General features: G+C 44.3%; 1 protein-coding gene across 4 annotated transcripts; it reads left to right on the plus strand.

Annotated features, from left to right (window-relative positions):
* Positions 1-32,491: 32,491 nt before the first annotated feature.
* On the plus strand, positions 32,492-54,968 carry VDAC1 (voltage dependent anion channel 1). Of its 4 annotated transcripts, none has more exons than XM_035105436.2 (10): positions 32,492-32,660; positions 42,301-42,370; positions 43,767-43,816; positions 43,990-44,142; positions 44,239-44,291; positions 48,180-48,407; positions 49,005-49,155; positions 51,701-51,758; positions 52,769-52,889; positions 54,950-54,968. In XM_035105436.2, the coding sequence occupies exons 1-9, from the start codon at positions 32,553-32,555 to the stop codon at positions 52,858-52,860; spliced, it is 963 nt and encodes a 320-aa protein (XP_034961327.1). In that variant the 5' UTR covers positions 32,492-32,552; the 3' UTR covers positions 52,861-52,889; positions 54,950-54,968. The 4 variants fall into 4 exon arrangements, with proteins under 4 accessions (XP_034961327.1, XP_034961326.1, XP_034961325.1 ...); XM_035105435.2 differs by lacking the exon at positions 54,950-54,968 and adding an exon at positions 53,601-53,732; XM_035105434.2 differs by lacking the exon at positions 54,950-54,968 and having other exon boundaries at positions 32,493-32,660; positions 52,769-53,732.
* Positions 54,969-72,089: the final 17,121 nt, after the last annotated feature.

Here is a 72,089-nt window from a genome sequence, read left to right on the forward strand (position 1 = left end):
CTATGCTGTTAAAAATACTTTCTCTCTCTCACACAAAGTCTAATAGTTTTGGTTGAGTTCTAGTTACAATCCAATTTGGCTTGATTCTGTGTGTACATGAACTTTTAAACAGCTCCTTCTTTCCTGCCTGTATACAGACATGCTGAAGCTTTGTTCAATCCCATCACCAGAAATGAGGATTATCTGTCTATCCTGCAGTAATTATGATTCATCACTTCAATGTAGTTCAGTGTTATATCAGGACAAGCTGTGAGTTAGTACATCTCTAATCTGCAGCTTCAGAACGTTATAAACAGCAGGTCACATCATGCATATGGATTATTCAAGAATCTGAATATTGTAGTTGCCTTTCAAACTGAGCTCATACTCATGTTTAGATAAGAAAACTAGGGTAGCAAGACAGACAGCCCAATGTAAATTACCCCTTTTATCCATTGTTACTTGATCTGCAGTGCCAAATGTCCAGAGAAGAAAAAAAGGTTTGCTGCTACAAAATCCTGAACAAATCTTGTATGAATGTCTATTTGTGCAATATGTATATGGCTACCGTCCTACTATAGAAGGAGCTCAAACGTTGCATTTACTCAAAAGTAAGTCCCACTCCTAGCACAGGACTCATTTCCAATACTATGCATACATACCAAGGAGAAAGTTCCATCGAAAACCAGTGGTTTTTGCCTAGTAGGACCAGTTTGTTAGATATGTGTATCAAAGTCTGCTTGGCTTGGGAGATCATAATATTCCCAAATGTCAACATGCAAGTGCAGCTCTAGTTTATTGCTTTTTTAAAATTTTATTTAAAAGTGTTTGTAATCCATCCTTCACCTGAAGGTCCCAGGGTGGCCCTTTGCACAGTCCAAACCCAAAGCTAAATGATAAGATTAAAATGGCGTAAAACAAAACACAGAATTCAGTTATAAATAAAACTATCAGTGGCAACAGAAATTCAAATGGCAAGTAGAAATATCAAATTGTTATTCTCCTTTCGTTTTATAAGGTGCCTGCAATTCTAGGTGCTGTGCAAAGTTGAAAATGAGAATATGGAAGCTTAAAGCAGGCATCCCCAAACTTTGGCCCTCCAGATGTTTTGGACTACAATTCCCATCTTCCCCAACCACTGGTCCTGTTAGCTAGGGATCATGGGAGTTGTAGGCCAAAACATCTGGAGGGCCGCAGTTTGGGGATGCCTGGCTTAAAGCAACTAGACTAGACCCAATGCATGGAGGTTTCACTGGGTCTTACACTATATAAAGAAGGGATCAAAGTTCGGTGGCTGAATAAATGTTTTGCATGCAGATGGTTGCAAATACAACCTGTGGAACTTGGAATCCTGGTAAAACTCTCACCCACATTTCAATATTATGTTATGTAATGTTTGGTGCTTCATGGGTTGTGCAGAACTCATGTGGAACATCTGCTAAGGAAGCGTGGGACATGACTTCCAAAGACAGCAGTGCGAATTGTTACAGGGGAAAGTGCAGGCCCCTTCCTGACGCCCTCAGTTTCACCCTCCATTTTGCAGATGCTTAAAAACTTCATAGAAAGAGTCCTGTATTGATGGAACTTCATGTGTTCCTATCTCCTTCAGTGACTGTGACCATCTCTCGCTGGTGATGAACTCCAGAAGAGTCGCTATGTTTGTCTGTGCTATCAGAATAACAAAGAGTCTTGAGAATCGTTGATGATTAACTGGTGGACTACAGCATGGGACTTCATAAGCAACGGTCAGCTCCATCAGAGACATCTGCCTATTGATTAATGTTTTAACTTTAAATACTAAAGGATGCGTAATTCCACTCCAGATAGCAATGATGATTTTCTGTGGCTTACAGTTTAATTCTTTTTTTTATAAAAAATTCAAATACATTACCTGAGTTGTCTTAATCAGCTGTCTCGTTAAAAGATCGGCAAAGAGGAGGAAGAAAGTGAACGCAAGGGTGGAGCCAGGAGAACATCTAGAAAAACAAAGGCAACCACATCTGAAGAACACAAGTGTCACCCAGATGGCGGGCGGGGGAAGCAACAAAACAGTTTCAAGCCAATTAGTTCTTGGTTGTAGCTCATATTGAGGTAGAAAACAAATTGCTTCCTTGACACAGTTTTTTTGTGTGTGTATTGCTATGCAATGTATAAGAGGCTTATTAAGAGCTTGTCATAAAGGAGAAATCGATTGTAAGATAGGATTTCTATTTCCTGGAAATGTCTAGCAGGCATGGGTTAGTTAACATCACTAACTGAGCTTCAGTAGGTTCTGTTGTTACTTGTGACATACTGAGCACAATACTGTCCAGGAGCAAGAACGAGGAATACTTCCTAGGATATTTTCCTCACAAAGATTCTGAACCACCAGATGCTGGAGAGGTATTTCTAAGGAGGCCCTTTCTTCAGCCACTAGTGAATAGAAGGGAAGGCCTGTTAGTTCCATGGCACTAAGTAGCTCAGTACATCTATTATACAGGTCAGTTATGCTGAACCTGTGTGGTGTAGAGCAGTGGTCCTCAACCTTGGGCCTCCAGATGTTTTGAGACTACAATTCCCATCATCCCTGACCACTGGTCCTGCTAGCTAGGGATCATGGAAGTTGTAGGCCAAAAACATCTGGAGGCCCAAGGTTGAGGACCACTGGTGTAGAGGATAGAGGACCAAGGAACAAGAAGTCCCAGCCTTAAATCTGCATTCCTTTCAAGGGGTGACCTTGGGCCAATTACTCTTTTGGTGCTTCCAGACTATCTACCCTTTGAGTTTTCCTCCCGAGTTGTTAAACGGAGATGTTGCATTGAAGCAAGTGTTGAGCCCACACTTTCCACTACATTTTCCTTATTACAAAAAAGTTTAATATTTTGGGGGAAGCAGGCTTGCTTAACTCTTCCATGGAAATAAAGTAGAATTTGAGTGCTTAACTTTGGCTGGATCAGGCCCTAAATACGTGGTTTGTTCATATTTTTTCACATACTATGGCCAAATATTGATAAATCCTATGAACCCTGAAGGATGTCATATTTTGATTTCAAAGTTCTGTTTCTCTTAACTTTAGGCTGGAATTGATGAGTTGCAGACCCAGAAACACATTCTGCTGTTTTGTCAAGCATGTGGCAATGATATTAGTACAACAAAGCTACATCATCAGAAAAGACAATTGTTTTCTTACCGAGCAAGATTTATTAATGAGCATAACTGACAATGGAAGCATAATGGAAAGAACTAAACACCACCATGTATAAATGTATGTATTTTACTAAGTTTGTAAGGGTACAAACAAACAAACAAACAAACAACCCCCCAAAAAGTGTTTCATGCAGTGGAGTCTGGTTCATTAGAGCAAATGGGGCACTGCCCCACCAACTTCACTTTGCCATCAGCCAGTCCCCACCTGCCTTCATACTTATAACCAGCCAAAGGGGTGACTCCAGCTGTCAACTTCCTCCTGATTTGCCTCAGTATTGCCCCTTGTAGGGAGGAAGAGGGGGGAAAATTACAATAAGTTGGCCCCATCTGTCCTATGCTCTCGTGGCCTTTCTGCCTCATAAGACCCAGTTGGTAGCTATGACTATTGGTTTCATGGTGGTTTTTGACAGTGGGTTTCAACCAGTGTGCTGTGGCAGCCTGGGGTACCTTGAATGATGGTCAGGGGTGCAGCAGGCAACACTGGCCTCTGTCCTCTTTCCTTCCCTCCCTCCTCTAATGCCCTTTCACATCTCTGCTTCCCAAAGGCTTGCACAGCTGTCTTGCACAGCCCTGCTGCCGCCATTGCTGCCTCCCAAGGTAAGATGCTGGCCTCACATTCACCTTTGGCCAGTCTCTGTTGGGAGACTAAGGCTGGGGGCACCCTCTGCCCAGGCCCCTATGGGGTGGCATGAGGAGGCACCTCTCTTTGGGGTGGCAACAGCAACTGCCCGGAGGACTCACAAGGAGAGGGGAGAGGAGAGGAGGCTGAGGGAACACTCCACTAGGGAGGGGGTTCGAAGGAGGGTGAGAGGCTGCCAGCTCTGCAGGCAAGGGGTGACATAACTGGGCTCCTGAGCCTCAAAGACGTGCCGCAGAAGGAAGGTAATTGGTTGAGGGCGCCGTGGACTCAAAAAGGTTGAAAACCTCTGGTATCTGATACAGTAATATCAAAATGAGCATAAAACAACCCAAAGGAAACAAAAAAAAGGCAAAAAGGTAAAATAGTAGTAGTAGTGGAACATAAGTTAGCAAAACAGAAACAAAAATTTCTTAACTAAGGAGGGACGAATCAGTCTGGGTGGAATTCAGCATTCTGCTCAGATGATGGTTCAAACAATGCCAGAATTTCTGCTTGGCGGATGGAATGATCTCCCCTCGCCTCTCCTCTTGTGCTGTTCTGGGTCCACCACACCATCCCAAGGTGATTTGGAAAAGGTGCAAGGGAGGGCAGGGAGAAGGAAGGGGGGAATCCTATTGCACTAATAGGACTTCTTGTGCTGGCTTCTGCTAGTGCAACAACTTGGAGCTGTCATTCTGATGGGGAAGTTCTATGGATTGCTCTCATGTTCTGCTCTCAATTTGTTTTTCATTTAGCTGTTAACTACGGGGGGGGGGGACCCCATTTGGGCTACAATTGTATTTACAGGCTTTAATGAAGAGGCAGGTGAGAATGAGTTTAGTTGCATGACCATACACATAGACACTGCAGGAAATGGAAGATCTCTGAATAATCTACCTGCCAATTCTGTTTTCTGTGTCTGTTTCAGCAAAAAAATTCCGTCTCCATCCATAAAATGGAGAGGAAGAACAAAACATGAGTTTGTCTGTGTACATATGGAGGAAACCGTGCCTGCTCACCATTCCAATCAAATCATGAAGAGACAATTGCTTCCATCTTTATTCTGTGGTGGTCACAGCAGGAAAGCTCATTAAACTTTAACTGAGGACCTGTTTTGTTCCTGTCTGGGCAAGCCACAGTAATATGTCCATAAATCACAACATGGTTCTGGAAAAGAACCTGGGTTATTAATCTCAAGATCTTAAATGTGCTTTGTAATGACATCACAAATATCAAGTCCAAAAATTTTACAGCATTCTGCAGTTGGGAGCTTTGCTCATAGTAGAAAGAGAAAAAAGGTAAACATTAGGGCTGAGTCCATGTTGTCTTCTGTGGCACTCCTTGTATGAATCAGTGGGGCTTTAACCAAGGAGCCACTTGTGGACCATGTCCCACCTCTTGCCTTGTGTGAGTGCCTGGAGGCGGTTGGAGGCTGGATGGCAGCTAACAGATTGAGACTGAATTCTGACAAGACAGAAGTACTGTTTGTGGGGGACAGGAGGCGGGCAGGTGTGGGGGACTCCCTGGTCCTAAATGGGGTAAATGTGCTCCTGAAAGACCAGGTGCGCAGCCTGGAAGCCATTTTGGACTCACAGCTGTCCATGGAGGTGCAGGTCAATTTTGTGTCCAGGGCAGCTGTTTATCAGCTCCATCTGGTACGCAGGCTGAGACTCTACCTGCCTGCGGACTGCCTCACCAGAGTGGTGCATGCTCTGGTTATCTCCCGCTTGGATTACTGCAATGTGCTCTATGTGGGGCTACCTTTGAAGGTGACCCGGAAACTACAACTAATCCAGAATGCAGCAGCTAGACTGGGAGCGACCGCCGAGACCACATAACACCAATCTTGAAAGACCTACATTGACTCCCAGTACATTTCCGTGCACAATTCAAAGTGTTGGTGCTGACCTTTAAAGCCCTAAACGGCCTCGGCCCAGTATACCTGAAGGAGCGTCTCCACCCCCATCGTTCTGCCCGGACACTGAGGTCCAGCGCCGAGGGCCTTCTGGCGGTTCTCTCACTGCGAGAAGCAAAGCTACAGGGAACCAGGCAGAGGGCCTTCTCGGTGGTGGCACCCGCCCTGTGGAACACCCTCCCATTAGAGGTCAGAGAGATAAACAACTACCTGACATTTAGAAAATACCTAAAGGCAGCCCTGTTTAGGGAAGTTTTTAATCTGTGATATTTGATGTATTTTAATGTTTGTTGGAAGCCGCCCAGAATGGCAGGGGAAGCCCAGCCAGATGGGCGGGGTATAAATAATAAATTATTTATTACATTATAATATTGCCTTCCATTCAACATCATAGTTGCATCGACCCCTGCAGCGTCCCCAAGGCTCTGTGTCCAGTGTAGCTGAACCAGCCGTGCTTCCCTCAATCCACCTCTGCAGGAGCTTCTTTAGCAGAGTGCTGCATGTCTAGTGCTAGAGGCAGGAAGAGTGGTCTTGTTTTGGGTTCTCGGTAAACAACTCTCTAGCTTGCTTGTCTTCCCTGGACTCTGTGTGGTTATGTCCCCATGCCAAGCAATCTGTTGGATTTCCCTTACCTATCCTGGCTTTAATGTTTTCCCCAAGTTTACTGCTTCTCCTGGCAACTGTTTTGGTGCCTTCAGTTTTTAGCAAAACTTATCTCCTCCTGCCAGTGTGATACCAGAAAACCAGGTAACATGACTGTCTCAGTGCCCCACACATAGCTGATCAGATTTGGCTAGGTAAGGTAATCTCTGCAGGTGAACAATTTACCACATTGATACAACTTTTAAAGTATTTTCAAATATGTCAAATATTTTCCATGAGAGAGAATTTGAACAGCTTTTTAGTTTTCGGAGGAAAAGGGTGTTATTTTCCAAAATGTACTGACGACTAAAACAAACGTGTTACAGGTGATATGTGATGATGATGGCTGTGTACACACTACTATACCTTTAAAGCACATTCTTCCCCTCAAAGAATTCTGGGCACTGTAGTTTACCCCTCACAGAGTTACAGTTCCCAGCAGCCCTTAACAAACTACAGCAGGCATGTCCAACAGGTAGATCGTGATCTACTGGTAGATCACTGGACGTCTGTGGTAGATCACTGGCTCCCCCCAAAGAAGCTCAGCAACTTTGGCTCCCCTAAAAAAGCTCTACATGTTTGCCTTGAATCCCCCAAAACGGGGCTTTCCTTCCTAAAAAAAGCTCAATCTCAACCTGAACCCCCCAAAAGGTGGTAGATCACTGCGTTTTTTTAACTCTGTGAGTAGATCGCGGTCTCTTGGAAGTTGGCAACCCCTGTCCTATAACATTAAAAGATTATATCCTATAGCATTAAAAGGAATAAAAATCCCAAATTTGTCTATTTATTCAAGGTACTACCAATAAACACTCCTCCAGGGAAATGAAAGAGATGTTTATTATTCCCTGTTGCAGGGAATCACATGTATAATGGTATGTTTTGGGACTTCAGGTGGGCTTAGATGTCCTTCAGGTGACCTTTGGGATTCATGACTTTCGTCTATATCCACTGAGGAGGATTCCTCTTGAATTACAATATTTTCTACATCGCTTTCCTCCATCACTAAGCATGTTTCCTCTCGAATGACCAGATCCAGCAGAGAACCACACTTCGAACAAGTAGTTAGACTCTCGGTTTTTACCGCACTTCCTGGGGTAATCACCATTACAGTTTCTATTTCACGTGTCTCTATTGCGGGGGACTTGACGCAAAATATCTCAATCCCAACAAATGCTGCACTCAGCAGCTGGAAACCCGCAGCGATATAGCCTAGGTAAATAGAAGGTCCTATATGCTGCTCGCTGGGAATTGGAGGCAATTCAAATTCATCTGGGAAGTTGATTTCCCCATTTTGCAAGACAGCAGACATGTTCCATATCACAGAAATCAGGACAAGTATCCCTGCAAATAAGTTCAGGAAAGCTCCAATCCTAAAAAAGGTTAACACAAAATCCTTATGTTTTCTGGGCTCAAAAACATTGTACAAGGCAAATGATATTAACACTAGGGCCGCTGAATTCATAATGGAAGCTAATGCCATTAAATCCTGAGCAATAAAAATTTCCCTTGGGAGGCTTGGATATTTCTCATGGAGCACTTCACAATGCCAAAAAGAGTTGCCATCGTTAGAAGGGTCTCTCCAAAAACAGACAGCCCAGATTCCAATCCAGACGTTTCCAGAGGCGATTCCATCGATGTTTTCTACACGCCACACTCTCCAGTTCACACCGGCTGTTGTTGCAATGCACACCATCCAGCCCAAAATCCCCATCAAGAACGCACATAACTGGAGGCGAGAAACTAAGCTCAGCCACCTCACCAACAGAGAGCCTTCTCTCAACCGCAGGCGGGGTTTGGAGAGAAGACTCAGGGAGACATTGGGAGGCATCCCGGAAACAAAAGAGAAGACAACATGCAATGAGAAAGGGAATAACAAGCATGTCTAGTCATTGAAGGACATCCTCCCTCCTGCATTCTTCCTTCCATGGTCAGAAAGAAGCAGCAAAAGAAAGAGTTCCCCTGCTCCCTCCCACCCCCTGGTTAGGTATAGACATCTGATCCAGAGAAGCCGACACACATACTTCCTTCCAACACACTGCTACTGATGTAATATACTGTTGCATCGTTCCTGTGAAAATGGTCATAACCTCAGCAACCTGTTGTGGATGGGAATCTGCTCATCATTTTGCTGTTTTGCTATCTGCTACTGCAGCTATCCCTTTCCACAGAGCATAAACACACCTGATGGCATGTTTAATCCATAAACTTACGTGAAATGCGTTCTTCAGCTAGAGTCTAGTGTACCAGTCTAGTTCTTCAGCTAGAGTCTAGTGTACCAGGAATAGATCAGCATTTGCTAGGTGCTCCTGAGCCTCAAGTAGACTGAGCTGCTGGCCACTGAGCTGACGTTCACCTGAGCAGCCGGCCACAGCAGCAACTGCTCTGCAGTTAGGTCAGTTAGGCCAGTTAGAATTCTTAGGTCAGTTAGGCCAGTTTGAATCTTGACAACAATACAAATCATAACTCCAGGTACTGGTCATTTGGACCATCTGGAAAGTGGAAAATGGGAGGGAACTCAGTTCCCTTCTTTCCTAATGCAGAGTGTCTTTTCCAGGACACTCTGCAGTTAAAACACGTTCTTCCTGAAGTCAGATTCAGAGCAGTTCCAATAGTAAAAATGGTGATAGGTGTATCTCAGTACAGATTTGTTTGATGGTCCTGAATGCATTTCATAAAGGATCGCCATTTACAAGAGAGGCTAATAGAATTAGGCCTTGAACAATAAGAATTTCCTTGGCAAAATTATTGAAGACTCCTTACAAACCTATCATTCTTCTTCTCCATCACATCTTGTTCGGACATTATAGTAAGGGAGAAGATCTTTGCTCTTTTCCTTTGCACTGCGACCACATGAAATTTTGTGCCATGGGACCCCATCACTCACACCAATACAGGCAACACCATTTTCAGAACCAAGGTGTCCATGATTTAAAATCGTTTTCTAAGATACTTCAATCAAAATATTTGTGTTGCTTTCTTTCTGTTCCTTTCTGTGTTGATGCTCCGAATGTGAGCTGCTTAGCTGCATGCAGTTTCCACTGCAGTGTGTGTGTGTGTGTGTGTGTGTGTGTGTGTGTGTGTGTGTGTGTGTGTGATTAACATTCGGCAAAGCAATGGGCCTAAATTAGGGGCCCCCAAACTAAGGCCCGGGGGGGGGGCGGATGTGGCCCAATCGCCTTCTAAATCTGGCCCGCAGACGGTCCGGGAATCAGCATGTTTTTACATGAGTAGAATGTGTCCTTTTATTTAAAATGCATCTCTGGGTTATTTGTGGGGCTTAGTAATTCGTTCATCTTTTTTTTAAGAATATAGTCTGGCCCCCCACAAGGTCTGAGGGACAGTGGACTGGCCCCCTGCTGAAAAAGTTTGCTGACCCCTGGCCTAAATCCAACTATTCCGCCTGAAATAACTTTGGGATCCAGCTTTGAAAAATGGAAAGTAGATATAAAATTCAGAGGAATTAAAAGCTGTTGTCTTTTTGACTATTTTAAACATCTTAGAACATACATAAATGCTAATGTTTGAAAGAAGGCAGAAAATGGAGCATTGGAGCCATCCATTCATCTCAGGAGTTGTGACCATTGATAAGGTGAAGCACTCTCACATCCACATGGCAATCTGCAGTGCTTTTTCCATTGCTCATATACGCAACTCCAGTTCTCTATTTGCATGACATCATCCACACCCAAATGCTCTCCCATTCTGTTTCCCCCACTTAATCAGGATACACCATCTCCATTGAAAACTCGGCTCAATGACAGCCATCCAATAGAAAAGTGCTAACCGTCTTCATGCAGATACAGTTCTGTGCAGGGGTCTTCCAGAGTGTGGGGATGTTTTTTTTTTTTTAAAGAGATTTTTATTAATTTTTCAAACAAGAAATACACAAACAAGACATATAATATAACACTGTCCCTTCATTTTCCCTCCACCCACCGGTCCACTTCTGCCACCAGTAGGGCCCGTGTGCTTTAGGAAACAAAGGGGTCCAATTGTGAGTTGAGTTCTGCTTCCCCCCTCCCTCCTCCCTCCATATCCCCCCCCTGCCACTGAGAGAACAGGGAGGAAGGAGTTATGGGGATCTGCATCCCCCAACTCTTTCATAATCATATTAATAAACCTAGAAAAAAAGAGAAAGAAAGAAAGGAAAGAAGGGGGAAAAAAAACAAAAAGAAAAAGAAAATTGGGAAGAGTTCAAACTTCCCAGTTCTTATTATTTTGACATCTTAATTGCGACTCCCTCGGTTGTCTTCCTCATGGTTTTCCTTGCAAATTCTAATTACTTGTGGCGAATTTTCCAACTCAGCTTCAAATCTTAATCTTATAATATTAACTCAATCCTCCTCCTTTTTCATGCTGCCCTCCCACAGGTCCCCTCCTGCCACAAGAGGTGCCTGCAGGGTACAGCACTTCCAAGGTTCCATTTCCTCCTCACCCCTCTGGGCACCCCCTGCCACTGAGTGCCTCAGAGTAAGGAGAGGGGGGCAGGCAGCTTTCTGCCTAAACACCTCACTTAACCTGCAATAATTTACAGTAACTTAAAACTTCTTTCCAAGCCATTCTTATACTCCCTTAAGGAAACATAACACTTTTTTCCCTTTCTTTTTTACATTCCATCTCCTCTCCCTAAGTCTTTTTTCCCCCAATTGGTTCAGCATTTCCATTGTCATGCCAAGATTTCGAAGACCGTCTTTCAGAAACCAAAACAATACCTTTTAACTAAAGTTTTTACCCCACACCCATTCTTTCCCAAGTCCATCTCCAGGCCTTTGCCCCCCCCTGCCCCTGTCCTTCCCATCCCTCAAACACCCCACTCCACATTTTAACCCCTCCAGGATCTTCAAATCCATTAAACTTTAAGTCCCTTAGTCTCTCATCTTCTTGTTCTGGTTGTTTTTCTTCCTTTTGGAAGTCATATTTTGCTTCATCCCAAACAAAATTGTCACAGTCCAAGTCCTCTTCCGATTGTTTCTCCTCACACACAATCTCAGAATCAGCAGTCTCCAAATTTAAATTTAAATTATCCTCTAAGTCCTGGACTTGGACTTCAATCTCAACTGGTGGTAAGTTGGGATGATGCCATTCCTTGTAGAAATCTTCCCATGACAGCAAGTAGTTCAGTACAGTCTCCTGGAAGGCTCGAGACAGCTTTGTTTTCATACCTCTCGTAACCGCAGATAAACAGGGGGTAGGGAACAATGGGTACTGGAAAATTCCTCTCTCAGACGATCGACTCCATTTTGGCTGTTCTTTTTCTTGATTCTTAACTCAGTCCCAAATCCATTCTTACTTCCAATTTAAATAGTTCTTTCACTTTTACCAACAATTTTTCCTGTTCACAGCAATACAATCAATCCACCCGGTCTTTTGACAGTTTGACAGCTTTTGACAGCTGTCAAAACACTCTTCCCCTTAATGCCGCTGTACCTCAAGGGGTGCCGGACTCGGGGGCTGAGATGGTTCCAAAAAGTCTTTTTTCCCTCTCGGGACCACAGTTTCAAATTCTTTCGTTATTCAGCTTTGGATTTTTTTTTCCAAACGCCTCCCAGTTTCCCATTAGGAAGAGACCGGCTTCCGTTTCTTTAAGTCTCTCCTATTTTCCAATCAGCAAATTTAGGATCCCGATCAAAGTTCCACTTACTTCTTTAGGAATCTTTAGTATCAAATCGGAAGAATCCGCCGCTTGCCGGGTCAGGACTCGGAGCTTCGCTTCCCAGAGGTAAGATGTGGCCCAAAATGGCTCCCGCGGTTCAACCCCACCGGCTCACGATCGCTCTATTGAGCTCTTGGGCGGCGGGGGATCCGCCAAATGGAGCAGCCGCTGGACGCCTAAGTCATCGGAACTCTCGATCCGATGCTTTTACGGGGAGTCCGCTCGCTCTGCGGACTTCCCCCCCCTCCGAGAAGCCAGGGACCTCGGCACGCGAAGTCCCTGCGTCCTTCTCACCGCCGCGACGAACCGGAAGAGCCCAGAGTGTGGGGATGTTTTCAGGGGCTGTTTGCTTTTCCCTGCTTCCTGTTTCATCTTCACCTGAGGAGATCTTGGCCATTCCTCCTTCTCCAGGTCTAGTTCACTGGGAAAATAAGAGAGAGGAGGTTTCATGCAAGTCAAGATGTGCAATGGATCTTCAGGGCATTTGGAAGGAAGAAAAGGTTCAGGAACAAGCGATGCAGCAGCCCCCAAAGCGTAAAAACACATTTGAACATATCGCTCATGAGATTCCCCCCCCCTTATGGATAAGATAAACCCTCCCCATAGGTTTTATCTCACAATGGTTTTATCTTACTTGTAGATTTTTTTAATTTTAAACATGAATTTTAACATTGTATTAATCTGCATTTTAATTGAATTGTTTCTTTTATGCTTGCGTTTACTGCCTTATACAGTACCAGACCATTTTTGAGAAATTGCTACAGGTGCCAGTCCACCCACTGGCTACCAATGAGGACATAGCAAAACACAATAACAATATGCTTTTAAAAGAATAGGTTTGAATGCCAGCTCACTCATTCCATGCACATTTGTGAAAGGGGGGTGGGGTGGGGTGGAAACAGTGAATTCATCACCAGGGGGCTTCCAAGTCCTGGGAGTTCACTGCTTGCATTTATTTACTATTTTAAGATGCCTTCTTGCTTCAACTCTGGGTTTTTTGTGTTTTTATCTTTTATAGAGGACAAAAACACAAAATAAAAAAATGACTAACTCGCGGGGTCACAATTTCACCAAAAATCTGACGTTATCCAATTCACTCAAAAATGGTGTCAAACAGTTGCAAATTCTCCCCTGCAAGGTTTGGTGGTGCAAAAGGCATGTTTTATCATAGGGGGGGGGAAATCATCCCTCAGTGCCTTAACCCGTGGAAAAACATATTTTTGAAAAAGGGGCTCATGCAGATCCTTTTAAAAAAAGAATAAAATTAAGCATTCAACCTGATTTGCTTGCACAAAATTTACATGGAGGTTAGATAATGCCAATATTTAGCATTCATCCTGATTTGCTTCTGGGTTCTGCCATCAGTAATTTACCTTACACTTTTTGGTGCATTGCCTTGTCACTGCCCTAACCGCAAATAAGTCCTTTAAAAAAGTGGATTTGTTGCACCAGAGTGCTTTAATTCTGCTTAAATGGACAAACTGACATTAGCAATCAGAATAAGTGTTGCAAGATCTGAACTGTTACATAAAAACAAAATACCTTGAATGAGCTCACTGCCTTTTCTTGTGAATTAAATTGCATGCAGGGAGCGGCCTTCACACCCCACAGCCGGGCGATGTTCCTCTGGCCTCATGAGGACCCTCTTTCTAGGGCTGGTGAGTCTGGGCCTCGCCCCCTAGGCCAGGTGGAAAGGGCCTTGCAGGGAGCAGCCTTCATGCCCCACAGCCGGGCGATGTTCCTCTGGCCTCATGAGGACCCTCTTTCTAGAGCTGGTGCGTCTGGGCCTCGCCCCCTAGGAAGAGCTGAGCTGTGAATGCATTTCCTCTGTTCACAAAAAAGCGCTCAACAACTTTATGCCAAACCCCAATCAAAATTTGAGCTGAACCCCTAAAAAGGGGGGCATTTTCCCTCCCTAAAAAAAGGTCAACAAGTTTGAGCTGAACTCATAAAAAAATGGGGTAGATCACTAGCAGATTTTAAACTTGAAAGTAGATCGCAGTCTCTCTGGAGTTGGCCACCCCTGAACTACAGTGTCCAAAATTCTTTGAGGGCAAGAACGTGCGTTGAATGTGCTTTAAAGGCACACTGCTTAAAAACTATGTTATTATGCAGCGTATAAATTACTAAAATAGCAAATAAATGTGGAATGGGAAAAGTGATTGGAGAAAGGGATTTAACATCCTTCCCTCCACTTCTTCCCCAATAAAATTAGCAGTCCTCCCCAGCTGCTTTGAAGTGAAGAAAAAAATTGGTTTTGCCCTCAGCGGAAACAAAACTTTATTATAATATAATACCATTCTTCAGGAAATCAACCCTGAGTGCTCACTAGAAGGACAGATCGTGAAGCTAAGGCTCCAATACTTTGGCCACCTCATGAGAAGAGAAGACTCCCTGGAAAAGACCCTGATGTTGGGAAAGACTGAGGGCACTAGGAGAAGGGGACGACAGAGGGCGAGATGGTTGGACAGTGTTCTCGAAGCTACCAACATGAGTTTGACCAAACTGTGGGAGGCAGTGCAAGACAGGAGTGCCTGGCATGCTATGGTCCATGGGGTCCATGGGGTCACGAAGAGTCGGACACAACTAAACGACTAAACAACAACAACAACTCTAGAGAGGGATGTGAAAAACAGCAATGACCATTGGTTTAAATGTAAATATCTAATTATTGCTCAGTGCTATTATACCCATGGGAAGATCAGAAAGAAGTTGAATTTAGGGATGGTCAATCACTCTACTGAAAGAGCTTCAAGTGATCTTACCAAAGACTCAAAAAGGAATGTAGAAATAGGAAATAGGACTTATTTAAAGATGTCAACATCTATTTCAGGAAGCTGTTTGGGGCACTATGAGTGCAATGAGTAAAATTTAAGAAGGTTGAAGTGAAATTATCCCCCCACCCCGGCAATGATGAATTTAATTTTATTATCTTGTGTGATTTAGCTTGTTTAATATAAATCTTAAAATGCTCCACAATAAACCTTACACACCAAGGACCCCTATTTTTTATTAAATCCTCGTAAATGTCAAAATCAAGTTACCAGATTAATATCATGCGATGACTTGAAATTAGATAAAATACATGGTTGCTCAGTGTCAGCTCATTACTTGAAACAGAATACATATTCATATGTAAAATAGTAAAACAAATAGTAAGAATTGCCCAGTCCTCCTGCCATAAACTATTTAGCTTTAATTTAAGTATTTGTTAAGTATTGTGGTGAAGGAAGATTTGTTTTCTTAAAAACTGTTGTTTCTTTCCAGTGAAAGTTGCAGTCACCCTCTAGCGTTGTTTGCGAGAATAGCTTCTAATAAAACTCAGGTACTTCTGAGAGTCCACAACTGTGGGAATCCACATTTGTATCTTAACTTCCCCTCCAGGCCTTTATATGGATTGAGACTGCATTAAAGAGAATTAACTACATAGCTCTCTGAGGAGTTTTTTTTGTTTGTTTTGGGGGTGGGGTGAGTCTGTATGCCTGAGTTCCTTTTAATTCCTGGATGTTGTTGTTTCTGTCCATAGAGCAGAATGACCACGGTTTCTATACCACAACAGATGGAGACAGGGTTCATTTCCAAGCAGGCCGGTCCACCTATGTCTGTGAATGTAGGACTATGATTCAGAGGGATTCCAGAATATGGGTGTATGGGAGATATGGCAGAATACATATGATGATCATGAGGAAAGAGTGGCATTTCAACAGGCTATCTTAGGCTTATGAACCTGAAAAGGTAAAGGTAAAGGGACCCCTGACCATTAGGTCCAGTCGTGACCGACTCTGGGGTTGCGCGCTCATCTCGCATTATTGGCCGAGGTAGCCGGTGTATAGCTTCCAGGTCATGTGGCCAGCATGACAAAGCTGCTTCTGGCAAACCAGAGCAGCACATGGAAACGCCGTTTACCTTCCCGCTGTAGCGGTTCCTATTTATCTACTTGCATTTTGACGTGCTTTCGAACTGCTAGGTTGGCAGGAGCTGGGACCAAGCGACGGGAGCTCACCCCATCACAGGGATTCGAACCACCGACCTTCTGATCAGCAAGCCCTAGGCTCAGTGGTTTAACCACAGTGCCACCTGGGTCCCATGAACCTGAAAATGCTTACCTAATAACAGAATTCTTCTAGCCTGCATCTTACATGAGGAGTCAATTGTGTAGAAATGTATGACGTCATGAGAAAGGGCTGTGGTCTTACGCTAAGACCACAGCGTGGGAAAGTACAGATGTAAGGGTGGTGGGCTTCCCTTGAAGGCCATCAAGATAAGGCCCTGGACAGCTGCCCAGGCATCACTAATGCAGGAGGTTAGCACAGGAGTAATGAGCCATCACATTTGGCCACCGGCCAGTCCTTTGAAGTCACCAGCCGACATTGCAGTCAACAACCAGGAGAGTGGAAATATTTTGGTGACTTCCTCTTGAGACATCAGAAGTAAATAAACTCAGCAGTGCCCCCTGCTTAGTTGGAGATCCCAATGCCAGCCATAGACTGGAGGAGTGAGAGGGTGTGCTGCTGCTCTGGAGGAACTTTGGAGGTTTTTTTTTAATGCTTTGCTCTTGCAGTCTTGTTTGACTGCAAGTATCAAGTTGGTGTCTCTTTTATTGCCTACCTGAATAATAATAATAAGCCCCTTAACAAGACAACAGGCCTCTCTTGTCCACTAAGAGCCTGTGGAGACACAATGCTCACCTGTATTGGTGCAGAAGCTACCAGCAGAAAACTTGTGACTTTGGACATTTCAAAGGACCAGATAGCACCTCTAATATAAGGAATGGGGTGTGTGTGGAGAAAGCAGTTGGAGAGATGGCATGCTTAGCAGCACCCCGTTTGCTGAGTGGAGAGGAAAATCTACTGAAGATGAACATGGCAAAGAACATCTTCCATAGAGGAACATTGTGAGGGTCTTATACTACTCAGGTGGATATTTGACACCCACATTTATTACACATATCTTAACATCCTCCTGCTTCTGCATATCAGCTTCTGAGTCCCATTGGAGGATCAAGAAGAGGCAAAGTTCTGCTGTGATTTGGATCTCAATGAGGGAGTTCTGGTTGCAGAGCATCAGAAAGGACTGAGTTGCATCTGGCTCTCTTTACTGATTAAAATCTGCAAAGATAAAAACCATACAAATACCAGCAATGCAGACAGAATGGTGGAGGTCACTTCATATTGTTCAATGAGAGAAACAATGGCTTGCTTTGCCCACTTTTGCCGATGGCCCTGCCCTACAATGGCATGTGGCCCCCAGAATGTTGCCCAGAAAAGAATGTGGCCCATCCCTGAACTAAACTATACTTTCTATTCCCAAAGATATTTCCCAAGAAGGGTTCCAGATAGCTAAATGCATAGAAGTTCAAAGCAGAGAACACAGAGGCTCCTATACCACCTCTTCCCCAATGGGGTCACTGTAATGTCTGTGTAGGGCTACACTGGCATCTAGGCAGGTCAGGAGAGCCTTTTGACTCTGTGGATGGTGCTTTTCTCACCTGCTATGCTGAATGTCTTTTGAGCATTGTTGATGTGCTACTGGAAAATGTATGAAGAGGAGAGTTGGTACTGACACAAGAGCAGCATAGTGGCCACCATCTTACGAGGACTATATGTGAGGGGATGACGCTGCGGTCTAAACCACTGAGCCTCTTGGGCTTGCTGATCGGAAGGTCAGCGGTTCAATCCCTGTGATGGGGTGAGCTCCTGTTGCTCTGTCCCAGCTCCTACCAACCTAGCAGTTTGAGAGTATGCCAGTGTGAGTAGATAAATAGGTACCGCTGTAGTGGGAAGGTAAACAGTGTTTCCGTGTGCTCTGGCTTCCATCATGGTGCTTCGTTGTGCCAGAAGCAGTTTAGTCATGATGGCCACATGACCCGGAAAGCTGTCGGTGGACAAACGCCGGCTCCCTCAGCCTGAAGCAAGATGAGCACCGCTCCCCATAGTCGCCTTTAACTGGACTTAACTGTCCAGGGGTCCTTTACCTTTAATAGGACTATAGGATCAGACTACATTTTCCTTGTATTTTACACTGTGTTTGTGATTAAATTTTCCCTACACAGGAATTTCCATGGTGGAATAATGTTCTTCTTAGACTCCGTTTAACTTATTCTCGCATAGACCAGGTGAAGGAATAATTCTGAAAGAATAATTAAATGTGCTGCTATACATAAATCACACAGTAGACATTTACAGGTCATAAAAGGGGGGGATCAGCCTGTATGTAAATTTTCATCCAGGCTGACAGCTCATTAGAGAATGTTGCTTTTACAGCTCAGCACAGATAAAACTGATTGCCCCTTTAATTTGAATACAGGGAAATGAAAGGGTTTGTGGAAGGAAGGAGGATATAGGTCAAGTGCATCAGGAAGATGCCAAGCTGTCTGCCCCAGCAACTGCATAATATTTGCCACTCTTTGAAAGAGCATAACAAAATTTTTAACTACTTTCGTGGAAAATTATTATAGTCCCAACAGAGGAATCTTTCAATTAAATCCCAATAACTCTCTTTGCTACAAATTAGAAACGCTGTAAAATGTTAATAAGAAATCTTATTCCACTTACATGGCTACATCCAAAATTTTGCATCAATGCCAGATTTATATGACCCGTAGTGCAATTACACTAAGTGAGTGGTGCTTTGAATGCCCTGTAGATAAGGCTTTACCCTTGGTCAATGCAGAAAGCAGCTTGAGCATACTGAGCTCTCAGCTCAAAAGAACAATGTTCTGTCATTCAAGCCATCCAGTGGATGTGGATAGGGCACATTAGCTTCCATGTCCAATGGTACCCAAAGATGTGTTGCATTCAACCATCTTTAAATTCCAACTGTTCAGCAGGCTGAAGGCAAACAGATAGGACTGGGAGAGGCACACCCACTGTTTCATCTTTTACAACTATAGAACTATGTACCACCCTTCACCTGCAGATCACAGGGTGGTTTACAGTATAAAACAGAAATTACATAACACAATAACAAAAACCCTGCCCAGTCCCATAAAAATATGTTTCTGATTGCACTCCAAAATGGAGGAGGAAACATAAACTCCCCAAGGAAGATGTAAGAGCTATCATGTAGAAACCAGAGCACTTCGTCCCTTTTCAGCCCGTCTACTTTCACTGGGGAGTGTATGTAAAACCTCTGGAGCTCTCCTCCATTCCAAACGCAAGGTGTGTAGAACAAGACATGGGGTGGAGAAACATCTGACCCACAGGCTTAATTAGGCTCATCAGACTCCCCGTTTGGTCCACAAGTCCATTTGGCCAAGCCATACCCAAAACAGGTGGGTTGTAGCTAAAGTTGTAGCTGGCACAGTAAGGGGTTGGCAGGCATTAATCAACCGATTGGTGGTACCCGCTAGGCCCTGTGCTTAGTACCCTAGTGGCTATTGCACAGATCCCTGCATGATGCTATGAAGCCGCAACAGTCAGCTGATTGTCAAGGCTTCAAAGTGCTGCTGGACAAAAATGGGTCACGTGATTGGAAGGTGGCCTATCACGCTCACTTGAAACCTTGAAAACTATTTAAAAGCAGCAACACAATATCAAGAAAAATGTATGAATGTGGCGCCAGGAAGTTATCAGGGTTTGCTGGCCACATCAACAAAAAAGGCCTTTTTGACAGTCATCACCCACCTGACAGCAGACAACACTATCAATGGCAAAAAGTATTATGAAAAGATGCCTTGTTGTGCAATCTCAACAATATCTGCTCAGAAGTAAGTCCCGTTGAATTCATCCCCAGGTAAGTGTGGTTAGGATTGCAACCATGAACTATGAAGTATTTTTTGGCCTTACTTAGTAACAGCTCCATTGCGGCTGGTTTCTCCATTGCTTTGCAAACAGTGAGAATGATATAAAGAGTGCCTGCTGTAGGAAAACACATCTGCTCCAAACACTCTAGGAATCGCTGCAGAAAGGAACTCACCCCGTACCACAAAGCTCAGATGGGATGCACCATATGTCCTAGTTATTCACTCAAATTGCAACAAGAAAGATAATGCCAGCATGAAATATTTTCATGTCCCTTTAATGCTAATTAACACATCTGTCTTTAAACTGTGCCCAGGGATTGCCTCACATTCTCTGCTTTCAGATGCAGCTTTCAGTAATTAAAATGGTAATCAGAATGAAAGCCTTTATTGTTTCCAGTGAGTGACTTTGCCCTACAAGTTCTATGCTGTTCTGAGGCTTTGATCTGCTCATATGTTCTGCCCCTGGACACTGACCTCAGACTTAATGTGATGAAGTTACTGTGAAAACCTTGATGTGTTCTTTGTGGGAACTTAAAAAGCAGTTATTTCATGGCATAACAGGGGGAAATCTAGATACTAATTCTGGGCACATATCTGCGTCTTCAAACCACGTATGCACTCATCTACAAACCTAAGAAATTACACTGAATAGTTCTATGAATTTCCTCTTGTTGCACATCCATTGTAACCTCCTGCTTAGATACATGGGAGAGCTGAGATGTTTTCAGCTTAAGTTAAGGTTACCAGATTTTTTTTTCAAAGAATCCGGGGACACTTTTTTTTTTTGAAAAGAGAAAAAAAAGTTTTTTAAAAAAAAGTAATATCTTCTCTTCTGTGGTTTCCTCTGTCGTGTGGCCTTCCTCTGGGCCCTGGCCTGCTCTCTTGGAGCACTAGCCGCCATGGAGTAGGCTCGGGTTGGGCCTGGGCTTGGCCACATGTCCTTGCCCTCCCAGTGCTCTCCTACCTCTCTTCTTCAGCAGTGGCAGTGGCACGGCGAGGTCGGGGCTCCCCCCCTTTTGCTCCTTCCTCTTTCTCTCTCCCTTCTCCTTCTCCTCTTCTCCTTCTGCCTGCATCAGCTCTGGGGTTTTTACTAACCCCGGAGCGTTGCTGGGCGGGTGGCTGGGCGCTCTCACTCCCGGCTTGATTTGGGTTGCGTGGGGGGGGGGGAGAGGGAAGCAGTTCCTCCAGTTGACACGCCAGGCATCCCCAATTCCCTCTTGGCAGTGGCAGTCTCAGCAGCCCGGAGCCAGCCTGGTAGCACAGTTGGCTCTGGCTGGCTTCAGGAGCTGCTCGCTGCCATGGCACCCACCATTTTGCCTTGCCGGAAGTCCCCATATGATGTGTCTTGTGCCATTGAACCAATCGCGCAACATTCATCCCCTACTAATAAATCTACAACACTTAAAATATAAATCCAGGGACATTAAATGAAATCCAGGGACATTCTGGGGATGGATTTTGTCCGGGGACAGATCTGTAAATACGGGGACTGTCCCCGGAAAACGGGGGTGTCTGGTAACCATAGCTTAAGTCCGAATCTAAAAAAAATCTACCCAGGTCAATAACTTTTCAGCTAACATTCAAAGATTGATTTCTTCCTTGGTTTTCTAATCTTTTTCTTGGGATCATTTATTTGTCCTTTATGCTTAAAATGTGGAATCACTGAAAAGGATGATGTTTAAATGTGTGATATGCCACTAGGGTGTCATTGACTGGCTAGATGCTGAGGAGTGCTGGGAGGCACCAGCTCAGGGCTGGCTCTACGGCCAGGCTGGGTGGCACAGGGCACCATGGAGCCGGCCCATCAGGGGGGGGGGGCGCCACGCAGCCGTGCCTGCCCGCCCGCCGGCCGCTCCGCCGTGCAGCAAGCCCGCTCGCCCGCCCGTTGCGCAGCAGCGCCCTCGGCGACTGCGCTGTGTGCTGAGCCCGCCCGCCTGCCCGCCGCGCTGGAAAACGGGGTGGCAGGGGCGGCGGAGGGATCCGTCGCATCACAGCGCCAGGGCGCCAAAGGTGCTTAAGACGGCCCTGCACCAGCTGAGCAGCCCCCAAGGGAAGAAGGCTTAGAGCCAGGGGACTGGTGGTGGTGGGATGATGATGATGAGTGGGTACCACATCTTGCCTTTTTGGCTGGAGCTTCCTCATCCCTGATATAAATGGCACCTAGTGAGCAGCAGCATCCATCATTTCTATCTTAAACTGTTTTGTTTTTTTAAACCCAAACCAGAAAATGATCCAACCTACCTGATAATTGGAGTATATTTATTTCCTTCCCCATAGTATTTAATTTTGTGTTCTCTAATTTAGAGATTTATTGAGGACGGTCACATTTGGGTGGGTATCATACCCACATCATTCCTGTCTTATTGAGACACCCCCCACCTGTTTCTAAAGAAGGCTGTTCTAGTTAATAACATTATATGTTTTTTTTATTAAAAAAACATTAACAAATGTAAGATAATGGTTTGTAAGTTGCTTTAGAGGGGGTTGTTGCCTTGAAAAAACAGCATAAAAATATCAACGTAGGTAAATAAAGTAAGACAACAGATCCACGTATCCCTCTTTGGATCTCTCGAGGGGTATGAAGTCTTAAGCTTGTATTTGTGTGCTGGAAACCTGTCTCCAAAGCTACAGGGGTTGTTCCACATTCATTTCCCAGTTGTGTCTCCGAGCTGCATACATTTACCTTTGAGGCATGGGGATGGGGTTACAGAATCCACAGGAGTCTTCTCTTTTCTAAACAGTCCTGTTTGAAGTAGACTACTGGTCCAGTGCTCCCAAGAGGGAAAATGTTGCAAACTTAACAACTTGCGCTCAGAGTAAAGAGGAAAATATAAAGTGACGGAAAAACTGCTTTGACTTTGATCACTGCCTGTCACGCAAAGTCCACACACACATCCCAAAGCAAGGGTGAGAGGGGAAACAATGATGTCAGCTGACTTTCTTTCTCATCTAGCATGATCAAAAGATGCATTTCTTATTTTAGCTTTTTTCCAGATGACGGGTAAAAAGGAGATAATATTCAGTTATTTGACTTTTCTAAATTTTGTCTGCCACTGAATGTGTTCTTTTAACTAAAATACAATTTATCCCCCTCCCCATGGCAATACTTTTCCCCCCATTATTTTTTTTTAAACATTGCATGCATTGGGGGGAAGTTACTGAATTTGAAAATTTAAGTTACATTTTCTCTATGGTTACATTCTCTATTTTTAGGTACCAGACAAAACGTTCCTTTTGACCCTGATTTTCTGCCTGTCACTTAGAGGGCATTGGGCATACTGGTGGCCTATTTTAGTGGGGTGGGTTGTGTTAGACCTGCAGTTTGTAAACATGTTGTATATATGATACGGAGACTGCAATCTCCCAATGACACCTACCCTTTGGAATTCCCCTTCCCCCAAGAATACTAAACACCTACTGAATACCTTGTTCATTCAACAGGCCATTTAAGTTGAAAACTCCCAATCTGCACATCTGCATTGGAATTGTTTTTAATATTTTTTTACTGTGTTATCACTTGCTGCCTTGGGCTCCTTTGGAGGGAAGGATGGGATATTCACATGATTGAATAATAAATTCAATGTAAGTACTTTTTTAAAAAAAGGGACGCGGGTGGCGCTGTGGGTTAAACCACAGAGCCTAGGGCTTGCCAATCAGAAGGTCGGTGGTTCGAATCCCTGTGACAGGGTGAGCTCCTGTTGCTCAGTCCCTGCTCCTGCCAACCTAGCAGTTCGAAAGCATGTCAAAGTGCAAGTAGATAAATAGGTACCGCTCTGACGGGAAGGTAAATGGCGTTTCCGTGTGCTGCTCTGGTTCGCCAGAAGCAGCTTTGTCATGCTCATAGCTGCCAAGTTCGGATCGTAAAGATCCGGGATCGGCAGCGCGCGCATGACCGGAAGTTGCGTGACGCAACTTCCGGTGGCGCTTCGCCCTTCTATGGGCACCAGAAAATGGCGGCGCCAGCGCCGGAAGTCGCTTCCGCGCATAACCGGAAACACGTAAAAGCGACTTCCGACGCCGGCGCCGGCATTTTCTGATGCCCATAGAAGGGCAAACCGCAACCGGAAGTCGCGTCATGCAACTTCCGGTCATGCGCGGAAGCGACTTCCGGCGCCGGCGCCGCCATTTTCTGGTGCCCATAGAAGGGCAAAGCGGCACCAGAAAAATGGCCGCCGGGAAGAAGCAAATTAAAGGGACAATGCCGGGATTTTCTGCCAAACGGGAGACCGCCGGGAAATGGTAAGAAAAAAGGGGTTTTCCCGGCGGATACGGGATACTTGGCAGCTATGGTCATGCTGGCCACATGACCTGGAAGCTGTATGCCAGCTCCCTTGGCCAATAACGCAAGATGAGCGCCGCAACCCCAGAGTCGGTCACGACTGGATCTAATGGTCCCTTTACCTTTACCTTTACTTTTTTAAAAAAAGACAACAGAGGATGACATTTTGTAGATTCACAGTTACAGTAATTTGTTTTCCTTGCTGTAGTACATCTGTCTGCCAAGCAGGGTGATCCAATAGTCCTACTCTGTTAGGCAGCCATGACTCCAGAGCTGACACCAGTTTAACATAGCCACCATCAGTAATCTTGTAACAAAATATAGCAACAGTGACATCCCTGGTAACTCTGTCACCATTCAGCAATCAACATGTTACTGCATAACCATCCAAAATAGCAGCACATGGAAGTCACCAACAAATGCATGGCATTGGCCAAGCTGGCTCCATGATGTCACCCGATGCAATGTATAGCGCATCACCTAAACTTGTAGCCCAAGAAAGAGACCCTTTTGCATGTGCTTCTTAATGCTGTAGGTTGACGGAGAACCCATAGGCTTCCCAAGGGAAGGGTCTGAGTTTTCCTATGGAAACTGTGCTTCCATGATGTAAAAGGTAAAGGTAAAGGGTCCCCTGACCATTAGGTCCAGTCGTGACTGGCTCTGGGGTTGCGGCGCTCATCTCGCGTTATTGGCCGAGAGAGCCGGCGTACAGCTTCCAGGTCATGTGGCTAGCATGACAAAGCTGCTTCTGGCAAACCAGAGCAGCACACGGAAACGCTGTTTACCTTCCCATTTGGAGCGGTACCTATTTATCTACTTGCACTTTGACGTGCTTTCAAACTGCTAGGTTGGCAGGAGCTGGGACCGAACAATGGGAGCTCACCCTGTCGCGGGGATTCAAACTGCCGACCTTCTGATCGGCAAGCCCTAGGCGCCACCTGCGTCCCTTTCCATGATGTAGCACACTGTTATAAGAATTTTAAGGTCTTATATATAAAAAATAGATGTTCATAGATGTACCAAGCAAACACATACAAATATGTAAACTACATATGAATAGGGTGTGAGCCTGTGACCTGGATTCAGGAACTGAATAACTGAACTGAATAACAAAAGAGTGGCCAGGATGCCCAGGTAATCCAATGAAGCAACCTAGGAGACAAGAGAGAAGACTCCCTGGAAAAGACCCTGATATTGGGAAAGATGGAGGGCACAAGGAGAAGGGGGCGACAGAGGATGAGATGGTTGGACAGTGTTCTCGAAGCTATGAACATGAGTCTGACCAAGCTGTGGGAGGCAGTGGAAGATAGGAGTGCCTGGCGTGCTATGATCCATGGGGTCACGAAGAGTCGGACACGACTAAACGACTAAACAACAACAACAGGAGACAAGAGGAAAAAACAAGGGACTCAGATTTCTGTTGTAGTCCCCCCCCCTCCTGTGATGTATGTACTGTATGATGTATTGGGGGAGGTGGTCCTGGGATACACCCCTTCTGTGATGTATGTATGATGTTTCTGGGAGTGGTCTGGAGTTTGAGGGTGGGCAATTTAAAAAGTCTATATAAGGGCAGGCACACCTTTGTTCTGGGTCTCCCCCCCCCTGTGTGTGGAGGGGAGCACCCTGTTGCAACAGCTTTAGTAAATATCAGGCTTACTAGCTTCTTTGCTTCTCAATATTCTCTGGTTGGTCTCTGTCATTTTCTCCTACCAATAGAGAACCTACAAAAGGACTCTATATGGGCTCTTGGGTACCCCATAAGGGAAAAGGAATAGTTTCCCCCCCATAACACACACCATTTCCATAATGTAGCACACAACATTTTGCTACTTATGAGTGGCTAAAGAGCTTTTTGCAAAGGAGAGGGGTGTAGGGGGCAGGTGACTCCCCACACCATTCCACTCATTGGACAATATCAGACTCAGTTATCAACTCAACAGACTATTTTATAGCACCATCTGTTTATCACAGCAGATGAAAGGCATAAATAGTATATAGCTAAATTGATAAGACATTTACTGCCATCTTCTGGCAGATGTACAGTATATAAAAAATAAAGCAAGCATACTCAGTGGATATGATAAACTCCTGCCCAGAAACTTGTCCCCACTGTGGAAGGACGTGTGAATCCAGAACTGGCCTCCACAGTCACTCCACAGTCACTGTGAAGACTGTGTTCATGGAAGACAATCTTACTTGGCTATGAGTGATCGCCAAAGAAGAAGATGACTTACCGTATTTCCCATACAAGCATTGAGTGCTGTCATCACAAAAGAAACAAGATTGCTGGAGCAGGTTAGCCATTATAGGGATATTCCTGGCCGCATCATAAGAATGTATTGTCACAGATATGAGGTAACAGAGTATCAGTGAACAGCAGAAATTAATAAATGGTAGGATTCTGATTATTTGTTGTAAGAAGGGAAAATACCGTGTTTCCCCTTTTTAAATACGTAGTCAGAAAGTAAGCCATGGCAGCATTTTTTAGCATTAGTGAAACATAAGACACCCCCAAAAAATAAGGCATACCTCCATGCCGTGTAGAACGAGACCGTCGAGCGCCCCAGCCAGCCAGCGGGACCCAGCCAGCCAGAGGGGCCTGGAACCGGCTGCTGCTGCAGCAGCGAGCGCCTGGAGCGCCCGCAGCCTGGCCTCTCTTTTTTTTGCCTGCCTGAGGCAGCCTGCCGCCCCGCCACCGGAACTGGCGGCTGCAGAGCAGAGCGCTCCGCAGCGCCAGGCAGAGCGCAGCGGCTTGGCCTCTTTTTTTTCCTTTTTTGCCTGCCGCCCCGCCACCGAAACCGGCAGCTGCAGAGCGGAGCGCTCCGCAGCGCCGAGCGCTCGGAACGCCCTGCCGCGCCAGGCGGAGCGCAGCGGCCTGGCCTCTTTAATTATTATTTTTTGCCGGCCGCCCCACCACCGGAACCGGCGGCTGCAGAGCGGAGCGCTCCGCAGCGCCGAGCGCTCGGAACGCCCTGCAGCGCCAGGCGGAGCACAGCGGCCTGGCCTCTTTAATTTTTTTTTTGCCGGCCGCCCCGCCACCGGAACCGGCGGCTGCAGAGCGGAGCGCTCCGCAGCGCCGAGCGCTCGAAACGCCCTGCAGCGCCGGGCGGAGCGCAGCGGTCTGGCCTCTTTTCCCCCCTTTTTTGCCTGCCGCCCCGCCACCGGAAACGGCAGCTGCACAGCAGAGCGCTCCGCAGCGCCGATCGCTCGGAGCACCCTGCAGCGCTGGAGGGAGCGGAGCGGCCTGGCCTCTTCTTCTTCCTTTTTTTTGCCTGCCACCTCGCCACCGGAACCGGCAGCTGCAGAGCGGAGCGCCCAGCAGCACCAGGCGGAGCACTGAGCCAGCAGCCTGCTGCCTTGGTGCTTGGAACCGGCTGCTGCAGCAGCACCGCACAGAGCGCCCAGCAGCATCCCGAGCCAGCTGCCTGGCCCCTCCGAGGAGGCCTTAAGGTACAAGACATCCCCTGAAAATAAGACACCGTGGGTTTTTTTGAGTAAAAATAAGAATAAGACGGTGTCTTAAAAAGGGGGAAACACGGTACAGCAGAGGAATTCCTGGTCTAACCTATGCAAAAAGACCTGGATGAGCTGCGACCCACCCACCTACCGTTAAGAAACAATAGAGGGCCATCAAGAGCCATTGGCAATGCAAGAAAACTCTCCTTCCTTCCCTGCCCTGAGGTGTGAACAGAGACAGGAGATTTGGAAGGCTGCTAGGGTAATGGGGTATGATGTCATTGGAAGGGTTTGGGGCCTCTGGCTTGCAATAGCTGAAAAAAAAGGACAGAATGATCTTGGTTGGCTGGTTGAAGGCTGGCTGGGAAAGATGCCCCAGAAAGTCAGGTGCTGCACTGCTGTGGGGAACAAGCCCCTCTTGAGATGAGCATGCTGTAAGATCTGGACTCCCTCTATGTCAGGGGGCAGCAACCTTTTTCAGCTGTGGGCCGGTCCACCATCCCTCAGACCATGTGGTGGGCTGGACTATATTTGGGGGTGGGGAATGAATGAATTCCTATGCCCCACAAATAACCCAGAGATGCATTTTAAATAAAAGGACACATTCTACTCTTTACATGACAGGCAGGCCCCACAAATAACCCAGAGGGGCATTTTAAATAAAAGGACACATTCTACTCATGTAAAAACACCAGGCAGGCCCCACAAATAACCCAGAGATGCATTTTAAATAAAAGCACACATTCAACTCATGTAAAAACACCAGGCAGTCCCCACAAATAACCCAGAAATGCATTTTAAATAAAAGGACACATTCTACTCATGTAAAAACATGCAGATTCCCAGACTGTCCGAGGGCCGGATTGAGAAGGCGATTGGGCCGGATCCGGCCCCCAGGCCTTAGGTTGCCTACACCTGCTCTATGTGTAGACTAAAGGTGGAAATATGTTTTTCATTTCTTTTCTTTCTTTTTTACTTTATAAAGGTGTAAATATGTGTAATTAAACCATATTTCTAAAGGCACGGCAGTCTCCACTGTGTCCGAATTCTCACAGGAACACAGACCCTCGGTAAGCATCTGGAACCTCCCTGGAATCTTTCCATAGCTTGTTAGAGATTGGGGGTGGCTTCCAACTTTTGTAACCATAAGAAGCACTTGCACTAGTCTTACACCGAGTCAGAGCATTGTGTATACTGTATTTTCCCCCCTTTTCTGTCTTATTTCTGGGCCATCAGAAGTCTGTTTTCTATAAGTTCCTTAATGTGAATGTCCCGAAAGTGTCTTGTACATGGTATGTGCCTAAGTGGATTGCTCCCTAGGCCACATAAAGAATCAGAATGTAGACATCTCTGAATCTGCTAAACAAAAGATGCTTTGAAAGAAAGAGTTTGAGGCTAAAGGTTATCGTCTTGATAATATATATTTTTAAAATGCTTTATCCCATTTTCTCAGAGTGGCCATCCAGGTTACTAAAAACAAAAACGACAGGCCCTGACCCCAGGAGATAGTAAGCAATTGCCTGTACAAGTTTTTAATTACAAAAATAAGGAACAGAGAATAGAAAAGAAGAGCCCACCGGAGACATGTCACCAGGGTAGTGACAATGCCCCTAGACTAGTAGGTGGACGAAGCAGAATGTCATCTGCAATGTGCAGGCTGTTGTTTCAAGTCCAGGGGAATGTCAGTCACTCAACAAAGCTAAAAACAGCCCTGCAGGGATGAACTCCCACCTCAACACAAACACATAATTAACAGCAGGTTCAAAACACAGGAACACACAAACACACACACGGCCACAAAGTTCCCTGAGGAACCTGGCTCAGGCTCTCTCTCTCTCTCTCTCTCTCTCTCTCTCTCTCTCTCTCTCTCTCACACACACACACACACACACACACACACACACACAGAGAGAGAGAGAGAGAGAGAGAGAGAGAGAGAGAGAGAGAGAGAGAGAGTTTTACTGCCAGTGATGCATGAGAGGCCAAGCAGGCAGTTCCCAATCCCTTTGCCTTGAAAGAAAGAAAGAGAAAAAGAACAAAGAGTGGAAGCAAAAAATGGCCTCTGTAGTTCAAAGCATCCTGCAAATGCATGAACAAGAGGCCAGAAAACACAACACTGCATCTTCTTCCCTATTCTGCAAAAAGGGAAAAACGAAGAGGGGAATAGAAAGAGTTGTCTCAGTGGTCCAGACTCCTGAACAACCGGCAACCCAGTAAGCAAAAGGTTCTTCTTCTTTGGAGATCACTCATAGCCGAGTAAGATTGTCTTCCATAAACACAGTTTTAACAATGGGTCTGAGTGAATGGGAAACTTTTTTTTAATATAAAAAAACTACAACAACCCATCACTTCAACAATAAAAATCAAATGAAAAACAAATAAACAACCAATTGTTTTTAAATGTTTTTAATGTTGCATTTCATTGTTAGAACTCAGCCAGGGACTATAGGGTGAAAAGGGTGGAATAATAATAACAATAATTTACTAAGAGCAGCAGCAGAACTCAAAAGTCATGGGGCAGGGGGTCAGAAAAGGTGGCTGGGAAGGAAGGACCTAAATTCCTCTTTCTACTTCACTGCTCATTCAGGTCCATCCCCCTGCCCCCACAGCAGGAAGCTCTTTCTCTGCTTTCTCTCCTCTCTGCCAGGGTCCCTTAGGAATGAATCTGTTCTCATCCCTCTGCTATTTCCCCCTCTCTCTCCACACTGTCCCCGAGTGACCTCAGTGAATTTCATGGCTTACAAAACCACCTCTTCATGGTTCTGCAGGCCACCAGATTGTGCTCTACTTCTCAGCTTTCCCTTTCCTAATTATTATTATTATTATTATTATTATTATTATTTGAATTCATTAATCAATTTATCTTGTTCAGGGCAACCCAAAGCGATTTGCAACTGATATAGTAACTTCCCTATAACAACCTCACATATCTAACTTGCCTGTCTGGAGATTTTTTACTCGGATCACAAAAGCATCAAACTCAATGATCAAAGCTTCTCATTCTCCCTTCCTCTCCAGATCCATCCCTGTTACCACCCACCCTGTCAACCAGGCATGAAGCTTCTCTCTCCTGCTTCCCCTGAATATTCATTCCATCACCATTATGCAACTTCCCTTTATTCTTTGGCGATCACTTGTAGCCAAGTAAGATTGTCTTCCATGAACACAGTCTTAGAGGTGTGTCCTTAAGTGACTGTGGAGGCCAATTCTAGATCCACACGTCCTTCCACAGTGGGGACATAGGTTTCCGGGCAGGAGTTGATCATAGTGAGGGTTTGCCAAATGTTCCTTCCTCTTAGCTTGCTTTCTCCCTTTCGCCCTGAGTTTGTGTTTCTTTCTACGTTGACTTCCTCTATACAACATGGCGAAAATATGGCCCTTCCTTCCCTCTCCCATGCTCTAGTCATCTACCACCTGAGCAATTGTCACCATTTTCTTCCCCCTATTTCAGTCCCAAGGGGAAGAGCTGCAGTTTAGTAGTAGAGAATCTGTTTTGTATGCAGAAGGTCCCAGGTTCAATCCACAACATCTCTAGGTAGGGCTGGGACTGGGAGAGAGACTCCCTGCCTGAAATGCTGGAGAGACACTGTATTATCCACTAAGTTTGTCATTAGTATGAGCTTTCGTGTGCATGCACACTTCTTCAGATACCATGCATGCACACAAAAGCTCATACCAATGACAAACTTAGTTGGTCTCTAAGGTGCTACTGAAAGGATTTATTATTATTATTTTTGTTTCGACTACGGCAGACCAACACGGCTACCTATCTGTAACTGTATACTGTCAGTGTGCATAATACAGAGCTGAATGGAACAATGGCCTGATTAATCTACTGCTGCAACCCCCGCAATGCTAAAGCATCCATGACAGATGGCCGTTCAACCTCTGCTTAAAAACCTCCATCACCTTCCGAGGGAGTCCTTTTCACTGTGGAACAGCTCTTAATGTCAGGAAGTTCCTCCTGGTGTTTAGTCGGAATGTCTATGTTTTATGTCCTTAAGGGCTGCTCCCTATCATTTGATGGCCAGTACTAATGTGGTTGGACAGTGCTCTCGAAGCCACCAACATGAGTCTGACCAAACTGCGGGAGGCAGTGGAAGACAGGAGTGCCTGGCGTGCTATGGACCATAGCTGCCAAGTTTTCCCTTTTCTCGTGAGGAAGCCTATTCAGCATAAGGGAAAATCCCTTAAAAAAAGGGATAACTTGGCAGCTATGGCTATGGTCCATGGGGTCACGAAGAGTCGGACACGACTAAACGACTAAACAACAACTAATGTGGTGGGTTCCTGTGCCACTCCGTCTTCTTGTCTGCACTGTCTGCAAGACCTTCGGATACCCTTGTGCTAGTCTTGCTCGCGGGCTGCCCACTGCGAGAGCCGGACGCTGGTCTAGAGACTGAGGCTTCACTGGCCTGATCCCGCAGACGCTGCTTACGTTTTTGGACAGCTCCCCGTTTCCACCGGGCATTCTTGCCATGTATATCCAGAATTAACGCCAGCCTCCCGCTGCCTACGTGCGAACGATCCTCACTGATTATCTGGTGAAGCGATCTTTGCTCTCTGGCTTTTAACGGATTTCTAGCTGTTTTGGGTGTTCTATTCGCTTGGAGACTTGTGTGTGTAAAGCGAGGAATAAATGCTAATAAAGGCCACCATTTCTAAGCGGGAGCTCCGCTTGGAAGCGAGGGCCACCGATTTCGGTTGGGAACGAGGCATTTAACACCACCTCCTCGCCACCTCGTCTCAAACTGCAGCAGCGGCCCGGGGAAGAAAAGGCGATGCGCTAAACCTGAACGATCCGGCGACTCCGCAGGCGCCCGCCTCCAGTGTCGCGCTTGGCAACCACCGTGCGGCTTAAGACGCGAGAGACGCCGCCGTTGACTCATTGGCCGAGCCGCTCCCTTCGCCCGGAAAGCCCAGCCCCGCTTCTTCTGCCATCCCCCCCTCTCGTCCCCGGCGCTCAGCCTATCCGCGGCCGGCGAGCGTCCGACGGCGGCGCAGTCACGTCCCTCTGCTCGGCTGGGAGGGTCCGTCCGTCTGCCTGCCTTCCTGCCTGCTGCCCGTGGCTCTCCCGCGATGCTGGCCTCGGCGCCTGCAAGATCCGCCCCGTTCCACGCCGCCTCCGTCGCCCCTCCCGCCGCTGCTGCTCACCAGAAGCCTTGCTGCGGCCACGGCAAAGACACGGTAAGGAGGACGAGCCAGATCGGCCGCTGCTGGCGCCGGGGCTGCAAGGCAGCCTCTCTCCGGGCCGCTGCAGGGATCGGGAGGGAAGGCGAGCCGGGGCAGGCGGCCTTGGCGTGGCTACTGCTACCCTGCCCGCCGCAGCTGGAGAGAGGGATGCTGGGGGGAGGAGAAAGCTTTGCGCCACTGCAGGCCTTGGGAGGTGGCCGTCACGAGGATGGCGAGGAGAAATCGCCTTGCCCTCCAGCGCGACCCCTGGCGCCTTGCCCTTTCTATTTCAAGGCCGCGAAGGCTGCCTGATCGGCACGCCGCCGCAGGCCCCGGAAAGCCCTAGACGAGGCCGCCTCGCTTCGCCGCCGCCGCAGCCAGAAGCCCTCTCGGGGGCCTCCCTCGTGCGCATCTGCTTCCCATCAAACCTCTTCCCGTCTCTCCATCCTTCCCTCCCAGAGGTGACTGGCTGGCCCTTGGGCACCTCTTCTTCCAAGCCAGCGCCATCTGCGTGCCAGCCCATCCCCGCCGGGGGCTCCTGGAAGACGGGGACGAGGGTGGTGGTGGTGTCTGCCGCTCCCTTTCTCCCCGCGCTCAGCAGCACCGAGCTGTAGGTGACCTTCTCTGTGCGCGAAGCGTGCTTCGCGCCGACTCCATGTACTCTTCTTCCTCGCTGGAAAGGCCTCCAGCTGAATGCTCCTTGCGCTCCTGGGCAGCACATACCCAAGTAATAGCCAGGCCAGATGGTGTAACCCCGGGGTAGGCCACAGACACGGTAACGTGGGTTTGGCAAGGTCTAGATGCAGCGCACAGGTAACAGCGTCGAAGCCTTTTCTGGCTACCTGTTAGTGGGTGCTGCTTCCCTCCAGTTTCCTCTTTTCAGGTTCTTCCCCTTGACCTCTAAATGCCCTCAATGTCCTTGCTTGTTCTTATATCTGCTGGATGAAGGCAAAAGTTCAATGGGTGGAGAACATGAAGTCATGAGGTTTTGCCCCAATTGGCTGGGTGTATTTGAATGTCTTCAAATGGATGTAGATAATTCTAAAGGAATGTCATTTAAAAAACAAATAGCAAGGGTTTTTTCAATATTCAAGAGCATGGCTACATCAAATTGCACTGTCTGCAATGGGAAATACCTTAATTCTCAGATTGATTTTGGGGCTATCTGAATGTGACCTGTTTTTGCAACTGATTTTTGCAACCATTATGGCTGGATGCAGATTGTATTTGTTGCTCTAGGCAGAAGCCTAGGCATTCATAAGTAGATAGAGTTCTACAGTGCCTATTACATTACATATATCTAGCAAATAGACAGTTAATTATATGTGGGATATTTCTAACTTTCCGTGTATAGTGTCACAATCCTTTTTGTTTGTAATAGAATTAAACCCAATATTAACTACTAGCACAAATTCAAAGCCGTTGGCAACCAAAGGTATGGGGATAAAACATAAATGTGTGTTTTGAAAATGTGCTTTGGCATTGAGCAAAACTGACACATGACATCCAATTCTAAGCATGCTTTTAAAAGTACATGTGAGACTAATGTTTCTTTCACACTTCAGTATGGAACTGTGACTTTTTTTTTTACATGACATGCTAAATTTCATCACACCAGTGGCTACAGTGTTCATTGGACAATGTTGCTACTCCCTCATCCTTTCTGCACATGTGTGCTTCTGTTCCAACTTGATTCCAACTTGATTCCCCCGTGAAAATGGCAGGAAAAATCTGTATGCTAATTACCACCTCTAATTTCGTCATTTTGCTCCTGCTATTATTTTTGTTTCGTTTAGTGGGGTGGCAAACAGATTCTCTCCCCCCCCCCAGTACTAAACTTCTACTGTATTTTACTAGAACTATCCTTTACCTTGTGTGAAAGCCATAGCTGCCAAGTTCTCCCTTTTTTAAAGGGAAATTCCCTTATGCTGAATAGGCTTCCTCGCAAGAAAAGGGAAAACTTGGCAGCTATGGTGAAAGCTCAAATATAATGCAGAAATTAACAAAAGGAAAAGGAATAAACTGCTGTGGGAATGCAGCCTAGATATGCCAGAATAAGGATGAAGGTTCAAATGCACATTTTGTCAAAAGCAATGCAGAGAGATAGCACCCACTTTCAGATACATATGAGACATATGTCCACAGGTTCCTGATTTGGCAGGTGCAGAAGTCAGATGTCCTCAGCTGGTTCAGGAAATCCAAGGGATTGAAGGCTACTGTATGAAAGAAGCATGTACACTGTCATATGTAAATATTCTGGCTGCCAGTACAGGTGTTGTCTTCCAGACAAGTGTCCAAGGAGCAAAACAGACTCACATATTACATTTAGCAGATACTGATCTCAGTGGGAAGTTACACTGAGGCTATTGTTTTTCAGTTGCTCCATTTGCATATGCCTCTGGTCTTTTAGCAAGGCATATACTAGTGATGTGCTTTCCTTTAATTCTTTCAACAGAACTGTTCATGTGTGGGCAACATTGGTGAAATCTTCTCCAAGGTGCCTTGCTAAAAGGCTTCCCAGCAGTTTTCATAAAGTCTGTAGCAGAAATAAAGCAACACATTTTAAAAAAGACACCTAGAGGCAAAGTAAGAACAAAATCTAATTCTTAAAACACAAAGGAAGAAGGTATTAAGACATCCCCTGAAAATAAGCCACAGTGTTTTTTTTTTTTTTGAGGAAAAATAAATATAAGACAGTGTCTTATTTTCGGAGAAACACGGTATATGATGAAGCTACAGTTAGATTCTCAGCTATATATGCAGATTTAAGAATAATAATAGAGTTCAATGCCACTTACTAGTACGCTTGTCTAGGCTGTCAGCCTAAATTTTATACATTATTATTTAGTGAATTAGCTATGCTAATAAAAATAATAAAACCTGCTTTCATCAGGGCAGCAAAACCTGTGGCCTTCCAGATGTTGTTGGACTCCAATTCCCAGCAGCTCTGGTCATCATGGCCAATGTTCAGGCATAATGGGAGTTGTAGTACTTAATATGTGGAGCTAAAATTGTTTTCTGAATAAAAATCCACGGTGAATCTGTAAACAAGTTCCCTATCATTTCAGTGGCATGTCATACTGTTGCTTTGAAGGAACATATATTTTAAACACAAAGCTCTGCCCATGCTTTCTTTATTTGAGAAATGATACACTTGGGCACATTTTTCATTCCTGTCCTCCTCCCGTATCCTCGTCCAGCTAGGGGGGTGGAGTCAGAACTGAGTGCTCACAATGCTGTATTCAGATTTTGATAATGAGTATATGAAAGGTAAGGGACGCAGGTGGTGATGTGGGTTAAACCACAGAGCCTAGGACTTGCCAATCAGAAGGTCGGAGGTTCGAATCCCCGCGATGGGGTGAGCTCCCGTTGCTCGGTCCCAGCTCCTGCCAACCTAGCAGTTCGAAAGCACATCAAAGTGCAAGTAGATAAATAGGTACTGTGTGCTGCTCTGGTTCACCAGAAGCGGCTTTGTCATGCTGGCCACATGACTTGGAAGCTGTACGCCGGCTCCCTTGGCCAATAGAGCGAGATGAGTACCACAACCCCAGAGTCTGTCATGACTGGACCTAATGGTCAGGGGTCCCTTTACCTTTACCTTTAAATGAAATGTACATCAAGATTGCAGGATGGATATCACTAGAGAGAAGGCAAAGAAAATCCTCAAATGCACAACATAAAAGCACAGAGCCAGAGAACTGTGCACTCACTGTCCTTTTACCACCTATGGAAAGCAGGAGCTGAGTGCAAACTGTTTCTCACCAAGGAACATTAGATGCAAAAGGCGAGGATTGGTAGAAGTCAAATACTGACTGTGGGTAGCAAATATGAGATAGACATGACCTAGGTGACAGTGGAGATAAGATAAGGCTAGCACTGTTAGGAATGGGTCGTGTGTGTGTGTGTGTGTGTGTGTGTGTGTGTGTTTATATAGATGTATGGGAGGGAGGCTTGGTATATGGAGAAGAAATTGGGTCCATTTTGTTTGTTGTTTATTGAAATGTTTCAAAAAAGATACAATGAAAGAAACCCCCCCGCCAATTCTCAGCAATGCAGTTAGTGATAACGGACAGGTAGCATTAAGTCTCCAATGTCCCATTTTTCTCCCTGCCCCATGCCTTTCATGTCATTGATGTGCCAAGTTCTGTGCCTTAAATAAGGCACAATTTACAGTTACTACATATATTGATTTGACTATTCTGGTAATCAATTTTTTACAATGGAAAAAAGATTAAGAGAGAAAGAGGAAAAAAAACAAATCAGTGTAGGTGATGCAGAGGGGGCAAAATCCATCTTTTCAGTCTGCAAAAGGTTCCAAGAAATTCTGTGGGATATTTTGAAATGTATATTCCACCTTTCTTTTAATTGCTTGTGAGCTGCAAGATCTAAGAGGTCTTTCATCAGGAGACTTGGCAACTTTCTACTTCTGCAGTCTGATATGTTTGGCTCTGACTTCTGTGGTGGCCACATCTCTGTGCTTTAGACATTCCCTATGTAAAAGGTATGGATTCCAGCCTATAATAGCCAGGAGAAATTATTCCTCTGTAATAGGAAACATTTACAGGTGACTGAACAGAACCTCATACATATAGTGTGAACAATTGCTTGGGCACTACTGGAGTATGTGGACCAAGTTAGCAGATGTAGGATTTCTTCCTCAGCGGGTTATGTATGTAGTCTGAGAGTCACTAAAGTGGCTGCTAGCCATCATGGCTAAGCTCTGCCCCAGTGGCTGGAGGCAGTAATGCTTCTGAAAACCAGTTGCTTCGAGCCACAGGAGGGGAGAGTGTTCTTGTGCTTGAATCCTGCTTGTTGGTTTCCCATAAGCATGTGGTTGGCCAGTGTGAGAACAGAATGCAAGACTAGATGACCCTTGGCCTAACCAAGCAGGCTCTTATGTTCTCATGTAAAAATATTACAGTATCAGCAAATGAGTAGCAAGGCATTTTCCTACCACTTCTGTGTGGTCAGGTCAAGTCCCATGCAAAATGTCACATCAGTCAATATGACCGTGAAGTCTGCATGTGGGTTAGAGCTGGAATTTTTATGGAGGTTTGACTGTGGAGCAGGAAGTCAGAACAAATATTAGTCTCTTGAATCGCCTTTGTCTTTAGTAATATGAATGTGTTCTGTGGGCTGAAGGGCTTAGGTTTGATTGCTTTCTGCACCTGTTCACACAGTAAGTCAGGGAGAATAAGGCAGGATTCAAGGTATGTAGCAATTCTTTGCTTACAGTAGCTTTGTGGCAAGGTGTGCTACCAGTGTTTGAAATTGGCCAAGCTCCAGCCAAATTTTCCAGCTGACTTTTGACCACTTGCAACCAAGTGAAGATGGACTGTCTTCACACACTAATACCCCATCCTGTAGAATTCTATCAGTTATATTTTATCTGCACAATTGGAATGAATTTCTGGAACCAAAACGCTTTCTCTGTGCAGCCTGAGCAGCAGCAGTCACCATTAAGGGGAAATAATAATAATAATAATAATAATAATAATGATAATGATAATATATTATTTATACCCCGCCCATCCGGCCAAAAAAGGGAACAGAATGGACTGTCCCTGTGGACTGTCCCTGGATCCAATCAGTTTTCTTATTTAAGTTCTCAGAGTTCTTAACCTTGCTCAAGGTTGTCATCTGAACTAGCCAGATGTTTACCTGAGAATCAACCACAGTCAGTCCATTGTTTGAAAAATAAAACTTTAGAGCTGTCTTACCCCAAAATAGCAACTAGACATTCCGTTTTGGCGACGGCAATCTTGGTTTAAGGAGCCATTTGGCACCTAGCTTACATATCTGAGTTTCTAACACTGTGTGCTACCGTACATCTTGTTCTGGGGGGGTTACTGCTAACCAGCATCAAGAAGGTACTCAAATGCAGCAAGGAAAGCTGAATTACTTGGAGAAAAACACAATATTATGTGATGAAGACCAAACCTGAAAACTTCTTTGTACAAAGCTCCTCCTATTGGGATTGATTGCCTTAGTTTAAACACTGTGTCAAGATCAGCCCTGACATTCTGTAGCTGCTGGCACTTTAGGATTCTGCCACAGTCTCCAGACTCCTGAAAATGACACATTACTTGTTACTGTTTACCTTTCTGAGTTGTGAGAACAGGATGCTGGACTTGGTAGGCTTTTGGCCTGATCCTGCAGGGCTTTTCTTGTGCCCTTAAAATAAGATAAGTGGGTTTTTTTAAAACAGCAAATAATTCCTTTTGGTTTAAAAAATGAACTGTTCCATGCTCAAGGGTCCAGAACAATTTCAACTTGTCATCCTGTTGTGGCTATGCCAGGCATAGGCAAACTCCGGCCCTCCAGATATTACAATTCCCATCATCCTTGACCACTGGTCCTGTTAGCTAGGGATGATGGGAATTGCCGAGACCACATAACACCGGTCTTGAAAGATCTACGTTGGCTCCCAGTACGTTTCCGAGCACAGTTCAAAGTGTTGGTGCTGACCTTTAAAGCCCTAAATGGCCTCGGTCCAGTATACCTGAAGGAGCGTCCCCCCCATTGTTCTGCCCGGACACGGAAGTCCAGCTCCAAGGGCCTTCTGGCGGTTCCCTCATTGCGAGAAGCCAAGTTACATGGAACCAGGCAGAGGGCCTTCTTGGTGGTGGCGCCCGCCCTGTGGAACGCCCTCCCATTAGATGTCAAGGAAATAAACAACTATCTGACTTTTAGAAGACGTCTGAAGGCAGCTCTGTTTAGGGAAGTTTTTAATGTTTGATGTTTTATTGTATATTTAATATTTTGTTGGAAGCCACCCAGAGTGGTTAGGGAAAACCAGCCAGATGGGCGGGGTGTAAATAATAATATTATTATTTTCAGTGAGAGGAATATACAAGAACAAACTTACTTTTCTTTTAGAGGGAGGCTTCTTAACCCGAGTATGAAGGAACTCCAACCTATTCCTGCCAGGTGCTGTTTCCTAAAACAATTAGCTTCTAAAGCTTGCTACCTGACTTTGCTTCCACAACATCTTTTAAAAATGTAATAATCCTATAAATTGCAGAATCATGAGGTGGGACAACAGATGCCAGAGTTTAGTGTTGCTAAGTCAGGAGCGCTTAACACTGACTTGCATTTTGTCCCTGCTATTTCAGTCTTGGTGATATCCTTGAACCCCTAGGGATTGAGTCATGTGATAGCTTTATCACCTTCAAGGCTGGGATCAGACACTGACATGCAGTTTCACTTATGACCCGCTCAGAGTTCACATTCTGAGATCCCAGGACTGATATATAGGGGCACTTACAGGCTGCCCTGTTAAGACCCTGCAGCCCCACTCATTAAGCTCATTGAACTTTCAACTTGTGGAGGCTGACAGTTGTCTTTGAGCTATAGCAGGCCTAAAACGATTGATCAGCTCTTGCACAGAGGAAGCAAGTAACTTTTCCTCCCCTTGATGATTCATATCTCAATCGGGGTTAACCACAGGAAAAAACACTGATATTGTCTATTTCAGACACCTGATCCCCTGTGAAGTTAATAGTTGCTTAGAACTCAATTCTCATTAGATGCAGGATTATCTTTTAATATTCCTTAATTTCAGTAATTGCATAAGATGGGGTTTGGACACCTCCCACTGCTTCGTAGTTATAGTTTAGATTGCTGCATTAAGCTGGCGTGTCATGATCGATTCATCACACAGCCATCACTGACGTTTCCTGTGCTGTGGTGGCTTGCTTGAAAAACCCTGGAGCTGATCCTGGTGACGTGGCTTTCTTCAGTTCTACCTACTGGTGTTTTAGAATGGATTTGTAGCCAGTTGGAATAGAAGTTGTCCTGACTGATAGCTGTCACATCTGAGCACCACGAAAACATCCTTAAAGGAGCTGTTCCAGGTATTGTTTACTCCAGCTCACACTAGTATAGCAGTGGACAAGTACAGCACTGGAGAAGGAGGCCTAGGAAGACAGTGCTTGCCGCATGGAAAGATGCATGCAGATCTAGTCACTCCAGACACCTGTAGAATCTTGAGAGGTCCCTTCTCTGACCTAGTGCTCACATTCAGGTCAACTGCTTTTGAGATCTGTCCATGGAGGCACAGGCCAATTCTGTGTCCCCCGGCTGCAGCACACATGCCACACCAGGTGGCTAGTTACACTGATTCTCGGCCTTCGGGTCTTTCATTTTGCTAAAGATCTGATTAGTTGAGGAGCATCTCTTTTAAGTTTACTGAGTTGGATGGCAGGCTTGGAGCACCCTGGAGACGGTCACAGAATAGTTAAGTTAATATCGGGTTTGTATCTCTCAATCAGTGTACCCTCAAGAATGTTGACTATGTTACCAGGTCAGAAAGATGCTTTGTAGCTTGTTTTCTTGGTTTGCTTGATGTAGCAGTTCAATTTGAGCCAGAAGAGACTCTTGAGACTCTTGACTTATCTAAGAGTGGTATCCAACTCTGGCATGCAACAGCTTGTTGCACTTAGCGCTTCAGGCTGTGAATAACTGCTAAAGTACCTATCTGACATATGTGCTCTGGTATTTCTCTTGTAAAAGCAAATTGCTCCTGGTCTGGAGCCAAAATAAGCAACGACTTAGTGGTGTTTGCTCCAAAAAGGTTTAGGGACACGCACCATTTGGTGTTCAGCATATCCTTACTTTGCGTTCTCCTATGGTAAATGATTCTGTCTGTGACAAAGCCCCTGAAATATGAAATAGATCCTCAATGTCTGTTGCTTACTGGCAAAATAAATTATTCTGTGTAAAGCTTCTAACCTATGGTGTGCAGCTAGTAGTATACTAATGGATCTTCTAATCCATTTACGAAATGAGGGTGGAATCTTCAGTTTCTACAATAAACAATGTGTAATGAGTCAGATAAGCCTTAAGGCACTGTTGCATATTCATCTGGGTGAAGGGTAAAAGATTTAAGGGCTCATGAGTTGGGCCTGTCTTGGTTATTGCAAGGCAAGTCTACTTACGTGTAACATACTGGCCTTGCAGGAGGAGAGCAAAGATGCTTTAAAATGTCATTTCATTGAGCTCAATTATAAGATTTGTTAACCTCATGTGGTTATAGGCTTGATTGCTATGAAATGTATCTCTATGGTTCCTGTTCCTAAAGAATGATTGTTTTTAGAATAACTTTTATGTTGTTGCTGTTGTTTAGTTGTTTAGTCGTGTCTGACTCTTCGTGACCCCATGGACCAGAGCACGCCAGGCACTCCTGTCTTGCACTGCCTCCCGCAGTTGGGTCAAACTCATGTTCGTAGCTTCGAGAACACTGTCCAACCATCTCGTCCTCTGTTGTCCCCTTCTCCTTGTGCCCTCCATCTTTCCCAACATCAGGGTCTTTTCCAGGGAGTCTTCTTTTCTCATGAGGTGACCAAAGTATTGGAGCCTCAGCTTCACGATCTGTCCTTAGATCCAGATCCTAATATTGCATAACTTTGATGACTTTGTTTGATTTTGTTGACTGTTTCTGCTAGATGCTTTGGGCTTCAAGGCTAGCAAAGTCAGCTCTGTTCTTGATTGTGGGGATTGTTTTTACATTGACCAGTGGGTAACATGAAAAAGGCTTTAATTAGTAGTCCGCTTTTTGGTTAATTGGTGACTGGACCTGGAATGACAAAAGCACCGTGGTGTTTGGATTATCCACAAAACTATAACTCAAGTGTCTTCTCTCTTTTTTTGGCAGAAAATGGCTGTCCCCCCTGCTTATGCTGACCTAGGAAAATCTGCTAGGGACATCTTCACCAAGGGATATGGTAAATATTGCCGCAAGGAAATGGGTGGTCTTTCACTGGTTATCTGGGTTGTTGATTTCTAGGATTTCACACAACTATAATTGCAGTTTCTGGCCAGTTGTGTGTGTTATAGATCACAGTCAATATACGTAGATCAAACTGTGCCCTCAGAACAGGTCTTTCCCAGTATGCACTAGCTTCTGGGCATCATTTAGCTCACTTAGCATAGCTGTCAAGTTTTCCCTTTTCTCCCGAGGAAGCCTATTCAGCATCAGGGAATTTCCCTTTAAAAAAGGGAGAACTTGACAGCTATGTCACTTAGTAAACCTTCTGACTAAAGATGCACAGGACCTCTCTGTCTGTACCCTGTTTCTCATATTTTAAGACATACCCATAAAATAAGCCATAGCAGGATTTTTAAGCATTCAAGGAATATAAGCCATACCCCGAAAATAAGACATAGTGATAGGCGCAGCAGCAATGCCGGCCGCGGCAGGAGGAGGAGGAAAAAAATAAGACATCCCTTGAAAATAAGCCATAGTGTGTATTTTTGAGAAAAAAATAAATATAAGACGTGTCTTATAATATGAGAAACACGGTATTTATGAGTGTAGCTCATGTCCTTCAAGGTGTAAATTGCAGCAGAGGGATGCAAAGAATTGTTCTCAGATGTAGCCCCCACTTTGTAAAAAGCCTATCTAAGCCCATCTAACTGTATATCTGGAGGCAGTGTTGGCAACTGTGTATTTTTGAATTGTTTTTCAGTGGTAGAGACAACTGGAGACATGTCCCTTTTTTGACCAGACTGAATTAACAATTTTATCCAGCTGCTGCCAGCCTGAGTAATCAGTCTTGTCACTTCACTCTGTAACCTGTGGAAGGGAATAAATTGGGGCCAAGTCCCAGAATTTGTGTACTAAAGATGGTGTTGTGCATTTGGGGGTTTTCTTTTGGGGTATTTATTTCAGCAGTTCGCCTTCTGATCCTTTGAAGAAAACTGTTAAATATATCATAGAATCATGGATCTCATCATGTGTTCCCCCATTATTCATTTTATTTATATCCCGTCTTCCAGTACTGCCTCACAACATGAATTAAAACAGATACAACTGAAAACACTAATCAATAGAAATATATAAAAATGCTGCAAATAGTCACATCTAGCTCAGTTTACTTCTTGCAAGAGCAGCAGCAAAAGTTTAACATGTTTATGCTGATTGTCCTGTGGCTAGATAATATATTATGTGAATATAATCATATTCCACCTTCTTGCAAGCTGTAGAAATTAGTGTAGCTTCTTAAATGCTTTTCTTCCTGCATAGAAGACTTACATTTTATGAAAGTTCAATCAGAAACACTGCTTCCCTCTGCCCCAGATGGTTACTGACTTCATTCTGGCTTATTTATATTTTCTTAGGATTTGGCTTAGTAAAGTTGGATTTGAAAACAAAATCTGAAAATGGACTGGTGAGTAGAGAAAGTCCAAACATGATTTTTTTCATGTCATTTTAATTGACATTTCCAATAAAGCAAGATTGACTTCCAATACAGCAAGCTGCCACCTGTCTACTTGGGACAGGGGCCTGTATATTTTTGTAACTCTAAGGTGGCTTTGTGAAAACCCTGCATTTTGTCCTTAGGAATTTACAAGCTCAGGTTCAGCAAATACAGAAACAACCAAAGTTTCTGGAAGTTTGGAAACCAAGTACAGGTGGACAGAATATGGCTTGACATTCACAGAGAAGTGGAACACAGACAACACACTAGGCACCGAGATAACTTTAGAAGATCAGGTGAGTGTTACATTGAAAGATGGCAGTTTTTCATCTCTTTAAGCTGTTATCCTTTCAAACTATAAATGCAATTGGTGAATTTCTTTTTCTGTTCAGCTTGCACATGGACTGAAGCTGACCTTTGACTCCTCATTCTCTCCTAACACTGGGTAAGGAGTGGGTACATTCATACAGTAGAATAACCTTTTTGTTGTTCTTAGTTGCCTGCTTAATTTGCTTTATCTTTCCAATCTGGGCTGCATTAGTGATTATCCTTTGTGTGCGACCATCTCTTCCCTTTTCACGAAGGTCTTTTCTTTTTGCAAACTTCAGTGTGGTGCTATTTAAAATAGTTATCGCTTGGGCCAGTTGTCATAACTGCTACTAATTTTAGCCTAAGATAAAGGCAAAATACATCTTCCAACAGCCTGTAGTGCAAGGTCTGTCTAGTGCTACTTAACAATAACTGTCTCACTCTTTACCACTAAGTTGTGCTATTTGGGATGCCTCCTCTTCCCCTGCCCCAGCTGGAATTCTGGTCTCCATTCTTGCAGGCTGTAATGCTAGATGCCTTTGGTGGGTTGAACGGTTTCGATGCTGTGGCTGTTTCCTGCATATTATGTGGGCCAGGAGGATTAAGCAGCTGGGAGATTATACGTACTTAATATTTGTGTGTGTGCGTCTTCATTTTTAGCATCCTTTCTAAATGCTCCTGATGTCAGAATGTAGCACAGCTAAAAGTAGTGCATTGCATTTCCAGTAATCAGGGCTGCATTCATTATGCATGGTGTCCCTTTCCTGAGTTGTGGATGTTCAGTCTCAGAATGATAACTGAATATCTGCTCCATAGACTTCACATTTGGCTTTGGAGCATCATTACAAACACAGGTTTTACTAGCAGTTCTTACCTGGATGGGAATAAAAAAATGTAAAATGACAGAGCACCTTTGCTAAAAGCACCAGGGGTTAATGTGGCATCCACCTTAGCATTGACACAAAGCTCTAAATAAGAGATCCACTAAAATTATTAAATTAAATAGATCCTTTTAATTACTGGTGTGATTTTAAAATGTCCATTTGGGAACTAGCCATTTTAAGGCCCAATTTAGACATGGTGTTAAATGCACCTCTTGGTTGTTGCATATTTTTGGTTTCAAATTGGGGTGTGTATTGATTCGCTTTGGGGACTGCGGAATGTAGGATAGGAGTGGTTTCACTCCTTCTTCCTCAACCATTGTGCTAAATAAAACTGCTCTCTGCAGAGCTGCTATTCACCCAAGACACAGGGAACACTGATTTTCATCAGAACCACAGTGGCAAATAAAAGAATCGCCTCCCCACTCCAGCATCACAGTCCTGATGAAAACTGGTCTCCCTGTACTTGCCATTAGCAATGAAAGGACAAAAGTTGCCACAGCATGTTGTGTGCTTAGTGTTGCATGAAGTGTGGCCCTTCGCAACCCAGTTTCAGAAGTTGCATTTTCAAAACAGCTGAATTACTGATCTACTGAGCGCTAGATCTTAAAGGTGGGTAAGACACAGAGCCATAAATCTCCTTTCCAAGTGAGTGGGTATTGAGAGGAATGCTTCTGTGGACTGGACTCCAGTGACAGGTAATCCTTTTCACAGTCCTCCATGCTGTCTTTGGTGGATGCTGTCCTACTGCCTCATTGGCGGCACAGCAGAAACCACACAAGTGAGCGATGAACCTCAGCCTTGTCATTCCCTTGGTGCAGGTGTCTGCAGACTTTGACTGACGTTCATAACCAATCAAAATGTCACCACCAGCCACACCTCTCCCCTGACCTGGTACCTTGGAGCACCCCTGAAGCCCTGTATGAGGTCAAAGGAGACCCTCCCCCATCCATCTTTCACATTGGGATGGGATAACCTGCCCCTGATTTCCACAGAGGAGCTATGGAAAGCTGCACAGAGGAGACTGGCTTTCTGCATGTTGGGATAACGCCCCAGCGTATCCATGGGCTTCAGTGGGGAAAGACCCCGCTCTCCTTTTATAACTGGGTCCCCTGATGGAGTTTGGGAGTTGAAAGAGAGGGTGTGTGACATGCCTGGCAAAGAAAGATAGGGAATGGCTAAGGAAGTTTCCCTTGTGGCTTCCAAGCAAGACCGCAGGGCGGATGGGAAGAGAAGATGGAAGGTGGCTGCTTTCTTGAGATGCTAGTTGGGACTGTTCCCGACTGTCCCTTTCTCCATCAGTGCCACACGAGCATCCTTTAGGGAGGGAATATAGTTCAGAGGTACAGCCTGTGCTTCACATGCAGAAGGACCCAGTTGAATGCCCAGCGCAAACCTAATGGCCCAAGGGTCTGAGTATAAGGCAGTTTCCAATGTTCCTTGCATGCACAGCATCTCCAGCTAGATCAGATAACAGGTAATAGGAAAGTGCTACCTGAGACTCTGATGGGCCACTGCCAGTCAGTCTAATCAGTTCTGGGTTAGATGGACAAATATTCTAGCCTAATATTAGGCAGGTTCCTGCCCATATAAGGCTCCTTAAAAAACCACCACACTGTTCAGGAGTCACAAATGTCAGAAACACACGTGCTTTCAATTAATCCCAGGGAAAATGGAGGCAGGCCAGCATCCTTTGAATTAATTATGTGGTTAAGTGACACCATTTATATAAATCAGTGGTGGCCAACTTCCAAGAGACTGCGATCTACTCACAGAGTTAAAAACTGGTAGTGATCTACCACCATTTGGGGGGTTCAGGTCAAAGTTGTTGAGCTTCTTTAGGAAAGAGGAAAGTGACGGTGAGCTTTTTTTAGGAAGGAAAGCCCTGTTTTTGGTGGTTCAGGTCATTTTAGGGGTGCAGGGCTAAGATGTTGAGCTTTTCTTAGGGGAGACAAAGTTTTTTAGCATCTTTGGGGGGAGCCACTGATCTACTGGTGATCTACCACAGACGTCCAGTGATCTATCGGTAGACCTGTTGGACATGCCTGATATAAATGAAGTAGTGAAAGTGTTGCTTTCACTGATAGCACCTGCCTTCAGTGAGCCTTGAACTGTGATCTCTTGAGGTGGCTCTGAGGTTTGCCTCTTCTCCAAACTTGAGATGGAGGCGCCGGTACGTGAAAGAGGGATATGTCTGCCGATTAGTGTAGCAGTCACCCTCCTGGGGTGCATGTCATGTCGAACCACAAGCTGCTACACCTGGGTTTCGGTCTTGGGTCATCTAAGTGTTCCATTTGGCTTCAGTGTGAATATCCAGGTTAAAATAACGCTGAATGAGTTAAGAGGGAAGACTGTGGTTGATTGATAACAGATAAAAAAGTAGGTCCTTAATTTAACCAGCATGTGGAAGGGTGCCTGGTAATAAAGGCATTGCAAGTAAAATGTTTGCCAACCATCAGTTTGAGTCAATATATTCAGATAATGTTCCAAATTTTTTCCCTAACTTACTGCATTGATCATTAGTCCGCTGTATTGAAATAGTGCAGTGCCTATTTCAACAGCTCAAAACAGGACTGACTGCTGGTTAGAATCATAGAATTGGGACCTCAAAAGCATCCAGCTCAGTCCCCTGCTGATGCAATAAATTTGTTGCTGTAGCCTGCATGATAGGTGGCCATCCAGTTTTTGCTTTATAAGCTCTAATAATGGAGAGGCTGAAAAAATTGGCCCACTTGTTTCAGCCACCAGGTGCATGGTGCATGATGAGGTAGTATCTTAAGATAGCTTATGCATGGTGACTATAGCATGAAGGGCGACTCAGCATACAAAGAAAGAGGTTAATTTGTGTTGGCCGTCTCCACCAAGGTTTCTGGTGGTGGCAAGAACATAAGAGAAGCCGGCTGGACCATGTCACTGACTCTAGTTCAGCGGTCTGTTCTGAAAGTGGCCAACCAAAATGCCTCTGGAAAAACCACAAGCAGGATCAGCACCTCCCTCCTGTAGTCTCCAGCAGCTGATATTGAGAAACGTTTCTGCCTCCAGCTGTGGAAAATGCGTGGAACTGGTACATAGCAGTGAGGGGGAAATAGCTTTCGAATGCATGATTTTTAAAAAAGTAATATAAAGCATGGTTTTCCTTTTAGGAAGAAGAATGCTAAAGTCAAGTCTGGATACAAGCGGGAACATATCAACTTGGGCTGTGACATGGATTTTGACATTGCTGGTCCTTCAATACGTGGTGCCTTTGTCTTTGGCTATGAAGGTTGGCTGGCTGGTTACCAAATGACTTTTGAGACTGCTAAGTCCAGAATAACTCAGAGCAATTTTGCTGTTGGTTACAAGACCGATGAATTTCAGCTTCACACCAATGTGTAAGTACTGGCAAGATTGCCTACTGGGAAAGTATTGTAAGAAAAGGAAGAAGTGATGGAAAGGAAGGTGATACTGTTTCTTTATCAATAACTTGGATGCTTTAAACATCACTATGTGCTTTGGTCAGAGGAAGATTGCATTTTCACTTATCCAAATTTATATTTATACAAATATATAGGACCTTCCAGATCATTTCTAATTCCAGATGAAGGGTTTTGGAGATCTGGGTTTAGAAATGATCTGGAATGGATGACGGACTGATGTTCACACTAATTTATAGAAGAAATAAAAAGTGTGAAAGGATGCTGTTAATGTATTTCCTTCATGTGTTTTATTAAGCACTATGTATAATTGATTGTCATTTAGACTGCCCTTCATCCTACAGGATCTCACAGCAGTGTAAAAATGATGAAAAGCTAAACAATATAAACATTAAAAAAGAGTAAAAGCTATGCAATATAAACATTAAAAAAGAGTAAAAGCACAGCATCCAACCATTAAAACAATTCAGCAGCAAATTATAAACATAGCCATGCCTAGGCTTGCACTCTTCCCACAAATGACTGTACAATAAGGTATGAAAAATGTTCTTACAGGAATGATGGCACAGAATTTGGAGGTTCCATTTATCAGAAGGTGAATAATAAACTGGAAACTGCCGTCAATCTTGCTTGGACAGCTGGAAATAGCAACACCCGCTTTGGAATAGCTGCCAAATATCAAATTGACCCAGATGCGTCTTTCTCTGTGAGTAACATGTAGACACTCATTTTCCTTGAGATTTATTCCGTTACAGAAGTTGACTGCTTAATTCTCCTGGAATTCCAAGGCCATTTAGCTGAAATCACCAGAAGCAGCTCAGCAGGTGGGGTGGAACAGCTATGCCGGCTTCCCAGCAGGTGGGTTTCTGTTGCTCCCTGCAAAGGGCAAGGTGGTGGGGAGGTTGGTGCAGTGCAAAAGCATCAGCAGAGCCAGTCCTGCACTTCTGCCAATGTACATACCTTCCTGCTGCCCTCCCCTCCCCTCCTGGAGATCAACAGCAACCCATCTGCTGGGTCACCTACCTCACTGGTAATCACTGCTTCCTCTTGCTTCACTTCTCAAGCTAGGTCCAGGCAAGGAAAGCAGCCCTGAGAGAAAAGAGACACCAGCACCTCTTATAAACACTATTTTTTTTTTTTTAAAAAAAATGGTTTCCATTTGCTTTCCCCTTGATGTCACCTTTCTACATTTATTTCCCCTAGTTATTCAGCTGTATTCATATACATTGGGTGTTAACAATGTGGAGACGTTGATAAGAAAACAGATTGTATCTGAGCAAAACGGCTTTGTAGATTTAGCACTTTGCCTAGTTGCTCATAGCGAGTAACTATCACCACCACAGGTCTTCTCACAGCTGCTGGGCAGAGATGTGTATGCAGCTGCCGTAGCTTCACTCAGTGCTGTGCTATGGCAGTTGCACAGACAATTTCCTCATCGTTTCCTTTGACTCATGAAACTACTGGCTAAAGAATAGAAGGGAGAATGAGCCAAGAGGTTTAACAAACCTAACGTATGTGTGTTTTGAACTGGCAGTACTGCAAGAGCTGCTGTAGCTGTTGCTGGCTCTCTCTCTCTTCCATCTGCTGACTCAAGTTCTGAGGCTAGGCAGAGGCAGATTTAGGGGAGTGTGTCTGGTTAGCCCGCACTGGGCACCGAGCTGAGAGGTTGCCGCAACAATGACTTAGAATGGAAGGCAAGGGGGGCGCTGAATTTTGGTGTCGCACAGGGCGCTGCTGATATCTGAAAGCCCAAAATCTGCCACTGGGCAAGGAGGAGGAGGAGAGGGCCTTCTTGGTAGTAGTGTCTGTCCTGTGGAATGCCCTCCCATCAGATGTCAAAGAAATAAACAACTATATGACATTTAGAAGACATCTGAAGGCAGTCCTGTTTAGGGAAGTTTTTAATGACTGATGTTCTAATGTATTTTTAATCTTTTGTTGGAAGCTGCCCAGAGTGGCTGGGGAAACCCAGCCAGATGGGCGGAGTATGAATAATAAATATGTTGTTGTTGTTGTTGTTGTTGTTGTTGTTGTTGTTGTTGTTGTTGTTCTTGTTCTTGTTCTTGTTATTATTATTTATAGGGCCAAAGGTTTCCCGTGTCTGATATATAGGCTTGTGTCCAATGTTAGTTCTACTCTGAGTAGCCCATTGAAATGAATAGACATGGCTAACATAAACCCATTAATTTCACTACTCCATGTAAAATTTTGTTGGGTACAACTCGTTGCCCCACAATCACATCTTAGTCATAACATTTTTTAATTTTTATTTTAAATCTCTGCACCTGGAAAAAAAGAAACCTCTACATTTTCCTTCCCGGGGATTTTTTCCTTCCTGGGGATGTTTTATTATGTTTTTAATATTCTGTTGGAAGCCACCCAGAGTGGCTGGGGAAACCCAGCCAGATGGGCGGGGTTTGTTTGTTTGTTTATTTTAGCCCTGCATGTAGCCTCAGTAGCACTGATGCTCTAAAACACTGGTCTTTACTATGGTGGCTGTGGCTGCTCGTTCCACTTGTGGACAGGTGCCTGACATGGCCCCACTGGGGAGGGCAACGGGGGTTGGCAGTAGAGGCACGAGGGCAGCGCGAAAAGCAGGATCAAATACACAATCAGAGCTGTGGTAGAAGTTGACGACCCCTTTCATTAATTATTTCCTTGGTTGGAATACCGCATGGTGCACCTGCAGTAGCTGTTCTGGAGAGTGGAAAGCGAGGGCTCTCTTGTTCAAGACCAGCCTTTCATATTTTGGCTGCAGTATAGAGGCTGGATGGTAACTGGACGACTTGCAGAGAGCTTTTAAAATGATTCCTGGCAGCAAAACATCATGCTCAGCCTTAGGTTCAAATTTATCAATGGGTGGGAGGGTGGGGGTGTAAGTTTCCATTTGCTTTCCTTTTACACTGGCAGCAAGCCAACACCCTAAGTTCATTCTACTTGTGCCATTTGAGCTGCAAGCCACAATGTTGTACTGAGCAGCTGGAGAAAACTTTTGTTCAGCAAAAGTAAAGAGTTAGGAAATGCATTAGTAGTCTTTTGCACACTTAGCTGATGGGGGTGGGCGGTGGGGGCGGGGGGCGGGGAGACCTATTGAACTCAACAAGACCTGCATTTTCAAATAAATATCCACATGCTTTCCTAATTCCCAATTTCCTTCCCCTGAGCAAATAAACTGTCATTTCTGTTTTCCACAATTCTTTTTATGACCTGCAACAAGAAGTTTGAACGATATCTTCACTTCTGTTTTTCAGGCTAAAGTGAATAATTCCAGTCTGATTGGTTTAGGATATACTCAGACTCTGAAGCCAGGTACGCATGGAATAGGATTGTATTCAATTCTGCTGACCTTTTCTGTCCAAATGGTTATGGTAGAAAATGACATGTGTGCTTTTGTTGTATGCCTGTGCCGTCTGGAAAGCCTGATTATTCTTCAACCCTAATGATCAGTTCTTTCAGGCTTTATTTTTTATCTAAATTTGAATTCTCCTAGCCTCTTGTGAAGGCGACTGAACACTACTCCATCTGGTTTTTATATTTTTTGCTGTACTTCCTCAGATAAATTGCCACTACAGTGCCAATAACATTAAATCTAAATTGACAGTTCAAGCTGATCAATCTATGTAAGAATTATGGATACAGTGGTACCTCGCAAGACGAATGCCCTGCAAGACGAATTTTTCGCAAGACGAATGATTCTTGCGATCTGATGGTGACTCGCAAGACGAATTCGTTTTGCGAAACATTCGTCTTGCGAATCGCGGTTTCCCATAGGAATGCATTGAAATTTAATGCGTTCCTATGGGCAAAAAAGAAAAGAAAAGAAATTTCAATGCATTCCTATGGGAAACCGCGATTCACGAGACGAATGTTTCGCAAAATGAATTGACTCGTGCAACGAATTAAATTCGTCTTGCGAGGCACCACTGTAATTGATCATGCTTTGTTGTAGTCATTTGCTTGGATCAAATCTAAAATACTGAAAGAGGGTGAGTCAAAGGACAGTGTTGCTAATGCTGATATCACAAGGAGTGGCGAGCAAATAGCTAAGTGAGGTTTTTTTTTGTAGTTGTACTGAAGTTATGGAACCACTGTTCTATATTAGGAAAGTATTAATTAACCCCCTTATATCCATTGTATGTCTAGTTCTTATACATCTCTCAAATAGGGTTCCCATATGTCCAGAATTTCCCGGACATAGCCAGAACACGGTAGTCAGAAACTGTGTCCGGGAGGAAATCGCTGTCAGTTTGTATGCATTGCCCTTACGTTCCTAAGTATGAATGCTCATATCTTCTCTCTCTCACTGTTTTGCCGTGCAGGTATTAAATTGACACTGTCGGCTTTGTTGGATGGGAAGAATGTCAACGCAGGTGGCCACAAACTAGGTCTAGGACTGGAATTCGAAGCATAAAAGAAGGAATTGTACCACCATTATTTCTGGTGATTAATTCTGAAATACTATACAGCATAGCTACCTTCCGAATTTAGTGTACTTTTCAATGTTTTATGTCTGGGATGCAATTATTGCCATGTGTCAGTCATGTTGAACCTGGTTAAAGAAGGCTAAGCTTCAAAGTGCGTGTGTTCAGAGAAGGCCGGTGATGCTTTCCCCCCTCCAGTTCCAGGGCTTTTGGGGGGGGGGGGATGTTGCTTATTAGAACGCCATACTTACCAGCTATTAATACGAAGGTCTGATTTGTTTGGAATTCATGCTATGAGAATGCCAATCTATCCAAGTGCTTGGGAAGCTCCTTTTCCTGTCACTTGAATTAGCCGGCTTTCATTCTGTGATGGAGTGTTCAAATTTGTCTGATAAGGGGCTGCTCAGGCAGATGGCATCATACATGTTTAAGTCTTACTTAGTTCTCCCTCCTACACCTTCAGCTCTCTTCCTACACCAACAGCTTGTCCTTGGAGTGCTTTAGAGTGTTCACTTCGTATAACTTTGGCGTGTAGAAAGTTTGATGTGACTCAGCCAATACCACTTAAAAATCACATCCTGTGTTGTGGTTCTTTCCATTGCACTCATTCTGGAAAAGCTTGTACAAGAAGAGCCATAAGCAGGGAAGTCTTTTGTAACTGTAATCACCTAGTGACGTTGCATTAAACAAGATGGACTTTGTTTTTATCTCTTCTTCTCTCTCTTTTTAGAAGTTTAATGGTTACATCTTCAGTCTTCCATCTTTTTTTGTGTGTGGCATTAGACCCCAAAATGCTGTACTGGACACCACTTAAAATGAAACAAACAAGCAAACCCAACTTGAATAAAACATTGAAACTTCATCTCTAATTGTGTCTGTTTTCCTAAATAGTTTAGCATCCCCATCTGTGTTCTTACAAAATGCAATGGCTGCATTTCTCTTTATCAGTGACTTGGATGATGGGCTTGAGGGCACCCTGAGCAAGTTTGCAGATGACACCAAATTGGGAGGGGTGGCTAATACCCCAGAGGACAGGATCACACTTCAAAATAACCTTAACAGATTAGACAACTGGGCCAAAGCAAACAAGATGAATTTTAACAAGGAGAAATGTAAAGTACTACACTTGGGCAAAAAAATTGAAAGGCACAAATACAGGATGGGAGACACCTGGCTTGAGAGCAGTACATGTGAAAAGGATCTAGGAGTCTTGGTAGACCACAAACTTGACATGAGTCAGCAGTGTGATGCAGCAGCTTAAAAAGCCAATGCAATACTGGGCTGCATCAATAGGAGTATAGCATCTAGATCAAGGGAAGTAATAGTACCACTGTATTCTGCTCTGGTCAGACCTCACCTGGAGTACTGTGTCTAGTTCTGGCCACCACAGTTCAAGAAGGATACTTACAAGCTGGAACGTGTCCAGAAGAGGGCAACAAAAATGGTCAAAGGCCTGGAAACGATGCCTTATGAGGAATGGCTTAGGGAGCTGGGTATGTTTAGCCTGGAGAAGAGAAGGTTAAGGGGTGATATGATAGCCATGTTCAATATATAAAAGGTTGTCATATAGAGGAGGGAGAAAGGTTGTTTTCTGCTGCTCCAGGGAAGCGGACACGGAGCAATGGATTCAAACTACAAGAAAGAAGATTCCACCTAAACATTAGGAAGAACTTCCCTACAGTAAGAGCTGTTCGGCAGTGGAATTTGCTACCAAGGAGTGTGGTGGAGTCTCCTTCTCTGGAGGTCTTTAAGCAGAGGCTTGACAGGCATATGTCAAGAATGCTTTGATGGTGTTTCCTGCTTGGCAGGGGGTTGAACTGGATGGTCCTTGTGGACTCTTCCAACTCTATGATTCTCTTGACAACTTATAGGTGTCCCCCCCCATCTGTTGTAAGACAGAACAAACAGATGAGTCACTATCCCAGTGAAGTCCTCAGTATGAAAGCTTTTGGTTATTATAGAAACAAATGAGGACCCCCCCCCAATGTTGCAGTAACCTTCTAATAGGTATGCTAACTAGTCATATTCTCCTCTAGGACACTTCATGACTCCTTACTGTTTCCATGTTTTCTTTTCCAGTTTGACCCTCAACATTTCATGGGATAATCTACCCTCATTTGGATTCAGGTTTTTTTGGGGTGTGTGTGTGTATTTTTTCCTTGTTGTTTAAAAGAATTATGCAAACCTTGGGATTCCCCAAAGCATGCCGATATCTCCCCCAGTGTACATGGAGTTAACATACACAAAAAATGTAGCTTTGTCTCCTGAGGACCCTTTGGTATGGGGTAGGCATTGTGGAAGATGAAGGAATGGAAGGAACGAGAGCCTGGATGACACAAGTGATGCACTGTGGTATTACACGTCTGTTTGAGAGATCTACCCTTTCCCTTGCACTACGATTATAGTTGCTTTCATCACAAGCAATGCACACGATGGGAAAAAAAGTACATTCCTTGGAGTCTGTTTATATCCTTATCAGCAAATGAATAACCTTGACAGATGTCTGTCATTGGTTCTTGATCCTATGGTTTATTACGGTGTTCCTGTTCTTTTCGATGTTTTGCATTTGCCAGTCTGATTAACACGTTCTCTCTGTCCAAATCTTGGCCGAGCCAGAGCTTGATACTTTCAGCTCAACAGGCTAACGTTTGACAGCAGAGAGAAATTCACATTCAATCTACCTGCTATGCGCTGAGTGCGAACTGCTAACGTCATCTAAGCATCAACATGAACCAAGCTGATGTGATGAGAAGCACAAGCACTAACCAAGCACAGATGGGCAGCAAGCCCTACCCCTCCTGAAGACCCTAGTTTGAATTGTGTGTGTGTGTGTGTGTGTGTGCGCCCATGCGCCAACCTGGCACTAGTAAAAGGAGTGGGACACGTCAAACTACCTGAGCTGAGGTGTTTCCACATGGCTGTTTATTTCAGACTCTGTACCACTCATGCTCAGAAGTTTTTGTGACGTCTCCATGACAACATCATCAAAATTTCAGCCCATATTTCATTTTCCTTTAATCTGGATTTCCCCTTACACTCCCTCAAAAATCCAGTAAGTAAACCCCATATCCATCTGCCATTACTGCTGATGTGAAAGCTGCTTAATGCATTTTTTGGGTGAGCGGTCAGTTCGTCATACGTGTGGTGACATTTCTGTTGCTCCATGCCTCCTTCCACCTGTGTAGTAGTAGTAGTAGTAGTAGTAGTAGTAATAATAATAATAATAATAATAATAATAATAATAATAATAATAATAAGTTTGGGGCTGCTTTATGTGCTGTTTCCCTTGCAAATTAAGGTAATTCCTCACCTTCTGGACTTCTCAGACTAGTTTTCAACTTCAGCATAAAGCACGCATGAATCGAACTGTGGTGCTGAGACCGATGAAAGGGAAGCAAATCAGCCCTGAGTTTGCTGCAAGAGGCTTTTGGAAAGGTTTTTGGGGAAAACAAAGAAGAGGCAAGAGAGCAACCCTGCTTGCTGCATCCTCCTGTTTCCCCACCTCCCAAATCCTTCAGTAGTGGAGAGGTTTGGAAAAAAAACATCATCGGGAGGCTCAGGACTGAATTGATTTACCTCCTGCCTCAGCAACGTGACCAGATCCTTGGATGCTTGAAGCTGAAGTTTAACGGTTGGAGAAGGCAGAATCATTGGCACACACAATTGTTCTTGTATCTTGCACAAGTCTGTTAAATCTGAACTGCACAATTATTATTATTATTATTATTATTATTATTATTATTATTATTATTAAAAAGAACAAACTGGTGGCTGTCTAACCATCTAAGCTATCTGAGGGAAGAGTGAGGAGAGGAACAAAAGTTACACATGAGATTGTACTTTGAATATTTTCTGCCCAATTCCGGGACAGGCAACAAGCAGCAGAACAGGGATCAATAGGGTGACTCGAAAAAAGGGACTTCATAGAGTGTGCAGAAATATCAGATCTGTACGAGTTTGTGAGCTGATGCCCACATCTGGACTCGGACCTGGCCAGGATTTGTTGCTGTGTGGCTTGGCTTTTGCATGGACTAACAGGCACCCCCAACCTTCGGCCCTCCAGATGTTGTTGGACTACAATTCCCATCAACCCTGACCACTGGTCCTGTTAGCTAGGGATCATGGGAGTTGTAGGCCAAAACATCTGGAGGGCTGAAGGTTGGGGGTGCCTGTTTTATCACCTTCCATTGCAACCCGTGCAATCAAGTCGCTGTTCACATGGTGCCACATAGGCCACCCCTAGCAGGCAGCATGCAAGCAAAAACTCCTTCTCCCTCCTCCTCTGATTGCATCGTTCACCCCAGAGGCAGCACCCATGCCACATGGGCACATTGAGAGGCCTTTGCAGAGGATATCAAGCAGAAAGACACTGACCTGCAGTCTATCAAGCTGCCTGCCCATTCCCCTTGGGAGTCCCATCCTGGAGTCAAATCAAACTAGGATGTGGATGAGAAATCTCTAGCAACTAAGTGAATACTTCTGGCAATGTCCAAACCTTTACTGAGCAACATCCAGAATATGGAACAACATCTACAATGTTTGGAAGAACCTTTTCATACAGTTCATGCACTGTGGTGGTGGTGGTTGTTTAGTCGTTTAGTCGTGTCTGATTCTTCGTGACCCCATGGACCAGAGCACGCCAGGCACTCCTGTCTTCCACAGCCTGGCTTCGAGAACACTGTCTGCTGTGGTACATGCTGCCAAATCCAGCTACACACCTTGTGGAACTTCTAAATCTTCTGTTGCTTTTGTTGGTACTGCTTTTTAAAACTGTTGATTTTCCTGGGAGGGAAAACACACCAGCCCTTGATGTGGTGTAGAGTTGCATCATCATTGTGGCCATGCTGTAGAAATTAAAGGGCGTTAGCTATGGAATAAGCACAACACACCCACAATCTGCCCACATTTCTATATCTATCATTCCACTGATGTTTGACACTTAAGCTGCTTCCTAAGTAGGAAGGGGTGAGAGATTTGACTCAGTTCATATTTATAGGTGAGCCCACCTAATTTCAAAGCAATATGTGAAACAAAACAGACATTCTTTGAAATTTTCGGTACAGTTCTCTAGCTAAGTAATGCGTACAAAAATGCACATGCCAGGGTGATATGAATGCATATATCAGTGAAAAATAACATACAGAATGCATTATATTAGGGGAAATTGCTTTGCAAAAATGTGTGTATTAGGCATCAAATGTATACAGGAAGGCATATATTAGGAGAATGAGGACTTATCCCCTCTTCCCAAAACTGAGCTGGAAATGTGAAGAACTGGATTTAAGATTGAAATAATGAGAAACCAAGATTGACATGTTCACCAATCGTTTATTCTTAAGGCTGCTCAGCTAGCGGTAGTAGATCTTCGGAACAGGATTGTGCCTTTACTGCATTTTAAAAATGGTTGTTTTCTTTAATGTGACATAATGGGACCAGTTAAGCAGAATTGAATTTTAAGATTTTGTTTCGTTCTGCTTAATTATACCTTTTAAGCAGAAACTTTAGAAAGAGGTCATCAAATGTGTCAAATTGAGAGAGAGAAACGATAAACAGGGGAAAAAATCAATTTAATATCAAAAACCTCTTAGCTTACCAGAGGCAACGATGAATTCATCTCTTGAAGTGAGGAACTTTCTCCTATGAAAGTGAATTATGCCTTTCATCAGGGTTCTGGTGAAAAGAATAAAATATTCTCCAAGGTTTTCAGTAGATGAAAGTTGAGAACTATTGATATAAGCTTTCTTGATTTTTGTGGGATATAAAAAGTAGGAATGAAACAGTGCAAGCAAATGATGCTCAGTACAGTTTAAGATTCAAGGTTGCAGGATGGCTTCAAGTCCCTCATCATAGGAAAGTATGTAATTAACACTGTCTGTTGTTTTCTGCATTTTATTCTCACCCCCCACAAAAACCCATGTGCACAAATATCTGTTATTCGAGAATTGCACTTATTGCAGCTGATGAAGTAGACCATACTCTATGAAACCTTAAATCATAATAAATGTGTTGGTCTTTAAGGTGCCACGATCTCCCTGCAAAGGACTCGTATTCCTTCACATGAATGTCATTGCTAGTCTCGAATATTGAATAATTTGTAGTTTAAAAGCTTAAAAAGTGCCTTTTAAAACTGAAAGCCGAAATTCTCAGACTGATGGATTCTGTGGAAACAGCAAAATGTTGTCTCTTTTCTGTCACTTGTCATTGAACATGTCTAGTTAGCATAGCTCTGCAAGGAAACTTTCTTTAGAGTGATCATGCCTCTTTACAGATCCTGAGAAGGAAGGGTTCAAATAGCAGCTGGCCTGATTTAAAAAGTAACTCTTTGTAGAGCAACAATATTTTTTTAAAATAGTGCTTGGAAGCTTACAGTTATGGAGAATCAAAGTAAAAGTTGCTTGAACTTGACATTCTTTGGTCCTTAAGATATAACTTCCAGGTACTGACCTTGAAAGTGGACACAGGTGTCCACAGGTAAGCCAACTCCAAGCAAAGCATACACGTTATCTATATAAGCAAGGTATACATACAAAGGTCACTTTCTTTCCTTACATTATGTAATGTTTTCAGCAGGAGTAGAACAGTTGATGTAAATGACAAAAATAAGAGTACAACAGAATATTTCAGAATTCAGAAATGAAACCAAAACAAATCTAGATGGCCGCCGAGACCATAGAACACCGGTCCTGAAAGACCTACATTGGCTCCCAGTACGCTTCTGAACACAATTCAAAGTGTTGGTGCTGACGTTTAAAGCCCTAAACGGCCTCGGTCCAGTATACCTGAAGGAGCGTCTCCACCCCCATTGTTCTGCCCGGACACTGAGGTCCAGCTCTGAGGGCCTTCTGGCGGTTCCCTCACTGTGAGAAGTGAAGCTATAGGGAACCAGGCAGAGGGTCTTCTCAGTAGTGGCACCCGCCCTGTGGAATGCCCTCCCATCATATGTCAAGGAATTAAACAACTATCTGACTTTTAGAAGACATCTGAACGCAGCCCTGTTTAGGGCAGTTTTTAATGTTTGATGTTTTATCGTATTATTATTATTATTATTATTATTATGATTTTGGGAACCAAGCAGAGTGGCTGGGGAAATTTATTATTTATACCCCAGCCAGATGGGTGTGGTATAAATAATAAATCATCATCATCATCATTATTACTACTATTATTATTACTAAGAACCAACAGCACAATAGATGAAGGCAGTCTCAAACCCTTCAGTCTCAGTCTCAGTTTCAACAAATATGGTGAAATAGCCTGTCTCCAAAAAGAGGCAAATAAATTACAACTTATGCCTCCTGCAAAAGGGCAATTCCATAATTCAAGGGTTCACAAAGAAAAAGGACTCCTGGTGGATAATGTAATCCGAAGTCACAGAAGTGCACATCTGCTCATGCAATGGGACTTTCCTCCCTCCCTCCTACATTGCTTCAGAGGGTCCGCTAATCCCCCAGAGTAGATCTTGGGGGCATGCAGAGGGCTTGCAAGTAAAGGAAAAGAAGGTGAAGTCGTGTGGTATGAGCAGAACTCCATTCTGCTTGCGCACGTATACCATTGGATTCACTCATTGCCTAAAAGTGATGGTACAGGGACCAACACTTCTTTGATTGATTGATTGATTGATTGATTGGCCTTTGATTGATGTGTCAGTGATGGTATACATAGAAGCACCCTTAAATACCCAAAAAGAACCCAAAGTGTTCAGCACCTTGAACTGGGTCTGAAAACAAACTGGTACCCAATGAAGTTGTTTCAAAACAAATATGTTCATAGAATCGTGATGGCCTGTGTCTCCCCCAAAAGGGAGCAGTCTTATTCTGGACCAGTTGAATATTTAGGACAGTCTTTGGGAGAAGCCCCACATAAAGTGCACAACAGTTCTGTCTCTCCACGACTCAGCAATATAATACTGGATGTAGCTAAAGAGAAGAGGGAGCTGGGAAATGTGTCCATATGAGTAGGCTCAGCTCCAGTTGGAGAACAGCCTTTACCAAAGGTATCATGGGCTTTGAAGAAACTCGATCTCAGGATGCAAGGGAGAAACGTGCCAAGAGGAAGGCACGCTTGGCAAATCCACACCGTGATCAACTCCCGTCTGGAAACCAATGTCCCCACTGTGGATCCAGAATGGGCCTCCACAGTCCCTTACGGACCCATTGTTAAAGCCATGTTTATGGAAGACAATCTTACTTGGCTACAAGTGATTGCCAAAGAAGAAGAAGAAGAAGAAGAAGAAGAAGCTGTCAACGTCTGCAGCTGTTGGAACTGTAAGAAGGTTTTGTCCCCATGGCGGTGATATCCCCAAATGCACCTCTTTCACCCATGGTTGACAGTCACTCTTATGAGGAAAAGCAAAGGGAAGTGCTTTGAGACACCATTGTAATGGTGTTGCAAGATGATTAGATGACGGAGCAGTTCCAGTTACAGAAAAACAAGGTCTTGAGTCCAAAAGGACTGCTTTGATTCTGCTCTGGCAAGGAGTGTGTTTTCTTCTGATGGCAATGGATTCCTCATCCAACTGCAGCCCATGGGCCACACCCACATAATTCCAAAGGGTCCCTGACTCTCAGAAGTGCCTTTGAGAGACTGAGGGTAGAGAGGGAGCTGTAAAGTTCTGTTCTACTCAAATACGTCCACAGGATCCAATTCACCATATTTTCCTGTACAGCAAAATTTTATATTTCCTAAAAAACCCACCAGCAGTAAAAACAACAACAACCCCCCCAAGTGATCTACAAGTTTCATGGTCTGTAAATCACTCTGTGTAGTATAGAAGTATTCAAACTCAGGCCCTTACAATGGCAGTGTTTTCTGTATTTGGTTAGCAAAGAATTTCCCCCATAATTGGTCCAGTTATTGAATTTGCATAGACAGTTTTTCACATTTATTTTTAATTACAAGGTCTATTGCCTATTGAATTATAAACCACTGAAATGTACTTCAGTAGCAATGTTTTGTCTTTTGTTAAAATGGGAAGATTAAGACCCCTTGTTCAAGCTGAGGAGTCCTCAGAGTTTTATTTATTAGATTAAACAGAAGCTAGATTTGGACATGATTCTTCATACAAAATCACAATAGTGTTGATGTTCAGAAATTGTTTTGAAGTCAAAAGTTTTTTTTAAAAGTAACATGCTTTAAAAAAAAGGAAATTTGAACTTTATTTCATTTATTGAAAGCAATGGGCCGATTAGTAGCAGACAGGGCTGGCTTCTGAGGTTACATGGCTCATTTGGACAAGACTCGAGCTCCTTGCTGGTTAGGCTGCAATATTATAAATGTCATAATTACATGGGAGTACGTCCCACCCAACTCAGTAGAGTTTACTTCTCAATCTCAATATACCTTTATAGCTTGTGACTGCTATTATTGTGAGGTATGTAAAGGGACATGAGTACAGTCATATCTCGGTTTAAGTACGCCTCGGTTTGAGTATTTTCAGTTTAAGTACTCTGCGGAGCTGTCTGGAATGGATTAATCCACTTTCCATTACTTTCAATGGGAAAGTTCGCTTCAGGTTAAGTACACTTCAGGTTAAGTACAGACTTCCAGAACCAATTGTGTTTGTAAACCGAGGTACCACTGTAAAAGGGTTGCTGTGAAAGGGTTTGGGGCCACTGTGTGGTCGAAGGCTTGATGCCTTTGCTGCAGGAATACCCCAGGAATACTGATTTAGGCAGGAACCAATGGTTCTTTCTGGGCAGGGCCGGTGCTATCATTGGGCCAATTAGGCAGCCATCTAGGGCCCAAGCAGTGCAGTGCTGACCTTTGAGGGGCACAGTTTTATACAGATTAGTTTTTGCTATATCTTATACATTTCTGATAACATTTTACTTTTATTTTATATTTCAAATAATTTTATCATTTCTACAAGACATCTGTTTTGGAAAATCGAGGTTAGCCATTTTGGGTGTGTGTGCCTAGGGTACAAAATAGTCTGGCACCAGCACTGTTTTCTGGGGTCACTGCAGGAAAGGCACCCGTGCTAAATCTTATTCAATGAGGGTGGGGAAAAGGACTCTGTTTACTGATTCAGGACCTTTAGAAGGACCCTCCTGCCAAAGTGCCTTCTGCTGAGGCAGAAGTGTCTATTTTGTATTGCCTAGTGAAAGAGCTGGGTGAAGCCCAAGTGGCCATAGACCTCTTCTAAGGAAGCGTTGGCAGAAAACTGTTCTAATTCTACCCATTTTGGCATGGCCCCAGCAGTTCTCTAAACACATCCTTCTGCAGGAAAAAAAGGCCTGGGATTTGATTGTAAAGATATAAATACTACCTTTCTAACTGTATCTGTCTCAGTTCCTAGATGAGACTTATGGATGTGTTAACTGTGTACTCTCCTTAAGGTTGTAGCAGAGTCTAGTGTAGTAAGGACCAGTGGAAGACATTTTGCCACCCTGGCAACAGGATAGCATCCTTCACCACACCTGAGGCATCAGGCTAGTTAAGCAACCCAAGATAGACCATGTGGCACCCATCTTTGTTTTATAATTGTAATGGCTTTACCTGTTTTTATAATGGTGTATTCTATTATTGTAACCAAACCTACCCTATGATCTTAGGGGGCAGAAGAGAAATCTAATAAATAACAGCTCTGTATTCCAAGTGAGGGAAACAGCTTGTGGACTCAGGAGGTACTGTATAACCAGTACCTGTCACTTGAGGCAGTTGTGCCCAATGGTTGTGGTGGCCCTGAGTGTAGAGATGTTTCCAGCCTTCCTCTTCTTGCAGTATGTCCACTTCATTAATTACCCCATCACCACAGGAAGTTTATTGCTTTCTCTCTCTCTTTTTAAAAGACCACAGTCTTTGGAAAGATCTGAGTTGTGTAACATTCATTGGGCAGCTTCTTGGGAGAGTGTGACAGAATATGACTTACTGCTCTTATGAAACGTCTATACCTATTGAGAAGAAAGAGAGGTGTGTCTCTCTGTGTTAAAGTAAGCACCCACCTGGAAATGTTTTCTGGAGTGTTATCTCCCAATTTCCATTGAATATGCAGCAGGGGGCGCTGTGACTGCACGGCACACAGCTATTTTAAGACATAGCTGCCAAGTTATCCCTTTTTAAAAGGGATTTTCCCTTATGCTGAATAGGCTTCCTCGCGAGAAAAGGGAAAACTTGGCAGCTATGTTTTAAGAACCTGGGAAAAAAGAGAGGGATGTTTCTAAACAAACACTGAAAGCCCTTCAGACAAAAGCTGACATTGTACGGTAGTCTGTGTGCTAACATAAAGCACACCCTTTTGTTCTAGATTGTTTGCCCAGGTAACGGAGGAGTAGTTCTGGCAAAGTGAACACAAAGTTTCAGATGTCCTTTACAAGGCATTGATCATGACTGCAATAGCCCTGGCTCGTTGAATGTGTGATTTGCGTTTGTCAATGCCGAGATCAATGTGTGCCAGTTAGCGAAGATATACAATAGCACGTGCAAAATGTTAAGACAGTAAGACTATCCTTCTAATGGCCATTGGGGAGTTGTTCAAACATCTAGATTTGGTGCTAAGACAGACAAGATCCTGGGGAAGACGGATGGATGGCTTATTTTCTTGAGTAAAATAAATATAAGACGGTGTCTTAAAATGTGGGAAACACGGTAGTTTACGGAGATATGATAAATAACCATTTGGAGATGGTGTGTCTATAGATACATTGCCATCAGTAACCAAACCACACGGGCACTTTTCTGTGCAGTTCACTAGTTGTTTGAAGTGGAACTTACATTGTGTAAGCAAAATGAAAAGAAGGGTGGTTGGTTGCACCCCACAAAAAGAAGGTGTTGATGGCAGGCACTGACCTATAGATTGCCTTAAAGTTAATATTATTTATTTATTTATTAAATTTATATACTGCCTTATACCTGGAGGTCTCAGGGCAGTTCACAGAAAATTATGTACGTTCTCCTTGTTGTAGGATGATGCTTATGATTGAATATAATAGCATGTACCATCCCTCTTTTGATTATTAAGCCATAATTTCTTTTCTTCTTTTTTCTCTGTTCCACAGACCCTCTAACACGAGGTGAGAAACCTGTGGCTTTCCAGATGTTGTTGGGACTGTAACTTCCATCCTTCCTAGCCATTGGCCATGTTGGTTGGTCCTGATGGGAGCTGGAGTCCAAGGCCATTGGGAGAGTCACTAGCATCCTGCACACAGCTCTTGCATTTGTGGAATGATTGCTCCAATGCATTCCTTGTGGAATTACCCTTGGTGATTCTTTGCAGGTAAAAGTGAGTGCAGAATGCAGTGACCAGCTTCCTTATGCAGATGTGTAACAGGCACTTAAACACTAGTGTTTAACTTAGAGCTGAGCCAAAGAAAAGGTGCTTTGTGTGAATATCTTTGGCCGCTGGGAAGCATTCCCCTTTCAACCACTCCCCAGGCATTACATCAAAAGAAAATGAAACCTGTTAGCTATCCTGGAGGCTGCCACACTTGTGCTTGGTGATCTCAAATCAGAATCAACTCATATTGGCTATGCATTGTTGTGATATAATACACTGCGCACTGGCTGGGATAACCCATTTGACTCTTTTGAGGAAGAAGAGAGCCCAGGGTTTTGTTTTTGTTTTTTTAAAGGCACAAAAGCAGCAGCAGATTAGGGAACAATAGGAGAGAACTGACTCAAATGAAACTACATATTTGCATAATTTTGTGTGTTCTTAAATATTGAATCACCCCATCTCAAAACTAGCCAACAACAAGCATAGCTATAGTTTTGGGTTCTGTGCCTATGCAAAGCTCTAGTCTGCAGGGGTTCCTTCTCCCCCACTGGGGATTTGCCCCTCTTCTGACCACAGTGACTGTAGCTAGGACTTTTCCTTATTCCCCCCCCCAGTATTTTTGGCCTTACTCCTGTGTCTACAGCCACAACCATGTACTTCCCATTGTTTAGTTTGTTTAAGAACACAGCACAGACTGCTATGTTCACTATCAAGCTGAGGGCATTCTGTTCCAGTTCTTGACTCCTTTTAAGCATCTTGTGTTAATTGTTTTACAGTTGACCTCTGTTAAGGTTTCTGTCACTTACTTTAACATACAAATTAGCTCAGCTTTTGTAAAATTGTTGATTTTTCAGAGCCCATTTCAGAGCCCATTGTAGAAAGCATGGTTCTGTCTTTGGCTGTGTACACATGACAGTTTACAATGGACTCTAAGCATCCCATGTGGGCATGTTTTTTGTGCCACCCACACAATTTTTTTCTCATCCAAGCACACATTCCCTCCCATTTAATTTGGATTTTTTTTAATGATCTGTGGATAATGCAGTAAGGGGGAGGGGAAAACCCAGCATAAGATTGCATGTTATCCAACTGTGGATGTTCTGAAGTGCATTATGTGTGTGGTTGATGTTTTGTTTGGCATTATTTTATCACTGCACCCCCTACTGCCAATAGCAAGGCACTCCTCAGTGGGCTGGTGGTGGAGCCACTTGCAACATGCACATGATTAAATTTTATTTTTTAACCCACTGTTTTGTGCAAATCTCGTATACCGGAAACTTTGTAAAGTAAAAACAAAAAACAAAAACCTGGACACCTGCATGGGTAAACACACACTGGCTCACAACGAACCTCAGATTTGGGGTAGGAGGGCTGTGACACAGCCATTTTTTTCTTAAGCTGCTCTTTTAGGTAAGCCTGATACACTGGAATTTTTTTTAATAAGAAAAAAAGCATTGCACACAATTAAACTGATAACTGTGCACATAGGAGCCAACTCCTAGGGGCCGAGGGGTCCTCAGCCAATAAAATATTTGAGGGGGGCCTTCCCCCCAAAGTCGATGGGTATTGCCATTCAAATGGTGTGCATGCATCATGCAAATGATTATGCAGGGTGGGGCTTACCTGGCAACCCCCCCCCCCCAAATATTTTATTAAAGTTTGCACCCCTGTGTGCACATGCCCACAATGGACCTCAGAATTCCAGGACTCAGGGAGGGTGGGGAATTGCTTATCAAGGGGTGGGGACAACAGTACAAATTCACCCCATCAAGCTTTGCCCACTAGTGTGGACAGATAACACTAAAATAGAGTTCAATTAAAATCACTCGTGGGATAAACATACACAAAAGTGCACACAGATAAATAAATCAGATCTGTGTGACCCATGTACACAATTAGCAGCCTGGTTTGTCCATTGCCTTGGAATTGGCAGGTTTGATTCTCTTCGGTGATTCAGCACCATTTATTGACTTGGACACATTTCTTTTACAACCTTAAATTGATTAATCTCTTCATATATATTTTTGTGTTTAATTGTCCCCCCCCTTTTTTTACAAAGGGCCAGCTGTTCTCTAAGCTAGTCTGAACTATCCATATTTGTATTTGCTATCGAAGCAACATGATTTCAATCAGCCTCTTGTGACGTTCTCTCTCACCAGTCTTTATTATCTCATATGATAGAATACAAATCAGAGGATGATTGAATGTTGCTCGTAATGAGATTATAGTACGATGAATCTTGCCTGGTGACAGTCAACATTTTCCAAAGCAATGTACAAATAATTGCTGGGTCCTGTAGCAAATATAGATTTCGGGAGACTTTGCTAATATTACTCTGGCTAATTAATTTGTTCAGCTACTGACTGATCAATTATTTTGCCCTGCTTTATTGAACCACTGCTTGAAAATGGGTTAGTTTTTGTTTGTAAAGTATTTGCTGGGCTAACACAACAGATCTTTTCAATTATGGAGCCACTGTAAATTCATGCTGGCGGGCAGTCAGGTCTTGGCTGTGCACCACCATGTCGCTTGTAAAACACTTACAGCAAAATCGAGGGGTGCCCCTGTGATATCTATGACTACAATCCATGGAAGCAATGGGGCAAAAAAATCAGCAGGTTGCCCCCACACTTGCCTCGGAGCATGGCAGTAATGGATGGATTGTGCAGAATCATAACTGTTCAGGATTAGAGGCTACAGAATGTTGCATTGCATTCTCCTGCCATGCTCCCATGCATGGAGCTAGGGTCTCACTTACAGACAATATAAGCCTCTACCAAAGTACTCACCAGTATAGTTCAAACAAAACAAGGACAAGCACAGAGAATCAGTCTAGGTCCAAATGTGACCCAGAAACAAGGTTAGGAAACAGTCAACAAAACAAGGAGGTCAGACAAGGTACAATGGAGGCAGGCAGCAAGACTAGAATTTGGACCAAGAAGGCAGAGATCTGTGTTGTTTCCAGAAGCTGGAAGAATATGGTTTCCTCAACAACACCTGCTGGCAGTGAAGGGGTATCAGGAATGCCTTACTCATGAGGCCCAACTTACTCATGAGACCCCTTACTCACAAGTATACCAATGGCCTGGGTCTGTAGGTGCATATCGTGATGCCGCACTCCAGCCTTGACCCAAAGCTTTTGGCAGCCTCACTACTGAGGACTGTTGGGCTGCCCCAACTCCTCCTCTTAGAATTCCATGGGGTTCTCACCAGGTACCAATTCAGAGGGTCCTTCAAGTGGATCTTTGAAGGATTGGATTGAGGGGCCCCCTACCGGCTCCTCAAAGTTCTTGACCTGTAGGGTGTCTGATCCTTCTTTTGATGACTCAATGCCTGCCACCAGGGCATCTCTCTCTGTGTCCATCACTAGAGGGTATGATGGCTCTGTAGTGAAATGTGATCCTGAAGGCCTTATTGCAGGGGTCGGCAAGGTTTACCTCGCTTCCATGGGCTGCATTGCGCCCGGTGACTGTGTCTGTGCGAACACAATTTCCAGCATCTGCGCAGACACGATTTCCAGCGTCTGAGCATGCACAGATGCAATTTTCGGCACCGCGGAAGCAAGTCCATGCGCCGCGCTGTACCGGTTTAGCGCAGTGCGTGGGGACTCGCCAAACAGGTGGCTCTGTTCGGGGGTGGATCGTGGGCTGGTTAAATGACCCCCGTGGGCCGCTTGTGGCCCACAGGCCTTAGGTTGCCTACCCCTGCCTTATTGTATGGTATAGAAAGTGAAACTGAAGCACAAGAAAGCCTGCATTAGAGAGGTTTCTCTTTTTAAGGGCTATTGTGTAGCTATTCCAGGACAAGGAGTTACATTAAAATTCTGCGGTCCCTGGAATTCATTAAACAGGCTCCACAGTGAAACTGAGCTAATGTGTGTCATAAGAAGAGAAGCAGGGTTGGCCCTAGGATAAATAGCATAGCTGCCAAGTTATCCCTTTTTTAAAGGGATTTCCCCTTATGCTGAATAGGCTTCCTCGCGAGAAAAGGGAAAACTTGGCAGCTATGATAAATAGTGCTCAGCTTGAAGAGTGCCTTCAATGCCACCCACCCAGTTTGCAGTGTTGCTGCACTGAATGGCTTGTGCAGAACTGCAAAACTTCGCTCTACAGGCCCTACTGCTCTCTGTCTTTCCTAGTTATCTCAATGAACAGAACTACCTCTCAACAATTTTGGCCTCGCTAACTGCAGACAGTACTAAGCTCAGCTAGGCTCTCCCTTCTGCTTGGTCCCCTAAGGCTGGTCCTGAAGGAAAGGTGGGTTTTGAGGCAAAACTGTACTCCTAGGCATCTTCATGTGCATGTGAGCTGATGTTCCCTATCTTACAAACTGTAGATGTGCCCATGGGGGAGTCAAGCAGGCAGACAGGATGCTCACTCACTGCTGTTAGGCTGAGTCAGACCGCTAGGCTCCCTGACCTGCAAAAACTCTCCATGGCCTCAGGTAGAAGTTTTATCTGGATTTTTGAAAAAAGTGGAAATGGTAGACATGAACTCGGGACTTTTTGCATAGCTACATGTGCTCTTCTGTTGACCTTGGCCCCCTCCCCAAATTTCACCAGCTATTTCAGTTCACTTGCGGGGGGGAGGGGACTGCAACAGGTACCCACTGACCCATCTGGGTGGTTTCTTCTCTAGCACGCGAGTTGACTGCACATGGTCTAGATGTCACAGCTTGCAAAGTGTGTGCGAGGGAAAGCTATGCAAGTCTAGGGCCCTGCTGCGGGCGGCTGTGGGTTAATGGGAAGCCCTTTGCCTTCACATCTCAAGGAGGCAACCATTGGCTAAGTTCTGGAGTGTATTCAAACACCTTCCTTGTGCATGTGGGGGATTTAGGCTCAGCATCCTGGGTTTTCAGAGCAATTCTTTCAATGAGATGCATCCTTCTCATGGCTGGCCGCTAGATGTCAATCTAGGACTGGCAAAGTTTCAGCTCTTCACTTCCTCTTGCCATACAACGAAGGAAGGAACATGAAAGACCACATCTCTCACACAGCTGCCCTTCAGGCAAGGGAGGTTTCACCCCCAGAGGAAGGAGAAATCACGGGTTTCTTTCCACTTCTGGTCGTTTCCAATGCTGTTGACATGCCAAGCATGCCCAGCTGCTGTGGTTGGTGCTGCTCTTGTCTTCAGATTGCTTCTGCTTGGCCAGGTCTCTCTTCCACCAGTCTGCCTCTGTAGCTCTACCTCTTTCCTAAGGCTTTTGATGGCTCCACCCATTGTTGCAACTCCGTGCCTTCCAGTCCAGCCATTGCAAGTTCTGGGTGGATCAGCTGGAGAAGGAAACTGCTGCATAACTCTCCCACATAGCTGAGCTGCCTTAGGGCTTATCCACACTTATCTTCCCTCCACAATTTCCGGGCATGCTCTGTGTTTTATAGCTCAGGCGTGGGGGAAAAAGAGCACTTGCACAAAAAGCTTTAAAGTGTTCCTGGAAAGTGTGGGGCAAAAGCTAAGTGTGGAGAAACCCTTAGACATTTTTCTAGAAAGGGACCAAGTTCCTTATTTGCTAAGTAAGGTGTGTTGCTGGTGGCCTTATGTTTCCAGAACGGGAGCCTGATTAATATAATGGCTCATGCTCACTTGATTGGTGAATGCAACCAACTCAAAAGGCAGCTTAATCACATGGGCTTCATTTGCTGTAAGCTGATTTAACTGACTTGTAGTGTCTCCTATGCAATGGGAGAAAGCATTGCTCAGGCATCCTCTATCAGGGGCTGGAACAGGCTAGACATTAAATTTATCAGATTGGTATGTAATAATAAGAAAATGAGAAGGACTGCAAACGCTCGGGAGAATAGGATATCTAAAAGAAAGGAGATAAGAAGTGCTTGTCATATCTCTGCTGAGAATTGTAAAGGGTTTAAATAACAGTAAAGTAAATTAAACATTAGGATGGGAACGTTTTCTAACCAGAGCGGTTCAGCAGTGGAATAAGCAGGCTTTCCAGAACAGCTGCTTTAAGATTTATTGCTGCAGTGATCTCCAAGGAAGCCAAATATAATCCAAAATGGTGGAACCAAGTATTGGCTGAAATTGAAAAACATCCACGTGGCATAATAATTAAGATGACCTGGAATGATAACTTATCATGGATGCTTCAGTTATAGAGCACCCTTTCTCATGGCAAAGAGCTGGAAGAGTGATATGCTGGACGATTTCTAAATCTAGGGTCTATGAAGCTAGATACACTAAATCTAAATCTCTAGACCCCTTAAATAAATAATGGCCCTTCTTACAATGTTTTTGTGGCTAAATTGAATGAAAAGTGAGGACCAGCTATAGATGAATTTCTGGTCAGTACTGCTTTTGCATGCGTCCCTTGATAGTTCCATTCTGTCCTATTTCCACATTGATCTGCAAATTAATAAAAACAACCACACAACAAATCTGTATGAGGATTGCACACAAATACCCATTTATTGCACATTTCCAGTGCTTTCTTTTCTAAAAAAAAATGTTTAGGGGGTACTCTCATTTCCCTACTCATATTAAAATACTGCCTCTCAATGAGGCCAAACTTATATTCACAAAATGTTTAAGGGTATACATACCCCTGCGTACCCCCCAGAAAAATTTCTAAATGACTTTTTATCAGAATAGTTTTTCAAAAATATATTTTGATATGTTCTTTGAGCCAAAAACTGTAAGAAAAACACTGGGGCCTAATGTGATCTGTAGAAAATTTGGCACCTGGTGGGCGGGGCTTGCATGGTATGCTCCAGAATCAGCCCTTCCGTTCAGTGTGCTGTATTCCATAAAGTTTCAGTTAAGAGGGATACACTGTCTCTTCTTTTTCTTGCCTCAGACTTGCCTCATGTTGTATTCAGTTTCTCTCATTATGCTATTTTGTTGCAGTTTTCTTTATTATTAAAGCTTAGTTTACATTTACGCGAGCCACTTATTTTTCCCAAAGAAAAATAAACTGCTGATGAAAGGTGTGGAATGTCCTAAACTCCAGGAGGACTGATTTTGTTAAACAGCCCTCCCCCCCATAGCTGCCAAA

This window comes from Zootoca vivipara, chromosome 2, assembly GCF_963506605.1.
Source record: "Zootoca vivipara chromosome 2, rZooViv1.1, whole genome shotgun sequence".
Classification (NCBI taxonomy): domain Eukaryota; kingdom Metazoa; phylum Chordata; class Lepidosauria; order Squamata; family Lacertidae; genus Zootoca; species Zootoca vivipara.

What these genes read in the sequence shown, in the direction of transcription:
- VDAC1 (XM_035105436.2), top strand. Translation starts at nt 32,553, where the DNA reads ATGCTGGCCTCGGCGCCTGCAAGATCCGCCCCGTTCCACGCCGCCTCC. An exon ending in GCGGCCACGGCAAAGACACG is followed by an intron (nt 32,661 to 42,300) that starts GTAAGGAGGACG and finishes TTTTTTTGGCAG; the next exon opens with AAAATGGCTGTCCCCCCTGC. An exon ending in TACTCAGACTCTGAAGCCAG is followed by an intron (nt 51,759 to 52,768) that starts GTACGCATGGAA and finishes TTTGCCGTGCAG; the next exon opens with GTATTAAATTGACACTGTCG.